The sequence below is a fragment of the Coptis chinensis genome, chromosome 5 (assembly GCF_015680905.1).
Source record: "Coptis chinensis isolate HL-2020 chromosome 5, ASM1568090v1, whole genome shotgun sequence".
NCBI lineage: Eukaryota > Viridiplantae > Streptophyta > Magnoliopsida > Ranunculales > Ranunculaceae > Coptis > Coptis chinensis.
In genome coordinates this window covers 655,309-722,233 of record NC_141460.1, presented here as the reverse complement: position 1 = coordinate 722,233, position 66,925 = coordinate 655,309, and the positions used below count along the sequence as shown (strand labels likewise).

The window sequence follows — 66,925 nt, the reverse complement described above, 5'->3', positions numbered from 1 at the left end:
AATACAAATATACTTATACATATATATACACATAATCCACAAGGGCGGTTAGTTCCTCCACCGAAGCCTTAACTTTCAACGACTAATATAACATACTCAAGTACAATAATTAAAGGCGGTAGTTCCTCCAATCGAGTAGCCTTTAACTTCTCACCAACCACACAACATACTATACGCATCATAAATAAGGCATGTAGTTCCTCCATCGAGGCTTTTAGGTTCTAACTAAACAAATAACCAACCAAACATATTACCATAATTAAATTATTTCGGGCTTTCTTTTGGCGTGTCCCTAAAATTCACGTCGTATCTATGTCTTACCTAGTTTCCACGGCTACCACAAATCGCGAACCCAACGAACATGTACATCCACATGCCTCCCCACATAATGAACCACTCCGCGTGAACCCACCACTGGCGGGATGCCGCGACACCAAGTAAATCCTCACACGGAAGCCAAATCTATGTAAGCACCGCCACTATTCGGCATAAAATATTATGCATCATCGTTCTATTTTGCGAACGGAATAATCAAACCATTTATTCGGGTTTCGCCAAGAAGAGGGCCATTCAAACTTTATCGAACGCCGGAAGGGTCACCCGAAGGCCATTTAGATTAACTGAAATGCCGGAAGGGCGCCCCGAAGGCCATTCAGATTAACTCGAAACGCCGGAAGGGGCCAATCACATGAGTTGTGGTAGCTAGGTTCTAGATTTTTTAGATTCGTAATTTATTCAAGTGTCATACATTAATGACTCATAATAAATCTACTATATCAATGTCGCGGTCAATTACCTTATTGCACTAAGCCATAATATATAGAAATATCTCGGTTATTTCACATAACCGCCACTTTCCGACTTTCACGTGCCAATATATTATTGCACTACACCACACTCCCGCAAATATTCAAATATTCATCAATACTATGCTACCTCATAGTAGCATCTCACATATATAATAATGGAGCCGTTTATATAAATTCCTCCAAAACTATTACATTAATATATATATCCCAACATATGATATCATGTCAAAATGCTTCAACGTGTCGCATACATTTTTATAGCGTATTAGGAATATAATGTCTCCTAACATCTCAATATCGTCACGTGTCAAAAATACACAACATCAATGTCAAATCTTTATTAAATAAGGACAAACCAATTATCGCAGCTTCCACAAAGATTTTATGACTACATATGTCCATATAATATACAACATAAAAGCGTAAGACAATTAAAATGTCCGGTTCACAAACAAAGCCCAATATATATGTTTTACACACTACTCACGTCAAATCTAAATTAGATAATGACCAACCAAGTTATACAATCTCAACACTATTTTATTACTATATTTATCCATATAATCAAATATGTGAAAAAAACTGGAAAAGTCAACATTCCCAGTCAACGGTCAACGGTCAAAGTCAAAGGTCAACACATCATGGTCAAGGTCAAACTCAACATGTCATGGTCAAAGTCAAAGTCAACCGCCATTGTCAAAGGTCAAAGTCAACCGCCATGGTCAAAGGTCAAAGTCAACCGTCAAAGTCAACGGTCGATGGTCAAAGTCAAACTGTCGTTTCCGTGTTCGACAGGTTCAGGGTCATAGCCATAGTTCATGGCTAAGGTCAATGTGCATGGCTCATGGGCTCATAGCCAAGGTCATGGTCAAAGTCAACGGTCAAAGGTCAACACATCATGGTCAAGGTCAAACTCAACATGTCATGGTCAAAGTCAAAGTCAACATGTATTGGTCAAAGTCAAAGTCAACCGCCATGGTCAAAGGTCAAAGTCAACCATCAAAATCAACGGTCGATGGTCGAAGGTCAAAGTCAAACTGGTGTTCGACGGGTTCGAGTCATAACCCATAGTTAATGGCTAAGGTCGTCAATGCATGGCTCGTGGGGGCTCATAGCCAAGTCATGGTCAAAGTCAATCTGGTCAAAGGTCAACACATCATGGTCAAGGTCAAACTCAACATGTCATGGTCAAAGTCAAAGTCAACATGTATTGGTCAAAGTCAAAGTCAACCGCCATTGTCAAAGGTCAAAGTCAACCGACAAAGTCAACGGTCGATGGTCAAAGTCAATTCATCATTGTCAAAGTCAAACTGGTTGCTTTCGTGTTCGACAGTTCGGTCATAACATGGTTCATGGCCAAGGTCAAAGGTCGTGGCTCGTGGGCTCATGACTGCGTAAGTGGTTCGGACCAACCGCCAAGCCCAAACCTTAGAACCCGAAAGTCTAAAAGTCCACTTATTTATTTTACGACCCTAATTGGATCTATTTTAAGTCCTATGGATGGCCCCAACCAATATTAAAAACGCCCAAAATCGAAAACAAAGCGCCCAACACACTAATCAAACTGGCCCAAGAAAACTAGTCAGATTTTGGCCCAACCACTTAAACTAGCTAAGCCCAAGAGAGACCGACCCAGGCCCAAGCCCAGCCGGTCATCTCCTTCCTCCAGCAGTTCTCCACCTCCACCACCACCAAAAATCCGGCCACCACTAACCTCCACACAACCACCCCATTAAACTAGGCGGTTTTACTCCAAATGAAAAACCCACTAACATTAACAAAGGCAACAATCTCAAAAGATAAAAAAACCAAACTTCACCAATCTAGATCTACAAATTTCGGACTGCCATTAAAGCTTGCTCCAAGCTCCAATCGACCCCCTCAACCGCCATTCATCAAACCCCAAACAACAATAACCAAAATCGCTCAAAACAATGAAAAATCAAGACAAAACGCGTCGCTCAAGAACCGCAAGAAAAGCGTTCGGCCATTTCATTAAAGCTTCCTCAAAGCTTTGGCGGCTAGATCCATTCACCAACAACCAACCTCCAAAGACTCACTCAAACCCCCACTCATCCATTCTCACCCAACCAAGACAACCCCTAATCCAAAACAGCCCAACCGGCCAGATAAGATTATGCGAGTCGCCCCCGATCCGACCGCCATTCGGCGGCCCTTGAAGTTCCAAACCAAACAACACAAATAATAACCCATTCAAGCCGACAAATTTAAAACACACAAAAGCGACGGTCGGCGCCATTAGCGTCGTGGGAGTTTCAAGCTTCCGGCTTTAACGGTTCCAAAACCAATTTTACCAAAGTTTCGACGGTTAAACTCTTAATACAAATCCAAATTAAACAAAATTTAATAAAACCAATGGCACGAAGTCCAATACAAAGGATAATGAACAATATCAATACACGAAAACCATAAGTTCGGTGAAATAGCAAAATAGCTACTCACCAGTATGAAACACTCCCTACGAATTTCTCCGAACCGAAATAAATCGCTCCCACCCTTCGAAATCCAAACTTTCATCTCTCTCCTCCATTTTTAATATTTTATTATTCTCTTCACCCTATTTTCTAGAAAAGTGTTTATATACTTGGGTCCTAAACCCAAGCCCAACACTGAGACTTCGGCCCAAAACCGGGCCCACATATCCCGAAGTCCAAATTTCAAATTTTGAAAATAAATAATTTAATTAATTAATAATTATAAAAATACGATAAAAAAATACAAGCACTTTGGTTGCCTTTACAAAGATCGATTCGTATGTTGTTGACAGATCAACACATTCACTTTAGGAGTACAACGATCAATAGAGTCGAAGGGTCTCATACTCAGGTGAAACGTGTTATAAGAAACACAAACATACATGATTTTCTAAGTATGTTTTACTTGATCCACCCGATTTTTAGAGATCCAAATTGCCCGAGATTAGAGGTACGTTTGAGAAGAGTCCGATTGTAACCCAACACCACCACCGGATTCCTTTATTTCGCGAACTTCGAAACCCCGGTCTCAAGAAAATGTGTGGACTTGCTTTATGAATAACTAGATACCCGTGTAAGTCGTGGCCGCTAAGGACTCGAAGTTCATTTGTGGGTGTTATTTGCGCACCGATCATGGATTGTCATGTGCTCACGAAATCATTGAACTTCAAAAGAAAGAACGTTCCATATCTTTGAGTGCTTATCGATCCCTTTTGGAAAACTCACATGCTTTTTCCAAGTGTGTCGGGTGTTGGTCCCGATTGTAGACCTTCGATGGATATGTTTATGAAAAGGTATGAAATGGCTTCGAAGAAAAAGAGCAGGGTTATGGCTAGGAAACTTATGGAGATTGTTGTGCCGAAAAAGTACATGACTATAACCACCTCATGAGGAGGCGAAAACCAAAGGTCGGCCTAAGGGTTCTTTAAAGAGAAAACTTTCAACCGAGGATGAGAACTCTTCAAAGTGAGATTCATCTAGTTTTGAACATTCCCAATGTGAGCATGAAGAGTGGGTCTCGTCGCAACAATCGGAATGTACGCCAAATTCCAAGCCTTCTCATAAAACACCCACACCATCGAAATACACTACTCCAAACCCACCTGCAGAGAAGTCTTCTCCGAAACCACCTTTGCCACAAAAAAAACCCACACCACGGAAGAACTCTTCTCAAAGATCACCTTTACCACCTAAAACAACCACACCACGAAATAACTCTTCTCAAAAATCACCTTTACCACCTAAAACAACCACACCACATAATAACTTTTCTCAAAAATCACCTCAAAGTTAGACATTGGCATCCCGGAGGAGCCAAACATTACGGTTTGGATATTCCGAAGAACCGCACAAATATATTGTTAAAGTGGATGACCACGTGGTGATGACAATTCTTGGGGTATAGAGTAATGTGCATTAGACCTTTGGGAAGAAGTCGAAGAGTGGTCGTGGATGAGAAATGAGTTGTTACAAGAATTTAATGACAACCTCCCCTATAATTTGTACATTGTACACTCACGGTGAGGTTAGTTTTGTGAAACCTACAATTTCTCATGCATGTGGTTGAGAACCCTATAATAAGTGGATGGCCATGCCCTTTGTTGGATATCTATTTGCTTCGAGATTTAATGTCGTCCTCGTACATTTAGGAAGTATGTACTGCCATCTTATCTTCCCACTGAGAACCCAAGCAAATCCTGAGAGAGTAAAGAAAGTGTTGGGTACCGTTTACGTATAGGGATGCCATTTTGTCCATGTTGAACTTGTTGATGATTGTCCGATTCCAAAACCGATGTGAATATGACGTAGAGCTCGACACTTAATTGCAGATAGTTGGGATACTGCATTGAACATTCCCAATTTAGTATTGGAAGACGAGCACATGAATGATGGGTCCGAAATACCAATAATAGATGTTGACTAGGAATAAGTCTATGTAATTAATGTTCATGTGGTTGGAATTGTAATTTGGTTTTTGATACAATTTTCTTAAATTTGATAGTATTCTTTGGTCGAATTTGATGTATGGATGTATGTTTGTTTGATTTGGATGGTTTGGATGTTCAATGGTGTGGCCATGTCTTTTGGGATTTGAACTTGGAAAAATATAAAGTTACGTTTTTGGCCTCTTGACCGGTGTGGCCAAGTCGTTTGGGACTTAGTCCAAACGGTGTGGCCACACCGATCAAGAGGCTGAAAAATAGAACTCTATGTTGTTCCAAGTTCAAATCCCAACGAACGATTACATATCGTCAAGAGGCAAAAAGCGAAGTTCGGATTTTCAAAGTTCAAATCCCAAACGACATGGCCACACAGGTTTGAGACTTAGGCCAACGACATAGCCACACCGTTTGGACTAAGTCCCCAACAACAGTGTGGCCCGCGTCGTTTGGGATTTGAACTTTGAAAAATCCGAAATTCCATTTTTTTTTTTCTTGACCGGTGTGGCCACACCGTTTGGACTAAGTCCCAAACGGTGTGGCCATGTCGTTTGGGACTGAAATTTGCCGAACCACGATTTCTTTTTTTCTTAACTTCCATATTCAACTTCCAACAATTCTAACACTTCCAAATTCCATATTCCAACAATTCTAACACTTCCAAATTCAAAACCAAACACATAAAATGGAATCGCAACATCAAATTCAAGTATTTTGAAATAAAATGGAATCGCAAACACATAAAATAGAATCGCATAACATCAAAACCAAATTCACATAACATCAAATAATATTTTGAAATAACATACGACAAAATCAAGTATTTGGGTATAGATATCATAACGTCACTCTTTACAACAAAAGCAATCTAAACAACCTTATACTACTAGAACTCCAGAGTTGAGATCAATGCTCAAGCTGCTTCTTCGCCTATGCTCCTTCAATTCACGATATCGTCCGCCAATGAACTTGCACCGGGTCAAATTGTATGCCTCCATGAACTCGTTCCGTGCACCGTCTGAAATCGCAGTCCCACCCAATTGCAGGTCTTGATTGAGCAAGCGAGAAATTTCATCGACCATGGGGTGCTGTCAAAATTAAAACGAAAAACTACATTAGTATATACATTTATAAAATACCAAAACAAAAAAAAAACAAAAATTAATGTTGTAAGGTATTAACTCACCAGATTATGATATGAAGGACTCTGTAGGGAGTAGTGATTATGATGATCATGGTTTATCATTCGAATATGACTATTGTTTTCGTACCAACTCATGTATCTACTAACACACTCCCATGGATAAGACGGAATGGGTCCTCGATGTTCAAGTTGTATCAAGTGATTCTGCCATTTACTCCAGTAGGAAGACCCAATATTAAATTTCACATCGTACCCGCGTTCGGAAGTAGTTCGCGTCGAGGTATTTGGTCTTGGGGGATCTGAGGATACAAACTGCATATGACCCAACTGACGCACAACCTTCGAAATATTGTACTGCTCAACATTATCAAGAAAGCATATAAATCCCTCGAAAAATGCTATTTCATCCACCGGCCGTGTAGCTCGGACTTCAGCATAGGGATACCATTTAACCTGTCAAATAGCATATGATCGAGGAAATTAATCATTAACCACATACTAATAATATCAATTAATAAATAAAACTATTTACATACAAAAATGCTTACATCGGTACAAGTTATATTATCAATCATCGCTCGGGTATGCTTCAATGCAGTTTTGTTGTGCTAGCATAAAAGATCGAAAATAACGAGTACCTATGAGTACGCGATATGCTCAACTGATAGTCCTCGTTTGCGAATGGCCTGAACACCGAGAAGTACTCATAAATCCATGCATAGATTAATATAGACACCCAGTTAATATTGTAATAGATATATAAAATTGACATTGAAAAGAAAAACAAAAAAACTAATACTTGTAGGAGAGTGAAATAGCCTGAAACACCCTTCACCTTGGCACTTGTGGCAGTCCCAAGACCCCTGTACAAGTAAGCCAGTAAGGCTGCACCCCATGCGTAGTCTCTGATCTCGATAAATTTCAAAAGCAGTCTCAGATAACAAACGAGAATTACAGTTCCAGACGTGTCGGTGAAGGCGGTACATCCAAAGAAAAATAACAAATAAGCTCTCACAGCAAACTACAACTCTTTTTGGGTTGACTCCTTCTTCACAACAACCCCATTTTCATCCCGTAAATCTTCATCCGTTACCTTCCCAGCAAACTACTTCATCAAGAAATCCATCCTAACTTTGGAAGTGAACTTATTGGATTTCATCTCCGCATCTATCTTGTCCATGGGTATGCCAAGACCTTTATGGAGGAGTTTTTTTGTCTGTTCCAGGGTCAAATCAATGTCCCCAGTCACTGGTTTGCCTCTAATCGGAACACATCGTCCAACGTGATTGTCATCTCGCCCCACGGCATATGAAACATGTTGGTCTCTGAATGCCACCTCTCCACAAACGCAGAGACCAACATAGGATCCTGATGCCTGTATACACCTAAGACCAGAGCACATAAGCCGGTCCTTGAAGCTCCACATGAAAATTAGAACAGTCTGAACACTCTCCGACGATGTCCCATTGACCAACTTGTTTAGATTCCCATGGCACTTCAACACCCCTCGCTCCGCCTAAAACAACAAAAACTCAGTATTAATGTATGCACAAGGTTTCGTAATACAACATTTAAATACTAATAGACAATATATGATAATTTTACCTGCCCCTCCCAAACATCGCAAACCACGTGCACCGCATAATCACACAACAGATGTGACACACGAGGGCCACTTCCATAAACACCTCTCTGGAACTCCAAGTCATTGTTGGACTTTCTCACAATATTCACTGGAGGTACAGGTACAGGGACTTCAGGGACTTCCTCCTCATCCTCCGCGTCCTCCTCATCCTCATCATTCTCCTCTTCTGCATCATCAACACCCTCTTCGTCATCTTATTCACTATCAACATGACTTACAACTACACTCTTCCCACGATCCATATTTATGTCATCATCATCTACATCTACATCTAAATTTACATCTACATCTACATCTACATCACTAAGAACTGTCTCATTTATTCTCTTTTGATTTCCTAACTCTACACCACTTACAACATTACTGGGATCATCCACTTTCCGATCCCCTCTACGAACTGATACCGAGGTGGTTGTTCCCCTTCCTCTATTTTTCTCAGGCAGGTCATCGTGACCTGAAGTACTACTCCCCCACCTAACAACTTCTTAGCACCCGTGAAAATACTTTTTGCTACATTCTTCACATTCACATTCTTTGTTCGAGGCATTGCTACAAAATAAATGGGAGTTAAAAATAAGACATTCAACTAATTCAAATTGTTTATTAACAAGCAAATGCACAACTTCTAATACTAAGACATTCAACTTATAAGTGTTTATTAACTTTGGAGTTCACTAACTAAAGTCTAAAACATGCATATCCATAACACATTCAACTAATTCAAATTGAAAAAAATAAGAACATATAGTAAGCTCAGGGACCTTAGAAAAAGCTGAGACGTCCAACTATAAAGCTTTCGAGAAAAAAATATGGGCCCTTACAAAAATATGAGATCCTAATGTGTAAATTGATTGATTCTGTGTGCCAGACTATAGTCTTGTTATATCAAAAACCCCAGATGCACAAATTTGTAAGATTCAAATACACACAACAAGAAACAAATCCATAGAAGAAACAAAACAAGATGTTTTCATTCATTTCAATTCCACATCACCTAAGTCCTAAACAACAACACTATCACTACTACTTACTATATTAAACTCTTCTTTCACATTCAGAAATCTAAAAACATAAACCAAATATTCCAATCTTTTTGGGTTGACGCCTTCTTTGCATCTCATAGAAAAAATTCAAAGCTTTCTTCCCATGCCCACTCATTGCAAGACCAACAATCATGGTCGTCCATGTCATAATATCTTTTTTGGGCATCTTTTCAAAAACTTGTAATCCGCTCTCTACACTTTCGCATTTGGCATACATGTCTACCAATGTTGTACCTAGGACCACATCAACCTTAATATTTTCCTTCTCAATATAAGCATGCAACCATTTACCAACTTCGAGAGTAGCTAAATGTGTGCATGCAAGAACTAAGCTGACCATAGTCACTTGGTCCGCTCTAATACCTTTGAGTTGCATCTCCCAAAGAGCGACAAAGCCTCCTCATAATCACTATCCTCAACAAGTCCATTTATCAATATATTCCAACAAAACAAATTCTTTTTTCAGCATCTCATCAAACAAAGCTCGAGCAAGCGAGACACAACCACACTTACAATAAACATCCATAAGAGCTGTGGTGAGTACCGCAATATTGAACCCAATCCTATTCTCTTCCATATATTTATGTATCCATTGTACCGTTTCCAAATTTCTCGCCTTAGCACAAGCTGTCAATACATTAATCAAAGTAAATAACCTCATTAGGCTTTACACTCTCATATTCCATCCTTTGAAACAACTCAACTGCTTCACTAGCTAGCAGAACCCCATTGTGCATAAGCACCAATCATAGTTGCCCAAGAAACCACAGTTTTCTCAACCATTTTATCAAAAAGCGCATTAGCGAAAACCAAACTCCCACAATTAGAATACATATACATTAATGTATTCTGTATATAAGAATCCAAAGACAAGCCAAATTTCACACAATGAGAATGCAACTGTTTCCCTACACTCAAATTCCCACAAGATGATTTAAACAAGGATTTTTTAGTATTACCCCCCTACTAGATGAGCCAATTAGGATTTCCCATGACCGTGTTTTTTTTTGTATGTGCTCGGAGGGGAGACCCTAATTTCCCCATCTAGTTGGGGGAAATCCTAATTGGCTCATCTAGTAGGGGGGTAATACTAGTTAACCCTTTAAACAATGATGGGAATGTGAATTTATCGAGAAACATACAGTTTTGGATCATTTCTTTATAAAAAGCAATGGCTTCTTGATGTAAGGTTTTATTGTGTTTTTGCCAAGATGATTCTTTGAGCAAACCCAAATATTCCGCATAATCTTGAATATGCACAAAACAACTACATAATTATAATCATATGAAGCATAAACAAATAGCTCAAAACATATAACAAAATGGGTGTCTAGAATTCAAAAGAATTGAATCAAACATAACATTATAAAATTAAATAAATAAATATATATATATATATATATATATATATATATATATATATATATATATATATATATATATATATATATAAAAAAGATAGAACAGTTACGAAAACAGAGCTATATAAGTAGTATAGTTTCAAAGACACCAACAACTTAAAACCAAAGATGGATTTTGAAATGCGTCTATATAAGTAGCAAACTCGTTTCTTTCCTTTCTCTGTGCTTGAGTGGTCGGGCAGTTGAGACTCTGTTTTTTGTCTAAACAAGAAATATTATTAAGAGAGTTTAATTAAGACTTAAGAGAGTGTTTGAAGAGAAGGGATCAAGAGTTTGCTTTTGTGGGTTTTTGGGTATTTGGGATCGAGTGTTTGCGAGAGCAGAAATTGCAAAATCGAGGGTTTGAAGGACGAAGTGTGATTGCCGGTTTCTCAGTTTTGTGAGTATTTGGTTCGAGGGGTGTATGATTCGAAGTTGCGCCCAACACAATGGGTAGACCCTGGCCCAACTCGGGGTCTGCCCAACACAATATGGGGTCTGCAGTAACAGGACTCTTATACTATTTACTCGTATTTTTTTCCAATATATGGGTTGATAAAGTGTCATATATCACCCCAAATACTAAAATGTCATTCTAATTAGGCTGCTAGAAGGGTCCTAAATATGGGCAGCTGTGATAAACCCAGCCAAATTTGTAGTCTTGTCTAGTAGCTGTCATAATTATGTTTCAGGAGACGAACGGCAGAGTTTTTGTCGCCTGTATGTTAAATTTCGATGGACGGCACACTTTCTTCCATCTGTGTTTTAACTTTCAACCTAAGGTACAAAAATATTGAATAGAGGATAGACTTTGTGCCGTCCATATTAATATGGCACTCCAACTTTAAAACCCCATTGGAACTGTTTTTCGGTTTTCACATGCCAAATTTGACTTGCCTAGCTAAATATACCAAAAAAATCTTAGGTGACACCTTTAGGCAGCTCTATTTATCAGCTCTCTATTGGACTTGCTCTAATTAAACTGGAGAGAGAAATCGGGGAGAAAAGTGGAGAAAGATATGCGGTGGTTTTTTGGGGGTCAGACAGATTTCTATTTGTATGCTGACATGTGTCCTCTTTTATTTGCCCATACTGAAATGCAAATATGCAATTCACTTTGAAAGAGGTCCCATACTCCTATGTCACTCATTAGAAAACCTAGCGATCCAGTGCACGTGGATGACGATCATAATCTCACTAATTCTACGGAGACAGACATTTTGGCCTGGTTTAGTGACTGGCTGACGTGTCCTGCAGTTTTCTACTTCTCTAATTTCTTTCAATTCAAACCAAATAAAACACAATTACTCTACTACCCTCTATTTTTTCTTCCACCCATTTAGTTATTTACCAATATCTCACATCCTCTCAAATTATCAATTTCAGATTGTGATCAATGCTGATTTTCTCATCTTATCCAACGAGGCACAATTTTTATTTCATACCCTTAAGCCCTGTAAATTAAAGGGAAACCCCTCATCTCTAATGAATAGAAAATTAGAAGAAAAATTGATTTGAGAACTTGTTTGTTAGAAAAGAGGATTTCAAGAATTCATTAATAAAAAATGGTTTTCACAAGTTTTTAACTGTAACCAGATTTTGTCTCCAATTAAAACAAACGAACTAGTATAAAGACACCAATACACCATCCATTTTTTATTTTTATTTTATTTTTGTCTTTCTTTTTAAAGCAAAAATTGGTCATGTTCGGTGTTCACCAGTGGGAATAGAGAAAGAGGCGTGGAGTCAATGTTGTACATAGGAGGGGATTGAGGGCTATTTTCAGTTTTTTAATTTTTTGTCATGTGGAAAAGATGTTAAAGAATAAAAAATAGGCTCGTATCATCCATCCATGTCACTAACCAGGCCAAAATTAATGTCGCCCTAGAATTATTTAAAATTCTCAACTTGTTACAATGGGCTCTATTAACTGCCTGGCCAAAGTTTGAGTCACTGTTTGGTTATCTCCTTCGACGAACGAAAAAGTAACTTGTATAGATATAGAGTTCCAATTACCACATAATAAATTGTCAAATAGGAGACGTTATAATATAAATCCCAGCACACAACAATGATAAATTGGATATTATCATAAACATCGTGCTAAGTTCACTGTATGCCTGCCGAAAGGAAAACAGGAAAAATGGAACATTTACAAAATAAATCACACAATAATTTATACCATCATTTGGCTTCCTTAGAAGTTTCAAGCAGCATTACAACTTGGAGACTATTATTAGATAAAGTTCTCACTGAATTCACAACCTTGTTTGTGTGTGACATGAATGATACAAAACAATTAATCAGTCAAATCATCAAGAAAATCGAGATCATCCTCATCATCACTGGCTGTATGAGTCTCCAATGGTTCGACCACGTCTTCAAACGTTAGCATATCCATGGGTCCCTTTCTTACCCCAAGATTTCTCTCTTCATTCTCATACACCTCGTCATCTGCCTCAGGTTGCTCCATCTCATTATAAAGGATCTACATAAAGGATCACATTTAACCAATTATTCTATCAAAGAAGTTGACCCTTACTGGTCTGATTAGTAAAAAAAGTAACTGTCGGGAAAGAAGAGACTCATTTTGGTAGTACCTCATCTTCCTGCAGGGCTTCTTTCTCTGTCTCTACTGTCCAGTCATCCAATAGGCTTTCAAACAGGACACTCTCAAAGGTGAAACCGTTGTCTGTCTTTCTTCTCAATTGGCGCTCCCTAAGATGCAAGTTGTAACGAACATAGATAAGGTCACTCAAACTCCTTTGAGCTAGATGATTGCGTCTTTTTCTATGGATCTGGTCAGACGTACTCCAGTTATGGTCACACCCATATGATGAACATGTTTGACTTAATACTCGAACTGCTATTCGTTGTAGCTCTAAGCAATTTATTCCATGCTGTTGCCACCATGCAGCTACAGAAAGTAAATACACAATTACCAACAACAAATCATGAAATCATCATTAATGTCAAAGCAGACGGTGCATCAAAGCTTCGAACCTGAATATATTTATGGTGACTTTGGTTCATCGAAACCCGTTACCATGGGAAGTCATGAACATCACAAGAAAGAAATGAACAAAATTGGAAGAGTAAAAATCAGTTTCCAAACTTTGTTGCTAGTATGGTTAGGTAAATGTAACCATCGATTGGAGAAAGAGACGAGACAGATAAGATAGAGACATTGGAGGGAGGACTGAGGAGAGAAGGATAAAGACGGATAAGATAGATTTTCCTTCGAATCGAGATTCCATGAACCATTACACCTTTTTAGATAAATAAATTGCACAGCACTCTAATATAATTACCCGGGTCAAGCTCTGTTCTTGTACTTACTGCCAACTCCGTTCCAAAATCAGCTTTTGCTAATCTAAAATCAGATATCTGAAAGCATACATACAAGGAATTTGAAAAAATTAGAGGTTCATCTTCAATATATGATAGATTAGTCATAAATCATATAGAAGTTACTAATACCTGCATGGATGCCGAGACCCTCCTACTACTATCCGGCTCTAGTCGGACAATACATTCATTATTACCACGAGTAGCCTCAGTATGCTACAATCAAATAGATAAACTCAACTCAATTTTGAAGCTAACGACGTCATAAATCAAAGACAGATTATATCATTAGTCTTCCTCATACCTCCACAAAATCAGGGCGATAACGATAACACGGGTTGAGAAAGTATGCTGCCATATACAAAGGATGGTGGAACGAGCTCCAGTGGCTGTCTATGACACTCCAAAACGGTCCATATTTTCTCACATCGTCACCATGAACAGCTTTGATAGCGAGCTTAGCTCTGTACATGTCATTATAAATGGATGCCATCGACAAGCTTCCATCACTATCCATCTTCAGAAGCACTTGAAGGATTGGATCTACAGATCTTCCTACGTACTGCACCTTCTTCCAAAATGTTGAATTTAGGACAATATGCTCGACTTCCTTACCCTCATCCTGTTTGGCGAACCGAGATGAATGCCATTTGTGTGACTGGAACATCCTTTTCAAGCCATTCCTATGATTTAACAACCTTTGTAAAGTAACAAAATTAGTTGCAGACCTTGTAACAGCTGGGCAGAGAACTTCTCTACCGCCTGTATACTCTTTTTTCATAAGATTCAACAACCAGAGCCGGTTATAAATGAACTTTGTAATTCTTTTCCCTTTATCCATGCACTCTCCAACCCATTTGATCCTCAAAAAATCTTCAAGAATCCGGTCGACACAGTAAACAGCACATGGCGTCCAAAATAAATTCCTCCTCTTCTCCTCAAGCATCTTCCCAGCAACCTTATAAGTGGCAGTATTCTCAGTGATCACCTATAACGAAATGGGCATAAAATTAGAGCCCAACACAGTAAAAGTTATTGAAGTAGGTAGAGGTGGTAAAGAGAAACAAATAGTTGGTAAACGAAAAGAGAAGGAATAGTGGGACTACCTGCACCACATTTTCCTCGCCCATCTCATCTACAACTTTGTCCAACAGATTGAATAGACTTGTGGGGTCTTCAACTATGTCAGTCGCATCAACTGAAGATATAAAACACACGCCACGTGGGCACGATACCAAAAAATTGATCACAGTCTTTCCGAGTGCATCTTTCCAACTGTCAGCCATGATTGTACAACCGGTAGTTGTCCAAGAAGCCTTAATTTCCAGAAGATATTCTCTGATAGTTGAAACTTCATCCTGGAGAAATTGACCAGATATCAGTGGAATAGAAAGTCCTTTCAACCCTTGTCCATATTGACCAACCAACTCCAGCATCCTGTAGAAGTAGGGGGAGCTAGCTACATTCACTGGAACTCCAGCATGATAGAAGAACTTGCAGATTGCAGAGATCACTTCCTTCTGAGTTCTTTTATCTGCTACTGCTTTTATTGGCTTGTAGAATGGCAGTGTATGACTCTTTGGTGCCTTCAGGTTGACATAATCCAGTTTTGGTCGTTTCAATTGCAGTTCAGTGCCACTACATGGTGTCCTACCCCTGAATCTCTTCCTTGTTTCTTTCCCAAAGCTTTTATCACAAGTTAACATTTTTCCCTTACTTCTGAATTGCACAGGATCTTCCTCCAGCTCCTCTTCTTCATCATTGTCTGAGTGTAAGGTGAAAGTTTCCATCTCTTTAGCTTCAGTTCTACGGTTTCTTCTGCCAGTGCGATGCCATTTCATGTTCTCCTTTATCTGCAGATATACTTCCTCCGGAGCACTCTTACAAGATGCAACTTCTCCAGGGATGCGAGCCAAATGTTGTTTAAACCTGTTTATGCCTCCACTAACTACTTTTTCACAGTAATTGCACTTGACCTTTTTTTTCCTCTCATCTTGAGCCACACCATGCTCCCACCCAGGGTCTACATATCCTAATGAGCGCAAAGGAGCCATTCCTACAACCATGTTTCTATCATCAATCACTTGCTTTCCTTTGCTTCTATAGTCAATAGGCTCGTCTTCCACTTCATCGTAATCGCTAGAGTGCAAATACAAAGATGACATAACATCTCTAGACTGTCTGTATTTCTTAGTAGACTGACATCCTTCCAAATTTTCTTTCATTCTCAAGTATACTTCCTCCGGAGCATTGTTGCAATGAGTAACCTGGCCAGAAATTCGAGCTAAATGTTGCTTAAATCTGAATATACCGCCACTAACAATTTTTCCACAATAATTGCACTTCACCTTTCTTTTCCTATCATCTTGAGCAATGCCATGCTCCCAACCGGGGTCAACACATCCGGAGGAGCGGAGTGGAGCCATCTTTCCAACCATTCAACAATTTGTACAGAAGCAGAAGCTTATGAATTTAATGAACTACTGCATTATTTATTGAAGAAGAAAAAACAGAGAGAGAGAGAGAGTTAAGCATGGAAAGACTAACTGACAAGACCAAAAACTCACAGGAACACAAAGCAGTCGAAATGTCTGCTTCTTGCACATCAAAAAAAAGAATTATAATAAGCATTTCATGGCAGGCACACCTTTCTGGTATCTCAAACTTGACACCGAACTATAACTTAAACTGAAAAAAAAATTGGCTGTCTATATCTGTAGGAAAATGGTGGTCATAGGTGGAAAACTAAAGACAGTATGTTAAACAGGAAAAAGGTACAGCAAAAGAAAACCTCCTCGATTTTTCATTTCAAACAAAAACGGAAATGTTGTTTCTATAATTATCTAATTCCCTTGTATATATATTGGACAAGCATAACTCGTTAATATGCAAAAGCAGTGAAAGCGCATATAGGCTACTCAATGTAAACTAGTCCGAGAGTAAAACATGGACGGTGATGACAATGACATGTAGTGGCTGAAGTTTGGATCGTGTGGACCTTTTTTATTTATTTTTTACTAAAAGACCAGAAGATGAAATCATCGCCGGCGAATCACTATTTCTTCTTTTAGTCAAAATTATTATTTGTCAATCCACAAACCCACGAATACGAATTAATAATTAATCAAATCACCAAAGATCAAAAATTAAACCGATCGATGTTTAAATAAAAATTACCTGAGAAAGGATTGGTGAGTTGGTGACTCGTTGAGTGAGTTCATTCGTTCGTTTACGGCTGAGTTATTGACTCTCTTTTATTTTTTTTATTTTTAGGCATTATATTGGCCCATCCATAATTGAGTTTCTGGGTGGATTAACACCGTCTGTCTGTCGTGTCAACTGGATCGGGTTCAAAAGTTGAGTTTCAGTTACGTCTCACTCGTCAACCCGAATCGATCAAGTAACGAGTGACCCTTTCTTCTTTTTTTAATAATAATAATGGGACCCAAAAGAGTTTGGTGGTCTCACACATGATTGGCAATTCCAACTTTGGAGAATAATTCATAATAGTTCAACAATTTATGTCTCCGCAGAGGGATAATTAATAGGTACGCTTCTACCCAAAAAAACAACCACCATTGAGAAATTCAAAAGATAGACACGGCTCAACCTTGAAGAAAGAAACGACCAAGAATGGACCACATAACTTTTGTTGGCAAGAACACGTAGACTACTCTAGACAGAAGCAATCAGAACCTCCACTCTCTATACAAGGCACCAGATTTCATTTGCCATTCATCAGTGTTCAAACAGTGAGACCATCAAGCAGATAGTAAAATTCAACAAAGGGTTTGATAAGTAATGGATAAACCATGAAAAAAATTCATCCTCTAATCCACTTGAAATATGTACTCAGTAAAGCAAGCATAACTAGTAGTAACTTATTCAGATCATTTTTCCTCATTCATCACTTCTGGCCAATATTCCATGTGGTCAGTCATTTTACACGTTAACTTCTTCATATAAGTACAACCATATCATAGGGACTGCTCCACGGAATGGGGCTGGTACGATCTCCGCCTCAACTGAGACTCCGGTATGGGTTGTTGTAAGAAGATTCTTGTTGGATCATTTGGATCGACATATCTGCACAGAGAATGGTCAGCATAGTTATTACTTTTATTGTTGTTTTTCTTTCAGACGATGAGAGCAATCCAACTTCAATAAATCCTGGTGGCTACTCTTGGGCCATACTATAATCTAACATAAAAGATTCCACCCTAATCGAGAAATTAAATCATTGCAGAGAGAGAGAGAGCACTCACGCATGTCTCATCATTTCATCAACTGGAGTTTGGGACGCTTGTAAAGGATCCACGTGAGAAACTGCTTCAGGAGCAGCCTGAGAATATTGCCTCACAGAAGTAATAAGATTGAAAAATAGTGGAACAAAGGTTCCACAGCCTCCTTCTTTAAAGAGTATCTTGAAGGAGTGAGTGGAGTAAAGGGCTCTGTGCTGGCCTTCTGGTACAACCTGCATCATTCGGCACACACCATGACCTCTAAATTTTACAGAAAACACCAATCAATTATCACCCAATAAACTGATATACTCACCGGCTCCACTAGACCAGATATATTATTGCAATAGAAAATTGGCTGGTTAAACTTTTCGTCGTGAACATAGAGCTGGTCATATAAGGAACATCAATCAATATAGAACATTAACCACTAAGATGAGAGAAAAGCACATCTTCTAATATCTCAAAAACCTTGATACATATAGACCCTTTGGTCATATGCTAAAATGTCACATAGCATGTTGTAAAGGAACTTCTCTGTGTATACATACACACATATCAGCTCTCTTTGTGTATACATAAACATACATCAGTTCCTCAACAATATTTAGTTTTTAAAACAATGTGCATCATGTTTTAATCCGAAAGGTAATATAATGGAATGAATCAACAAGTCACTACCAAGGGCATATCAAAGGCTGCAAAGTTCCCCACTGGTTTACTTGCAACGAAGACCATACGTATGTTTGACAAGTAGATTGTTCCCTTAGCTTTGATATGACCACCATGAGTCCTGAATAGAAACAAAAGATACACAGATGAGCCACTCACCAATATCATATTACCCACAACAATCCCTACACAGAAAACTCACACACCATAACTTTTTTGGTAAAATCATGTTCAGGCATTGCACAAAATACATTCAACAAGCATTCATTCAATTTAGACATTTTTCAGATTTAAATTTTTTTTTGTGGTCCATTTTCAATACCTTTAGAGAGCCTTTTTCTTTTTGTTCTTCAAATATTATTCTTTCTTCCTCTTGTTTCAATTGACTCCCTATTCTCTACCGCACCAACTCTGTTTGCATGTATTTGTTTCTGTAAGATGACACCTTGGCGACGAAATCCATAGTCTTAAAGTGCTTAAGAGAATTGTGATAAGCAGACTTGTAAAAGATTCAGCTTGTAGCAATAATCAAAAAAGTATTTTTTTTCACAGAAGTATAAGAAATCCTACTGATCGCCATGTAATTTTCACGTATTAATAAATGCACCCCTGAAAAAGTTTGATTGTGTAAATTTTTTGTTATTTTACAGAAAAAATCTATTCACTTCCAGTTTTTTGTCATGTTCCAAGCCCCACTCTCTTCCACATTCATTATAATACCTTTTGTCTTCTAATTTCTTCAATATGATCAGTCAAGACTATATCTCTGGCATATCATTCATTACCAACATGTTCATAGTGCCTTGTACAAAAGTCATTACCTAACTTTGCTTCTGCAAGTACGTGGACCATATCTCAACTTCAACAAAGTAATGTGCTAGTCCCAATGTAAGCAAGAACTTCTTGAAAACATCAATTAACATGAGAACTAGGGTTGTTCATGGAAACCCTAAAAACAAAAACAGAAAAACGTAATCTCTTAAAACATCGAACTCAGTTCTCTGTGTAAAAAGTTATGATTATAAGGTGTTTTTAATATATGGGATGCTTGGGGATATTTAGGACCACTTCTGTTGTGTTATTCAACTTTAAAACGAAAGAGGCCAAGTGGCAGTCCAGCATCTCAGCAACGCACTATGGGCGCCGACCCCATCGTATCCACCCCGTATGAATATCACCAAGATCACACCAACGACGCTTTTGGCATCCAGGGGTCACACATGTGGCACGTTTTGGTTGAGTCAACTCAAGGATTTAATATTGTAAACCCCCTCTTCTTTCTCTTCCCTTTTCCGTAACCAGATGTGTGGTGTGTGGGCTTCTGCCTAACCTTCTCCTTTTTTTATTAGCTCTATACGATCAGTCCCAACCAAAACAAGCAAAGCAAATAACCAACCAAATCTTGCCTAATCTTCCTTGATACTAACATCACAACCAAAGCAACCAACAGCACCACCACATGCACCAATGCTAAAACTACCACCACCACAACTAGCAAATAATCATTAACCACCACTAGTCATGCCAAAAGAATCCCCGCTAACTTGTTTTGGTCATCCACACTATGTTTGATGCAACCAAACAAATAAACAAATCAAATGGAAAGACAAATGCTAGGGAAAATAAGTTGGGAAAAATTGTGTACAAATTTCACCCAAACACAAAAAATAACAAATTTAAAAATAATCAATTTAACGTTATAGGCTCTGTTTGGTAGCAGTGTAAAAATGAACAAATCTGGAAACTCGTCCAATGTAAAGTTATGTTTTGTAAAGCTCTAAAAAAGAAAGCTTTATAATATGCGTTTGTGAACATTTCCATATATAAGATAGGAAGAAACGTGTGAAACAATAACTGACCGACGTTAGGAGGCCTCTTGGGATTAGGGGACCAAATTTACAATGCTTGTCTGCATTCAAAAAGTTGAATGTAACACTTTTTGTCCTTTCTAACCTTCTCCCTGTCACTTTCTTCTTTCCACCCAATTCAATTAGGCCAAAACTCCCCAACCACTATATCTTTCTTTCCTCCCAAATCAACTGATTACTCTCCATCTTTAAATCTCTCTCCATCATCTTCTCCTTCATCTGTTAATAGAAGTTTTTCGAAGTTTTAATATTTATCATCGCAACCTAAGTCACCGTTTTCTAGTAATTAGATGAGCCTTTTGACCAATCAATCAGTCTCACTTACTGATATATGCTTTGTTTTTCTAATTGAACGCATTTTCATAAGACACGAAGGACGTCCTAGAAATGTAGTTGGAATGGAGACTATATGAGTAGATGCGACAATATTGATAAAAGGGAATTTGAAATCATTATATTCACTCACAAGTGTGTGCACTCGAGAAATGAAACTTTTTAATCTGTCTGTCTAATAACAAAAGGGTAGGAGCAAAAAAAAGTAATACCAAATTGAATCGTCAATTATTACTTAATAATAAGAGTGAGTGAGCGACTGACTGACCCGGGGATCTTGTCGATCTGAAATTCGACGCCATCTCTGGCCAAGACGAACATCTCGCTCACAAAAGCCACCGGCATCCCGTTTGGTGACAATAGTTGAGGGTTCACCGCCATCTTTTCTTTTTCTCTCAACAACAAAAATTCTCACTTTTATATTGCCCTTGGGGTCGGTGGTGTTGCCCGCAATATTATGGACAATAGTACAAAATATCAGGATATGGGTATTTATCGATATTCAATTTCTGGATATGTATCGTGGATATATTCTCTTTTTTGGGAATATTTGGCATTGTTTCACATGCAAATATCGTAGATATATCTAAAATATCAACAAATATCGTGAATATTGTGGATATTTATTGATATATCATGATACATTATTTATATTTATTTGAAATATAATAGTAAATATTAAATAAAATTGTTATATATACAAAATATCACCAAATATCGCCAAATACTCATAAATTTCACAAATATCACAAATATTATCGAAATATAACTGATATTTGCAGTCGTATATATCTCTAAACATATCGTGATATTTAAATATCTTTTTCTGAAATATGGATAGATATCCCCAAATATTGTGATATATCGGGATATTTTGTACTATGTTCTGGACTGGTAACGCGTGGCACTCCTGACCACCCGATCTGGGCCAAGCCCGACGGGCTAAAACCCACATTTTAACAAGCTTGGATTGGATTTCACTGGGTTGGGATTGGATAGTAAAAACCCGACTTTAATTTGGGTTGGGCTTGGGTTGAGACATCAAAAAACCCGAACAACCCGAGCTCGATCATAAAGATAAATAAATTTGATATCTCAATATTTATATTGTTTTCTTTAAGTGTTTTTTATGTAAATAAATAAGATTGAAGATTTTTAATTTAGAGGACAATATAGGCATAAACATTTTGTCTATAATATTTTGTTCAATTAAATTTATTGTGTTTTCCAAATTCAAAATGGTAGCGAAACTATTTAATTGGGTTTACAACACGACAAGATATGATTATTTTTCATATTTATTTTTATCTTCTGCCTTGTAGAGTAAGAAGTAAGGAATTATTTGTGTACTCATAGTATATAGTACGTAGGTGCCTTCTAGCTTAATTGGTAAAACCTTTGGGTGATGATACCAGAGGTCTGGGGTTTTAAAACAGATAATTGAGTTACTGATCTCTTTAAAAACAGGCTAGTCCACACATTTTGTAGTGGTTCCGCCAGCAAGAGTTACTGATCTCATTTAAAACATAATTACCAATCAAAAAAATAAATAGGAAAAGAAAACCCCACTAATTAATACTTCAGTCAATTTAGTTCAACCAATCTCTCCGTCTATTTTAATGAGTACAATTTGTTTTGTGTGTGTTGGTATTTCATGTTAGGGTGCCTTTTCAATTTCGTTTTTTTTTTTTCCTTTCGATTGTGCCGATTTGTTTTGCTGATGAGAAGTGAGAATGGGAAAGAAAGAAGAAAGGAGATATTGATTTGTTCATAATTTTTTTATTAATTTATTTAATAATAGTATGTACTATATAAGGTTGAAACAATACTAAGTTACCGGTTTTTGTATGTACATGGGTTAGAGTGGTCCTACCCCTTAACAATCCTCGTACATCCCATTCCTAATTCTAAAAGAATGTAAGGGCATATATTTATCAATAATTCTACACTAATACAGAGAATTTGACACAATTGACCGACACACTAACGTTGCACTGCAACATTAATGTTGCACTATGAAAAACCACCACTGCAACATCAATGTTGCATCGAGAAATACCACTGCAACATCAATGTTGCACTATGAAAACTACTACAACATCAATATTGCACCGAGAAATATCACTGCAACATCAATGTTACATCATAAAAATCACTGCAACGTGAATGTTGCATCGAGAAACATCATTTCAACATCAATGTTGCATCATAAAAACCATTGCAACACCAATGTTGTACCATAAAAAATCAATGGAATGGATGGTTTGCTATGAAGAAAATATGTGAATGACAAAATAAGAATGGAAAGAGAATAAGTGTTTTGAGTAAGTGAAAATATATTTTTGGCCCTTCTTTTCACCACTGCAACATGCCACATCACTGTGTCTTTTTTCCTATGTAAGTGTAGTATTACTCTATATTTATCCAACATTTAGAAACCAGCCACGGGATGACACGTGGAAGACAAACCAGCAGCACACCAGCATAATGCATGCATTGCACCCTATACACAACATCGCTCTACTCACATAAGATACCTCGATCGATCAGACAACCGAGCTACATTCAGGTACACCATCTTATACTCAGTACCACTCTACTCACATAAGATACCTCGATCAGACAACCGAGCTATATTAAGGTACAACATCTTACTACTCTACTAACGGAATACATCTCAACCAGATAGCCGAAGTAAGTACATTCCAAGTATTACGTTGTATAAACCACACCATTCTACTAATGCCACATTCATCCGAACGACCTAAGACATCACATTCAACAACGCCTCAACCACCAACCAAAGTATTCTCCTTCCCCACACACATAACGTATGAACCATCATCTTTAACCAACTGACATCTTCGTGCCACCACTCCTCCACCATGCTCAAAGCAATCCACCAACCATATTATTCAGTTATACCAGTCCATACTATTTAGCCAAACCCTCAATCAGAACCCATCGTTTATCATCATAACCAAAACCTTTACACCAAATTAAATCTATAAAAGCCAACCTTAAAACTATATTGGCTTGATTTCAGGTCATCCTCCTTAACAAGATACGTATGTAGGCATCTTCTACCAAGAAGAGTAGCCATTACTAAACACCCAAAACCTCCCCCACCATTTCCTACATATTAACTCAATTGTATTATAATACCATTTGGTGTAATATTATAGTGAGTCCTAAAAGGACTCATTTTGGTATTTACATTTGGCGTCGTCATGTGGGTGATTTTTAAAAAATCATCTAACCCATCTCTTTCCAACCAGAATCCTAACAACAATAGTTGATATATATCGCTCATTATTAATGGCAAACTACAAAGCAACAAACAAAGCACTTCATGCCCACCTCACACCAGATCCAATCCCATATGTTGGTAACCCCGCACAGTCAAGAATCCCTTCCACCCCCACCCTCACCCTACCAACAACCCTCGCTCTTAGAAAATCGTAATAGGGGTGGAGAGGATGAAGTAGACTCGTTTGTTTGGAGTATGCTAAATTTGATTGAGGGGATGGAATGTTTCAATCCGTCTTGGTCTAAAATACCAAACGGGATGTTTCATTCTGTCTCGGTGTAAAATACAGTCAGACGGAATGAAATATTCTGTTTGAAATTTAAACTCATTTTTGCATTGGGCAATGCCTAATAGCTTTTCACCAACAAGGTAGCTATAAGGGGAAATAGTCTTATGTTGTGCCTATGTGGAGATAACAAGTTGTTATTTGCATTGAGAATGCTCTAATGACCATTCTAATGGGAATGCTAGAAGGCTCCTAAATTTGGCTGGTGTGATAAACCCAGCGAAATCTGTGGCATTGTTTAGCAACTGCTAAAAATAAGTTCCAGGAGATAAATGCACAAACGGCATAAATTGTACCGTTTGTCACTATTCACTTTAAAGTGAGTAGTGAAAGAAGATAAAATTTAAGTCCACCGATTCCACAAAATGCTAAAAAAATACTTATTGAATTGGTTTTATTGTTTTTGGGCATTGCCAAATTTGGCTTGCATGGTAAAAGTGCCAAATATGTGACGTGACACCTTTTTAGCATGCCAATAAAGGGACATGCTCTTACAGAGTGCTACCATGACACCGCCACTTTTACAAAGTAGTAAGGCAGTCCAATGGCTCTCTATCCCTTTAAAAGTAGTGTTAAAGTCAATAAAGTAGAAAATAAAGTCAATAAAGTAGGCTTAAAAATAGAGCTAAAAGTAAAGTGTAGCTAAAAGTCGATAAAGTGTAAATTTAAAGTCAACATATTTCACTCTCTATCTCTATTTTTACTCTCTATAACGATCATGCATTGCTAAAGAAGTAGACGAGTTGGTTTTGGTTCCGCCTAGCAATATGGCCTCATAATCTGTGCAAGCCTAAAGCCAAATAGAGGCAGAATTTTGTCGGAATTGCAAAGGCCCACATTGTAGGAACAAGTAATTGGATTGAGAGCCCAAATTTCTAAAAAAATTCCCCTCAAATCCACCATGAATTTTAATTACAGATTTAAAGAAAAAATACGAGCTAACGTCAGCAATGTAAATTAAAATTTTACACAAGACAACTATGTAAATATAATTTTACAGACTTCATTGCGAAAAATAATGTGTAAATTTAAATTTTCACGTGTAAATGTACATATGTAAAATATTATGAGATTGAAAATTTAAATTTACATAGGATAGGGTAAGAAAACTGTGTAAATCGTTTGGATGGTTTGTCCTTGAGCCGAAATTATTAATGAAAATTTGTCATAAAATTGAAATTTATTAATGAAGATTGCCCTTGGTTTCCTTAAAGCCGGTCGAAACTATTATTATTGGGCTTTGTCGTTGGGCCGGAGCTGAGCGGATAGTAAGTACCGAACCTGAAAGTTTGGTTGAAGTTTAGCAACGAATAGTAGTAATCATCACCATAAAATAATAAACAATAAAAAGTAGTTATTAGTTGGAAACGAAAATCAGTTAGCCATATGTAACTGGCGGGTCTAGTGGGGTTGAGTAGTAAAGAGACGAACCAGAAAATAATAATTGAGAGTGAGAATGAGAGTGGTGCTCCTCAACAGCTACTACTGCTGGTCGGCCTTGGCATTTCGTCTTCTCGTGATGGCGATCTCCTTAGCCTCTGCTAGGGCACAACAAAATGGTCAGTGCTTCTATTATTATTCATTAATAACTGCCAACAAAATACTATTCTGCAATACTTGAATTGGAAGCTGGTTGTTCTTGCGATATATTTTTGCAACTAAATAATTTTGAATGGCCTGCCCCATCAAATACCTTCTTTCTTTACGTTGCAACAGTATATTGGAACTTCCTTGAATGATTTTGTGTGTGTGTTTGATTTGTTGGATTTTTTTATGCTAATCCTTTTTATCCCTCTTCTCATCCCTGTTTTCTCTCCAGAGACTACTTATCACCGTAAGAAAGAGTATCTTATCATACTTGCAGTCGTTAGTCTATTGATCCTTTGTACAACATTGGCTGTTGTGATATGGCTCCTTGCACATAAGCGCAGCAAACGAAGGAGAAGGTCACACAAAGTATCTAATCCATCCACATCTTTATTAGTACCACCGTCGTGGAAGATCTTCACCAAGGAGGAACTGCGGGCTATTACAAAGAATTTTAGTGAAGGAAACCGGCTTGTAGGAGATGCCAAGACAGGTGGTACATATAGTGGACTTCTGCTTGATGGATCAAGGGTAGCAATTAAGAGGTTGAAGAGGTCAAATTTTCAAAGAAAGAAGGAATTCTATTCTGAAATTGGAAGAGTTGCAAGACTTCATCATCCTAATTTGGTGGCCTTAAAAGGGTGTTGCTATGATCACGGGGATCGTTATATAGTTTATGAGTTTTTTGCCAATGGTCCCTTGGACAGATGGCTACATCACATTCCGAGGGGAGCTAGAAGCTTGAACTGGTCGATGAGAATACAAGTTGCCACCACCCTTGCTCAAGGAATTGCGTACGTAAAAACTTTAACCTTTTTTGTAATAGATGAACTGATAGTTCTGCATGTGAAATTCTATTTAGTCATTTCTTTCTTCTGTTCAAATGCTTAATAGTAGCTTTGCCATCTCTTTTATCTTGTTCTTTTTTTTTTTCTATATAAAACATGTGTTTTTTACTTGGTATTGTCAACATTCAGATAGTCAAGCTGAACAATCACATGCTATTTCTATTGGGAATTTAAGTTCTAGTTAGAGGTGGAAGGGTGACTTTCAGGGATGAACTGGCCAGTCTAGCCTCCTGACCTTGTATGCTCCTTTAGGCATCAATTTTGTGAAATCCAGCTAGTTTCTCTCTCTTCTTCATGCCATGTAGGCATGTAAGATATTACAAGGCCTTTCTTTTCTTTGATAAAGAGAATCTTATTGAAACAAAGATGGATCATACAAACAGAGTAAAGTAAGATAGCCTCCACAATTGAGAGAGCTCATTTCTACTACAAAAACATAGTAAATCCTTATAAAATGAAATAACTCAAAAAGTACCTAATACTCTTAATTCCTAGGTTCTCTTCTGCGGGTTGTTTTCTTTTTCTAAGATTTTGATAGACAACACAACTAAGGCAAGGTTACAGTTCTCGGCTTCTCGTGGCCGTCGGATTTTATTATTGTTGTTGTCTAAAATACTATTGATTTTTTTAGTAATGATTTTGCCGAGTGTCCAGGTAAACTAATTATAGTCGGATTCTAGTTTCCTAGTTTCTTTAGGATTCTTGTTAGATGGGAAATCTAGAGTCTATAAATAAGAGGGATTCTAATGAAGTTATGTTGGTTAATGTTTGTGTTTTGAGAAGAAAAGTAGCGACTTGAAGAGTTTTACCCCAGTACCCGTTTCTCACTAACTTCAAAATTAGGGTTCTATCCAATTAATTCGTGTTTTGTTGACTGTTTGCGTCTGCCAATCAAATTACATCACACACACACACACTTAAACTCATATTTTGGCATGGTTAGAAATATTCAAATGAGACGATTTTTTGTTCCCCGAAAAAAAAATAACAGATGAAAATAAAAATAACAAATAAAAAAAAGAAAAACATTAATTTCTTGTGTAGGTCCACTTTTGAGTCTATTTTAGGATGTGTAGGGGCGTATCCTTCATAACTTTACATGAAATATTCCAATAAACCACTCAAATTCTAAATTTCAAAAGGTTGTAGATTCCGAGCCCAATGCTTGGCACTAATGTTGTAGGAAACATTGGATGAAAGGAGAATTGAGGTTAGAGACTGAGATTTATGTAGTTACTGGTTCTTTTAGTTTCCCTTTTCTCATTGTTTACCAAAATAAATTTTTATACTTTCTAAAAGGAGTTCCGCATACCCCAACGTCCAATCTAAAAGGTTGTGCCTCGAGAAGTGTCTAAATGGGCATCCTTTTATCAAAGGAGAGTTATATCTGCTGACAGTATACATGCATGTGCCTACTGTTGTATGTCCTTTATACGTTCTTAAAGACTTTTTGTGGTACATAATTTTGTTTTTCTACTCTTGAAGGTAAACTATAAACATTTGAGCTGTTTTGTGCAACCAGCCCAGTATTGCATCCACCTTATAAGTTTCGAGTTCATTCGGAAAGCAAGTGTTTCTCCAGATGTCACCCAAACATAGTGTGAACTAGGGGATTAAATATGATTTGATATCAAGAAATCCAAAACATGGTTACTCCTGATGGATCTACTCAGAGAAAGACATGATCAAAGTGTGCTAGATGGTTCTTTTATAATCGCTTCAATACTTAAGTTAGAACACACAGCCTATGTTAAGGAAACATGTTTATGTGCTGTTTATGTGTATTTCCTGCCCTCCTGAAACAGGTTTCTGCATGACAAAGTGAAGCCACATGTGGTGCACAGGGACATCCGTGCCAGCAATGTTCTGCTAGATGAAGAATTTGGTGCACATCTAATGGGGGTGGGCCTCTCAAAGTTTGTGCCATGGGAAGTGATGCACGAAAGAACAGTGGTGGCTGCTACATATGGCTACCTTGCTCCAGAATTTGTTTACAGAAATGAACTTACTACAAAAAGTGATGTTTATAGCTTCGGTGTGCTGCTACTTGAAATTGTCAGTGGGTGCAGGCCCAGCCAGTCGGTTGATTCTGTGGGTTGGCAAAGTATCTTTGAATGGGCTACGCCATTGGTGCAGTCTCATCGCTACTTGGATCTGTTGGATCCACTAATTTCAGATGTTCCTGAACTTGGGATCATTCAGAAGGTGGTGGACCTTGTATATGCTTGCACCCAACATGTCCCATCTGTGAGGCCAAGAATGTCCCATGTTGTACACCAACTACAGCATTTGGGACTAAAAACTGCTGTTTCTGAGAAGGCAACAAGTGTTGGTGGTGGTGGTTTAAGTGCAAGTACTGCCTCTCAGTCTCCGATATCTGCTTTGCAGTTAGTAGAGGTCAATATTATCTAAGATTTTCAATTATAATTTGAAAACTATTTCCAGTATTTTATTTTAGTTCTCAAGATGTAATGCTTAGCTGCTTCCCCTTATAAGATGTAATTCTTATATGGCCCTTAGTCGTATGTTGCATTATAAATAGGATCTTTGGCCCCTTCAATGATACACTCCACTCATACACGCTCGCAGAGTTAATTTTGATTGTATAGTGTTAGGGGCCAAATACTGCCCACGGACGTGGTTTGTAGATATGATATTCTCACAATTGATAGCATGCCTACAAAATTTCATCCTATTTGGATGTGTCCAATCTTACGAAAACTAGTGTTCAATTTTGGACATTTATCTAACGGTCTATAATTTTCCGATTTCATAATAACATTTGATTAGGTTAGACATATTTGAATGAGCGAAATTTGGTGGGACATATATTTTCAGATATGACCCCCATATATATCTATAAAAAACACAACATGATTTTCACTGTGCAACAAATGTCAGATCAGAACACAGTTACTAATCTATAAAGAAAGTACTGTGCAACAAATGTTAGATCATCCAACAGTCAGTAATATATAAAGAAATTATTTCTCAATGCGAAGCATACAACAACTCCCATCCGTATCAACTCCATGGACACCATGGTCTTCCCAGTAAAGAAAACAAATAATATCTCTTCAATGCACAGGGTTCTGTTTTGAGCCACATTTCGTGCATTCTATACACAATGCATAGTTCCAGAAATGAAAGTTAGTAGAAAAACTATTTGCATAGGTCGGTTGTCAGTGTTTATTGAAAGTTAGTAGAAAAACTATTTATTGAAATTATTTACATAGGTTGGTTGCATAGGTGGGTGGTTTACATAGAGAAACCAAAATTATTTGATTGCCTCAACGATGGTCAATGTTGTTTTGTGATGATGTCTTCCATTGCATAGTTCCAGAAATGAAAGTAGAAAAACTATTTGTTGAAATTATTTGCATAGGTTGGTTGTTTACATAGAGAAGCCAAAAAAAATTGATTGCCTCAACGATGGTCAGTGTTGTTTTGTGATGATGTCTTCCATTGAAGATACAAGGTTAGTTACTTTTTTAAGAATTTTTTGAGTTCAGACAGAATGGATTTAACAGATTTAGTATATGACAATGTTTTCGCTTGCTTGGTTTTTTGATTTCAAGATAACAGCTTTATTGAGTTTCAGGTATAAGGTAATGCAAACGGTCGGGCGGGCGGTGATAAGATTCCCCTACTCAATGTTCATTTATGATTTAATCCTTATTGTTTTCGTCTCAACATACAGTCTAACTTCCAATGTATATCTAATATAACCTTATATTTGCTTTTAGTATGCTGATTCAAACAATCACACAAATTGAGGTCAACCCACTATCAAAACTTAGTTTTCCTTTGTATAACTTCAACTCAGGTGAAATAAAATCATACTGCTTTTAAAGCTACGTCTACTATAGATTCCTCGTGGTTCTATTTCGGCGCAGCTTTGTCATAGTAGAATAGCCCAATTGCAAATATGACGTGAAAGAGCAGAGAAGATGGTAACTCCAACATTATGCCCAACAACAGAACATCCACTGCCGCTTGATGTCGTCATCGTAAATCGTTCTTCCGTTATTGAACGACCAAATCGATATGAACTAGCTCAACGTGCGCGTAGAGAAAGGGAACGAGCTTTGCGATTGCAGCTCACTTCTCCAATTGGAACTTTTGTTCCTTCATAAGTTACAAACTATGTTTCAGGAGGTTCCACACATGATCCCATGATGATATCATAGTGTACAAATGATATGCAATTTGGCAATCAATTGTCACCATTAACTTCTACCTGCGCAGATTGGCACCACGCTTCTCCAGTACCGACGGTAGTTTTACCTTCGGCCTCCAACTTGGATCATCTCCCTTGCAAAGCAACCAGTAAGTCTAATATTACTCCTATAAACTTTTCATATTGTTATTTTATGGTGATTAAAACCTCATTGGTATCTCTATTTTGAATTTCAGATAAGTTAATACTACTCCTGTGAGTACGTCTGAGATTGACTTACATTCTCAAAAATATATTAATTGTGACGAAAACCATCAAGGCCTACATCAAGTCGTGATGGTCAATCGTTCAAACATAATTGATCGACCCAATTGATATGCACTGGCTCAACGTGCGCGTAGAGAGAGGGAAAGAACTTTACGATTGCATAGCGTTTCTGAAGTGGTAAGTGTTATTTTTTCATCCACTACAGACAATGTTTTCAGAGGTTCCCAACATTCTATATTGACCCCGTCTCGCCAGATCGACAAAGGTCAAAATGTCATCGATGATGAGACAGCGATTTTACAACGTCTAAATGATAGGCAATTTGTCAGACAATTGTTTGCAGCACATTCTGGTGCCGAAAATATGTGTCATCATTCTCCGTGTTCTACACGTAATCTCGCTTCTGCTTCCCAACTAGGATCTTCTTCCTTGCATAATGGCGAGTAAGTCGGATATATATTACTATTGGAAACTCTTTGTTTTGGTATCTTGTGGTCAATAAAAGTTGATACTACTCTTATGAGTACTGATAAGCACCCAAAAGTGTATTATGAAACCCCATCGAGACATATAAATTTGGTTAATTATGTGTTTAATAATCATGAAATAAATATGTTTTCATACTTTTGCGGTATTTGCGGTAAACATGGAAATATTGGTTAAACCTGAAATAAAGCACGAGGAACGCGCGATATCTGAATTCTCCCAAATCCACACGAAGCATCAAACTTCCAAAGCTCCTACCTCTCGACCGGGGACTCGAATGCGACCCACGAGATGCTTTCGGACAATCGAGGCGATGAACTCTACACATAGGCGGAAATTGTAACACCTTTAAAAATACCGCATCACCGCCTCGATCGGATCGCATGGACCCACTATCGCGGGGACACAAGATTGGATGAGTCATCAATCATGGAGCATGTCAAGACAAAGATAACAAATTATTGGTGCAAAGTTGACACCTTGCATGTAATAAATTAGATTAGGTGTTAATAGTGAAAAAAAAAAAAAAAAAAGATGTCACTTTGTTTTAATGTGGTGGATAAAAATTCATTAATGTGGTTTGATAATTCACGTGGGAGGAAATGAGATTTCTCTCAAATGGAGAAGAAATTAGACAAGGGTGGGGACACTCCATTTACTCCCTTGACTTATTTTCCCTCACATGGCATTATTTTAGTTCCTTAGTGAAAGAAATGTTAAGTTAGTTTTTAGTTTTTATTAGAAAGCTTGTAATAGTTTTAATGGAGGAACACTTGTTTCTTCTAGAAAATTAAATAGAAGTGAGTTTGATTGTTTAGCTTTCTCTTCTCTCTCTCTCTCTCTCTCTCTCTCTCTCTCTCTCTTTCTTTTGTGTTTTTTTTAGTTTATAAATCCTTGTCCCAAGGATCATGAGCTAACTTCCCCTTTGGGGAGTTAATCCAACTCATGTGAGGGTAAATCAATTTTTGTTTGTTTGATAGGTTGTTAGGAAGAACAACTAGCTCTACACCCTATCCCAAAATGATAGTTGGTGTAGTGTCTAGTTAAGAATCAAAACAATGAGCTTAGAGATAAGTCATTGTTTAGTTCCACTTGCTAGCATGTGTGAGCTCTTAAGTGAGCCATACATGCTAGGGATCAAATCTTTTCTTCCATTAGGGGGCTTGTCTATGAGTCTAGGAAGGATCAAATAACCTTTTCAAATCAACAACTAATGATAGTTCACATGAGGAGGATTAACTCTCCACATTTTCTTCAAATCTCTATTTTGGTATTAAGTGCATGTTTTCAACTTTAATGTCTTTCTTAATGTTTGTGTAGGAAGGAAATCCAAGCTTAAATATTATAACCTTACTCCTTAGTTCCCTTAATTGTAACATCCAATTTGTAGTTGTTCTAAACTTTAGGTTAGTTCGAATCCTTATTCAAACTTTATGAAACGAAGATCGTGAGTAAGGAACTTTGAGTGCTTTTGCATCAATTTAGAGAGTTCAAAACTCTAAGTAGTAGTAACAAGCATATATCAAATGGCGCCGCTGCTGTTCTAAAGCCATAGAACTTGTGCTAAAGATCGGAAGTTGCATCAAGGGGGAACCCCCATTCTCTTCCTTCCTTTCCTTTTCGTTCGTTTACGTTTTTTTGTTGTTTTTTCGTATTTTTGCCTCGCGATAGACTGTAATCTAAAAAAATTCGCTCCACTTTCGGTACCAAAAAGTTAGGACTGGGAAAAGATAAATACAGGCATTATAAGACTTCGAGAAAATTTGAAAGTATTCTCGAATTCTTGGACACGCGTCTTGCGGTTGGAGTCGCGTAGAAGCGAGTGGGACCAGCGTCCGCGGGTGAATTTCTTCAGTTGTTGCTCTGCTCAACCACCAAAGATCTCCCCGATCTACCTTTATCCATTTCCGTGCCTAAATATCTGGCCCTCACTGAAAAATTCGATAATCCTTTGGGATTAATCGCTGTCGACGAATTGAAACGTTTGTTTTGAGTTCGAGGGTGAAAACGCCGAAGCTTCTGTTCCAATTTTCATATTATTGTAATTTTTTTATTATGTTTTTCTGCATGTATGCCATGTATATAGTATTAGGAAATATTTATGGATTATTATTTAAGTTTTAGCCTTGAATTATGTATGAATCAAGTTAAGATACCGGTAAATATTTATATCGATTACTTGGACATGATCCGCATATTAATGTATATTTACATATTAATGGTAATTGTTTTGCATGGGTATATGTCTTTCTACGATAAATGTTTCTTGTTACATGTTTGATATTTCTCGATAATGCATTACCGCGGTATTGTCTAATAAGTCGATTTTGTCAAGAAAGAGGAGAACATTCCAACGAGGGTTAAAATCTGAGTTGGGTAAGTTGTTTCTAAACCCTATGGGGTAAAGCTGCTCTCTATAGGACATTCGCAATCTCAATGAGTATTGTCGAAATCGATTTATTATGCAATACAAGAGTCGTATTTTAGTTTAGGTATAATACTTTGCATGTTTAGTTTTGTCGTCTATTCTGCGTATGTATACTATATTCGTATGCTAATGTATTTAGATAATGCATGAGTGATTCAAATTAAGCATCATTGATGATATATCGCTTTTACGTAATATCGATTTACAAATTAGCGCACATATCATTATTACTGATGTATATTTGCCTGTACGTATGGAAATATTTATCGATGACACAAGCTTGTCTATTCGTATAGCTATACGTATGAGTAGAGTATCTTCACATGCTCCTCGCACTTAGTATTGTATGAGTAGATCGTGATTTGCATGTTTGTATTTTAACCCTTGCATAAATCTTAAAAAAAAAAAATAATAATAAAAATTAAAAATAAATAAAAATTAAAAAATTAAAAAAATAAAAAAATTAAATTAAATTAAATTAAAATTAATACCACCTTTGCATAAATTTTAATTCCATAAATCTTAAATCATATTCCAATGGTGTCTAGGAAACTTGAAAGATTGAGGTTACTTAATTAGAACCGTACTTGCAAGGAAAGCCTCCCTCATATCTCTCTTTGTGACTGGTACTTGTTGGTTTATGCACATATTCCTAGCTTCATCGCTAACGTTAGCACCAAAACTTAGGCATATGTTGTTAAACTATAATGCTTAAGATAATAATAAAATTCGAGTCCTACTAAATTCCTTCGCTTGCATGAGATTAAGGTTTGGTTCCACTAAAGAAATTGAACATACCTATCGTCGAAAAAAATACGATAAGCAATTCGTAAGTTCTCACCTAAAAATTGTTCTTCTTCGCTAATTACCTTCATCACAATCCTTCATCACCATCAACTTCGTCATTATGGCCGACGATCCTCCACCAGCCGAGAAGCCCCTCTCGGACTTCTATCTTGCATTACAGGAAAGGACCTTCTTCCCCGCAGATCAAACTTGAGGACATTGTCGGTGATTTTCATATCCCACCAAACGTTTTCGGTTTGTTACCAATATATCATGGTTTGGAGCACGAAAAACCGTACAATCATCTTCGTGAGCTTCAACAAGTGGTAACAACATTTCATCATCCAAAGCCAGCCTCTAAGGAACAACTCTTGCTTCCCATTTGTTTCCATTCACTTTAGTGGAAAAAGCGTCAATCGGCTAGCGGGACAACAATCACAATCCATAGACACATGGAATAAACTAGTTCAGGCTTTCATGCTTCAGTTTTACACTCAGAAAAAAACAACTGAAATGCTTCAGAAAATTCAATTCTTTCGTCAAAATCCTCATGAATCCTTTACAGAAGCATGGAGTCGTTTTATCGATCTTCCGTTAGAATGTCCTCATCACCAACCGGAAAAAGTCCCTTGTTCGTTCATTCTTTAATGGTCTTTTCGATCATCAAAAGAAACTCTTGATATAATGAATGGCGGTTGCTTCATGGACAAAGGAGCTACCGGCTTATACTTTTCTTGAAAAACAAGCGAAAAAGGGTACACACATGGGTAACACCGAGTCGCCTAGGTCATCAAAGGACAATGTTACAAAGGCCACATCTATTTTTGAGGTAAAACCCGATCCCAAATAAAAATTTGATAGAATCCCTAACTAAAAGTAGATGCCCTTGCGGTTCAAGTAAACGATCAACTACCAAAACCGGTCATGAACGCGTTGACATCGCCCGCGTGTCCTTTGTCTTAGTCCCGACCATCCCGATGCATATTGTCCCTTGTTATATGCTTCCCTACTCAACAATCGGAGGAGGCATGTGCATTCAACATTCCCAATGCACCGTGGAGACAACATCCGAATTTAAACTTTACCCAAAATAACCAACAAATGGGGGCTCCTCCGGTGTTTAAGCTTAATCCACTGTTAAGCCTACCAACAATTTTATTCCATACCGCCAAGGAAATAATCAACAATACCAACAAGGTCAATTTCCAAATAATTCCAATGCTAATTATCAAACCAACCGCACCTTGTTCCAAATTTAATCCGGATCCCAATTATAATCAACAACTTCTAAGCAATAATCGAGAACTACTACCTGTTGCACAACTTATAGCCAACCATTACGGATAGGACAAATGAGACTTTCTTGGCTTACATGAACCAACAGTCTCAAATTTTAACGCGTCTATCCAACAATCACTTCAAAGAGTTGGCGCAAGAAAAGAGTCGAAGGCGTGTTTCCTGCATTGCAAGCGGTTCCAAACCCTAAACCAAAAAACCACACCTTTGAACTCCAATGCGATGCCCCTGTACAAGCACCCCCAACCAAGGTGAGGTGCATGCAATCACTACTCTACGATCCGAAAAACTGTAGACAATCGATCATTATGCCGGATGATCAACCAAAAGAAAAAGAAGGTTCTAAGGAATCTATTTCTAATAATGAACCTACGGAAGATTCCCCGATTCAACAGAGTCAACACCTCGAATGTAGGAAACAAGCAAGTAGACCCTTTTTGCCAAATTCAGCCCTAAGGCACCATTTCCCGCGGCTTTGGCAAAGAATAAACCTGATGAGAATTTTGGTTTGAAATTCGAGAGACTTTTCAAAATTTAACAATCAACTTACCTTTTCTCGATGCCTTTAAAATTATTACCAAAACATGCAAAATTTCTGAAAGATATGTGCACCACAAAAGGAGAACTAATGTTCCTCATTTGAACAATTTCCCTCCATCACCGAACACAATGGTATAGTAAAATACAAGGACCACGGTAGACCAAATCGGTTCCATGCACCTTAGGTGACAAATACACGCGCTCTTTGCACTACTAGACCTAGGAGCTAGTGTGAACTTACTTCCATATTATTTATTTAAACAACTAGGTCTTCATGAGCTGAAACCTACCACCATGACTCTACAGGTTAATGATCGTTCCATAAAGTATCCAAAAGGAATTGTGGAAAGCGTCCTTGTAAAAGTCCAAGATTTCTTCTATCCCGTAGACTTTGTTATTTTGGATACGAAGTTGCATGTGATTCCATTCCGATCATCTTAGGGCGTCCGTTCCTCGCCATCGCTAATGCTCTTATTAACTGCTGTTGAGATGGTTCCATGACCATGTCCTTCGAAATCTTTTCGGTCGAGGTGAATGTGTTCAAGTTGATGAAACAACTTCCGAGCGACATTGATGGTGAGGTCAACAGATTGATAAATTCATTCAAGAGTATTTCACAAACTCTTTTCCTGAAGATGAAGTGTACCAATTTCTTTCCTTTAGCGAATCTGAATTTGAGGACGATGATTACACACAAGAAGTAAATGAGTTATTAGAGTCAGTACCATTATTTGACCCTACAACAGTGATGTCAAGTAACTTGGATGATCATCAATCTGTTTACTACATGGATGATGACCTTCCTCAAGAATCTTTAATACCCACTCCGCCCCCCCTGAATTAAAACCACTTCCTTCGGAATTAAAATACGCATGACTTGATCGCGATGGTCGTCACCCAGTTATTATTTCTTCACAATTAACTGACGATCATGAAGCTCGTTTAATTAATGTCATTCAACAACATCGTTCTGCTATTGGATGGTCCCTCGATGACATTAAAGGCATTGAACCTAATGTGTGCACCCATCGCGATACACTGAAGAAAATGCTAAGACGTCGCGTGAACCATAGCGTACGCCTAAACCCTACCATGAAAGATGTGGTCGGGGAGGAAGTGTTAAAATTACTAGATCGGGGTGTTATTTACCCTATCTCGATAGTGTTTGGGTGAGTCCCGCACCGTGGTTCCAAAGAAATCTGGCATTACAGTTGTGCGAAATGATAAAGATGAATGCATTTCCGCTCGTATTCTAGTAAAATGGCGAATATGCATTGACTATCGCAAACTTAATGCCGTCACTCGTAAGGATCACTTTCCACTTCCATTCATCGATCAGATGCTCGAACGTTTAGCCGGTCATGCCTATTACTACTTTCTTGATGGTTATTCAGGTTATTTTTAGATAGTCATCGACCCTGCTGATCAAGAAAAGACAACGTTCACTTGTCCATTTGGTACATTTGCATATAGACGAATGCCTTTTGGCCTTTGCAATGCACCTGGTACTTTTCAACGCTGCATGCTTCATATTTTCAGTGATATGGTTGAACGGTTTATGGAAGTATTCATGGACGACTTCTCAATTTATGGAGATTCTTTTCGATAGTCGCCTATCAAATCTTGAAAATGTCTTTACATGTTGTGAAGAGAAAAACCTTGTTCTTAATTGGGAAAAATGTCATTTCATGGTTACTAAAGGAATAGTTTTAGGACATATCGTTTCAAAGGACGGAATCGAAGTCGACAAAGCTAAGATAGAAAAAATTGCTTCACTTCCTATACCAAAAACAGTTCGAGACATTCGCGCATTCTTAGGACACGCAGGTTTCTATAGGAGATTTATTCAAGATTTCTTAAAGGTTGCTAGACCTTTAACCAATCTCCTGCTTAAAGATGCCACTTTTGATTTCAGTTTCAGTTGCAAACAAGCCTTTGAGGTATTAAAAACCGCATTAACTACCGCTCCCATAATTCAACCACCGATTGGTCCGAACCTTTTGAATTAATGTGTGACGCGAAATTTACTCTACTATTAGAGCTGTACTAGGGCAACGCCGAGAAGATAAGCCGGTTGTCATTTACTATCGCGAAAAACCCTTAATGAAGCTCAACGTAACTATACCACCACCGAAAAGAGTTTCGCCAGTTGTATATCGTTAGATAAGTTTCGCCCTTACCTAATGGGTTCTCCAACTATTGTCTACACGATCATCATGCGCACGCCGTTATCTATTAGCGAAAAAAGATGCAAAACAAAGGTTGATCCGATGGATTCTCCTTTTGCAAGAGTTTACTCTCGAAATTAGAGATAAAAAGGTAGCGAAAATGTGGTTGCGCACCATTTGTCAAGACTTGTCGATGATGTTGATATCGATCTTCGAACCTATCCGTGATTCCTTCCCGGATGAACACTTGTACTCTATTTTTTCGTCCCCTTGGTATGCGGACATAGTAAATTACTTAGTTACCGAGGAAGTTCCTTTATCTTGGTCTCATAATGACCGGAAAAAGTTTTTATCCACTGTGAAATTCTATTTCGGGATGATCCCTACCTCTTTAAGTATTGTTCGGACAAACTAATCCGCCGTTGCATTCCGACCGGAACACAAACGATGTGTTATCCTTCCGCCATGAACAATCTTGTGGTGGTCATTTTAGTGGTAAGAAAACTGCGGCCAAGGTTCTACAATGTGGTTTTTTTATTGGCCAACACTGTTTAGAGATGCACATGAGCATTGCAAAGCATGCAATCGCTGCCAGCAGTTAGGTCGCATTACTCAACGCAATATGATGCCCTTAAATCCCATTCTAATTGTGGAAATCTTTGATGTATGGGGCATCGACTTCATGGGTCCATTTCCAAATTCTCATGGCTTCCTATACATACTTGTAGCAGTTGACTATGTGTCAAAATGGATTGAGGCATTGGCATGTCGCGTGCTAACGATCATAAAACGGTCGTTTTGTTCGTAAAAGAAAATATTTTCTCTCGATTTGGTGTTCCAAAAGCTATAATTAGTGACGGGGGAAAACATTTCTGCAATAAATTTTTTGAATCATTAGTAAAGAAATATGGAGTCACGCACAAAGTGGCAACTCCGTATCATCCTCAAACCGATTGGTCAAGTAGAAGTCTCTAATCGAGAAATAAAATCCATTTTGGAAAAAGCGTCAATCCATCTAGGAAAGATCGGGTCTCTACGATTATCGATGCCTTGTGGGCATACGAGCGACTTTTAAGACACCTATAGGGATGTCTCCGTATCGCCTCATTTTTGGAAAACCTTGTCATCTGCCGGTTGAACTTGAGCACCGTGCTCTATGGGCCATCAAAAGCCTCAATTATAACACTAACGTGGCAGGCAAAAAGAGAAAATTACAGTTAAATGAGCTTGAGGAAATTCGGAGTGATGCCTATGATCTCTCGAAATCCTATAAAGCCAACATGAAAAGAGTGCATGACAAGCACATATTGCGAAAAGAGTTCAAAGTCGGTCAAAAAGTTTTGATGTACAACTCAAGATTACACATTTTTCCAGAAAATTAAAAACTTCGATGGTCTGGTCCTTTCACTGGTCTCTGCTGTCACCCCTTATGGGGCTATCTCGTGAAAAACGTAAATGATGGTAGCGAATTTCAAGTAAATGGCCAACGCCTTTAAACATTATCATGAGTTGCGCTCCGGATGTCGAATAGACTCTTCTAAATGATCCAAATCTACCGGGACTAATAGATTCATTTGGTGTACTTCTTTCCATGTATTTAAACAGAAAAAGTATGCCATTAAGGTAGCCGGCCCTCTTCTATTTTCTTTTCTAAAAATCCCTAGAGTGTGTGGTTGGTTGCAAAGCCGGAACCTTAGTCCACAAAACTCTATTTCAGAACCGAGTATAAATGTCTTCGATAATCGAAAAACGCGTGCCTCGAGGAAAACAATGGGTACCAAAATTTCAACTCCTTCTTTCTCCTCCCTTTTCTATTTTCTTCCTCGCAAACTCCAACTCATCATTTGGTCCAAATCTCACCCATCTCGAATTGGTAATGGTCGTAGTACTTTTGCTTGAAAGCGACAAGCAAAAAAGATGGGGTGGTGTATGAACTGTCAAACTCCTTTCTGTCCAGGTCTTGATCTTTTATCCGAGATGAGCCGGTATAAGGTATATTATTGTCTGACACCAGCTCAACAGGATAAACTTCGTCGTCGTCCCGTTGCTCCAACAGGTTGGGATTCGTCTTGAGGATCTGACGTTAAAAGACTCACATTCGTCTTGAGGATCGGCGTTAAACGACTCACATTCGTCTTGAGGATCCGGCGTAAAAGACTCAATATGTATATACTCGTTTTGTTTTATTAGCACCGGCATGGTGCCCAAAGAGAGTCGTGATATGCACCATCGGACATTTCCTAGTTCGTCGCGGGCAATGGATTCCACCGAACCAACCCGTTCAGTTTTCTATGTGATTTGTTTTGGGGCGGTTTGAGGCTATACCATATGTACTAAGGGTAATATTATTATTAGACCATTGCACATTGGTCGGGGATGGTACCGCCCCGAACCCTAGGCCCCCAAACATAAAGGTTAAGCCATCCGGGCTGGATTGGGTTAAGCCAGAGCCGACATGAAAGAAAGTTGCCTTCGAGTTAAAAGCTGTTATGATGTGTTGTTTTATTTGGATTTCCGTCGTGTTGTTGACACGTTCTTCTCGACTTGTACATTTGTATATAAAAGTATAAATAAAACCAAAGATTGTTAAAAAAAAAAAAAAAAATTTGAATGTGATTTTTTTCATATTCTAGTGGATGTCATTTTTAATGCCGATCGTTTTGATATCTCATCCGTTCAATTTGGAGTTGAAACGAATCAATTTCCACGTTTGAAATTTGAACATTTCGGGACATAAGGGAAATTTCTGTAATTCATTTGTACTTGGGCCAAAATTTTGACCGACCAAAAACAAAACCCGGTACAAAGCCCACGGGCACCCACCGCGTCCCACCCCTCATTTCTTCTTCCACAAAATTGGATCTTGGTCCCCCCACAATCCACTCGCGTGCGCGGCCTACCACCAGTGAATTCGACCCGCACACGCGGGCCAAACTCCACCAACCTCAACCCCCTTCCTCCAGCACCACCTCCTCCACCTCCTCTTGCTATTTGCACCATCAAAAGTTAATCTACAACGCGCTATGGCAGCACGAAAGAGAATCACAATTGAGAGAAATTTCACAAATCTCTTCAATTCCGGGATGTTTCACCCATTTTTCGATGAGGAAATTGCTAGTAGAGAGTGGGAATATCTATTGCATCGAATTCCAGCTCAATATTCCGAAGAATTGGTGTTGAAATTTTACAACAATGGAGGTTTCCGGGGTGACGAATTTTGGATTACGGCGGATGGGTTGGAACGTGAACTCACAATTGAAGAAGTTGATTTCGAATCACCGCGCGGTTCGATTAACTCGATAGCCCGACCATTATTGTCGAGTATCCGACCACGAGGGATTTGATGTTTGACACGCTTCTCGAGGGGAGTACAACATCGCTCGAATCAAGGTGTACCAAAGATTCGCCGACGCGTAACCAATTAGCCGTCACTCGATGGTCGGGCGATAACGTCATTGGAACTTCAAAGACGTCGGCGTGAACAAGACTTTCTTGCACTGCCGTGGATCCTACAGGAGAGGAAGCACACTTTCGTATGGTCCATTTCACGGGCCATATTCTTCACGACCGCGTCAAGCGGGTCAGCTCCTCTTCTTGCGTACTTGTTACTTTCGGCTTATGCTTAACTTAGGGTTCCATCGCTACTCCTTTCATTGAAACAAGGTCTTTCGAGAATTTTGGAATTTTTGTGACTTGTGTTTTAGACCATTGGGACCCAAGTAGCTAGAGATGACATTGAGCATGATAACGCATACCTCCTCCCTCCTTCACCACCGGATGTTTTAATGAAGATACCATGCACCGAATCAATACTCCTATGGATGCCTTGAGGAACATGAATTCTAGTATCGCGCAGGGATGTTTCTTCGCCAGAAGAGATGATTACTTCCCGAATGACTTCCGCAAAGAAAAATGAGAAATCGCCAAGGCCAATTCCGGAGAATGATGATGGCAAATCAGCAAAGAATTCCAAGATCGGTTGCTACAATCTATAGGCCACATTTCGACCCGGTCATTTCTCGGTTCGGCTGAAGTTAAGTTCGTGGCGAAGGCGTAAAACCGGGTTCATCTTCGCTAACCCTGGGAGGATTCACGATAGGCTGCTTATTTCCTTTGGTTTAGAAATGACTATGTCATTTATTCCCCTATGCATTGCATTTTTATTTTTTAGTGCTAAATTATTATATATCGGTTGATTTCTCATAATTTTGTATCTCCGACGGTTTGAATGAGAAATTATTTATGTTATCGCGAATATAGTACTTTCAAAAATATGAGTTTGCTCCTTGATTCATTGGGCCTACTCTCAAAGCCCAACGGTCAGAACCCAACGGATTGATCCAAACGGTCAGATGCCCAATGGTCAGAAATCAAGTTATAAATACAACTCTCCTTTCCACTTTCACTCATTCCCTTCTCTCACTCTTCACACATTCTTCTTCACAAATTTTCAATTTCTTGAACATAATGAATAAAATAGAGCGATGGGAAAAGGAGCAATCTTGAATGGGCTATCACATTAATTGTGATAACAGTGTTTATCATTATTCTCTTGTCACTCATGCACAACATGATCCGAACATCTAGATCTATGTAACCGTTTTTTTTTTTTTTTTTTTTTTTTTTTTTTTTTTTTTTTTTTTGTATATTAGTATGGTGTGTTAAATAATTCTTACACATTTGTGCGGATTACGATTAAATGGAGAAGTTTAAGATTAAATATTTGTGTATATTAGTTGTCTTTTCCTCTCTAATATATATATATATATATATATATATATATATATATATATATATATATATATATATATATATAATAATAATAATAATAATAATAATAATAATAAGTAAATAAATAAACAAACCATAACAAAGAAAGGCCATCCAAAACTCACCAAAATAATTAATGGATACACAAGGTGTTCGAGAGAAAATCGCAAGACGCTTCAAGGTACACATAACACTTGTCACACATGCATTTCGATTATTCTATCCATATTCTATTACCGAAGTTATGATCATCATTCCTGAAATTACGTGTAAGTTTAACTACCCCGTGAAACTTTCATCCGTATTTTCTAAACATTAAACCATCTCATTAATTGTATTTGGATATCCGACATGACAAAGACTTACTTGTGGATTCCCTATGATGCCTTTATTCATAATCACATGGGTCATTAAATACACTTGGACTCGAGATTGGTATAGCCTCATAGATTGCCTATAAAATCTCTTCTTTTAAGCCATTCTTATTCATACAATTTTCACTATCCTTCCCTCAAGAATGGCTCAACCAAGAAAAAATAACGGCAGAAAAGACTACCTAAAAACTTCAAGAAGGCCAGTTTTCTCCTTATTTTGACACCGAAATCATACGTCGCGGATGGATGGGCTCTCTTCTATATCATTCAAAGAGCTAGTTATTCCCGAATTGGTTTTGATGTTCTACCAATTTAGCGGATATGAAGATGGAAAATTCTACTTCAATGCCTATGGACAACGATTGGAATTGAATAAGGAAATGATCTCCGACATACTTCAAATCCCAATAAAAACCCGTGAGTCCCTTGTTTCAAGAGTCATCATTCGATTCATAAAAACTTTCTTGCTAGCTACCGTATCTCATGGCGACGCGTCGAAAATACACATCACATGGTTCTTCAACGCTCTTTGAAACAGAATCAACGTGTTGTGCTCTACTGGTTGGGACATAATGTGGTAGGTACATCACACCAATCTGAAGTCACAAAGCCTCAACTTCACCTACTTTGGATTTTGCAAACTCAAAGAGATGACTTTTGTCTGATCCAACACCTCCGAACGTAATCACCAAGAAAACAAGAAGGTCAGCAGCTCTACCCACTTTGGTTACGTAGATTATGATCGTTGGGGTTATCCAATAATTTCTCCGAGACACCCCTTCAAAGAGCATATATAAAGGTACTTCAAACAGACTACTCCGTTGGTTTTGGACCCCGATACTCGATAGATGAGCGTAACACCCCAAGCTCAAATTCGACCATTTATTTGATGAAAATGCCATCTTGAATATTATTAATCCCATGGAAGGCATTAAACTTCTTCATCGGGGTTTGAGGGAACTACACGCCGTCGAGGAATATCATCATCACAACTCTTCAGATTTTCAAGATCGTCAAGCAACGCATGATGTTGAACAGGAGGAGATCTTGGAAAATCATTCTCAATTCTTGCAAAATCACGCCTCCTAATGGAAAATCAAACTGTACTCTCTCCCGGCCAAGGGGACATTCAGATGCAGCTTCGGCCAACAAATAGAAGACCTAAACAGTTTGGTGCAAAATATGCATCTCCAAGAGCAATATAAGAATCCATGATATTACTAAGTCAAATAAGTATATAATCATCTATGTTATTACGTTTTCCGCCTTACTATGTATTTTGTCTTATCTTTTGTCTTCTTTTGTATGCAATGCTTAATAGGATTGTCATCATTTCCATTGTGACTAATATAATTTTAACATGTGCTACTGAGGGTCTATTTTCTTACATACTCATTTTTCCATCCAGTTTGCCTCATATCGTTACCCATTTCTTTACTTCATCCACCATGGCATCTTCATCAAACATTGGATCTTCATCATCCATGGTACCTCCCAAACTCATTCCCCGAAAGCAATCCTTTTAGTCTATGATGGATTCCAATGCCTATGGCCATCTCTTCCATGATTACATCACAAACATTGGGTGGTCTTCTCTTATTCTTCAACCCGACCAAACTTATTCTCCGAAGTTTGGCTGCATACTTTTATGCTAATATGGATGACACACCAAAGATTCAACCATGCGCATGGTTTCTACTTAGACGGGTTCACAATCCGAAGTTGGTGACACACCTCATATCTTTTCTGAACAACAACTTGCCCTATCTTTGGACCTTCCATACCACGAACCCGCTGATCTTGGCAAAGACATCTATCATAATTCTTACCATTCCTTTCGGTGGCAAGCGTTTTACGACTCTTATGGTGATGGTCTTGAGATCAAACGAGAAGGAGATGGCCATGTGCCATGGCGCAACATCACCATTCCATTAGAAAGCATGACCATGAACATGGGGACTGCAATGTTATTTGTACTCCTAAACATTATGGGAGATTGGCATTTTTCTACGCCAATGAGGCCGCTTCGTTGTATTCGATTACTAGCTTCGGGTCATGCATTATTTAACATTTTAGGTTGTGTTATCTCCACTGAAAACGAGCTCGCGACTTTTCGGGATCGGTATATACTTTTACCACCACCGCTTGCGGATCATGAAGACACATTTTCCACAGTTTGCAACCACTTTTCATGATCGGGTCAAGGTAGATTCCATGTGCCCAAAGAAACGTAATCATTCGCTCATTGAGGTTTACATCAATGAAAGCGTCCCGCCGACACGAGGCATGTTCGATGTTACCCAAAGGACGAAAAGATGAAGACCAATTTGAGGGAATCCGAGACAAAGAATGGGCAGAAATTTGGCGGACTATTATCTATTGGTGCGATGCTAAGGAAATGCATTTCCTTAAAGAGGGCGCCCGACCTTCACGTCTGTGGATGGATGGTAAACTTGAGTTTGCCATTGTACATATATCTAGCTAAACCTTCGTTTGGTGTGCTATTGTTTTTCATGTTTCGTATGCTATGGTTCATTATTTAGGTGTGCTATGTATCGTGTGCTATGTTTAGTGTGCTATTGAACATTTTCTTGTTCTTTCTGAATAATATATTATGATCTCCAACCTCCTCTCTGTTCCAAAGAATCTAGCCCTAATTTTGCTCCGCGGTTCTCCTCGTGTACTTTCTCTCTTTAATTATTGATCCTTCGAGGACTAAGCATCATTCTGTTTGGGGTGCTTTAAACCTCAGAGTAAAAAAATTAGGCATCTTGTAGCCTATATATAGTTTTATTTTCATATTAATAATTGTACTTAGTGACAAAGTCTTGTTTCCTTTTCAATGATGAAAATTGTCTAGAAATCTCACATTAGTATCCTAATTAGGATTTGTTTTTAAGAAACTTTAGATAATATGTATGCAATAGTTTATACATCTTTTCATGAATATTCATGTATTGAGTATCATTGATTGTACATAGCAGTAAGTTTCTGGAACCAACGGTTAGTTACTTAAACTATAAATCCTGTGAGAATCTAACCAAAAGCCTTGATATGAGTGATTTGTGTGTGATGACACAGAGGAGTAGTTTTTCCGATTAGAGGAAATTACGATCTACTTACTTGATCACCACCCAACCCCTAGGCGAGAATTTAGGCCTTCTTTGGATCGACATAGCTAAAAATTCTTACTTGTTACAAATTTTACCGCTAGTCACTCCAATCGAACCGTTTCATCAAACCTTTCACTTTCACCAAAAATTCCTTACCCATTTATTAAAACAAATAAAAGAACCTACCTAAGTGATGAGTATGAGAAATAGGATGAAATGTGGAAAGAATAAAGAGAAAGACTTGTCCCAAATAAAAGTCGGTTACTTGCTTTCGGGAAAGGAAAATAGAATCATGTTCTTAAGCCATATATATATATATATATATATATATATATATATATATATATATATATATAATCCTTAGTATCCAGAGGGCTTAAGAACAAGGTTGGAAAAACTCGATTAGAAGAAGGAAAGGAAACAAGGGTTTCTCTAGTGTAAATATATGAAGAACCTATTATCTCATACTCGTAAATTTTGATTATCCATTTCCATTTTCTTGTACACTATCACCTAAGCCCCACAATACCTAATAAATACCTCTAGCTCAATTAGTAGTAGGGTGGTGTGATAATAAGTAGTAGACGTGATTGATCGACATCGGCTCCTCTGACTGTCATTGAGATGTAAGGAAACGTGTGCCCACTGCACATTGGAGTTAACAAAACCTGAGTGGTAAAATTTTGAGTGGAATTGTGTTTCGACACATACCTGTGAGAACCCATTTAGGTACGCTCTCCAAGGGATCCAAAACAACCCTGCTAGTATATTTCAATGAAAAGTTCACTGCATGAATAATCATATGTAGATGTTTTAATTATTGAATACATATTAACTTGAGTTTCAAAGAAATCAATCCTCTTTCCCTGCTAAGGAGATGTATGGATATCCGAGATTAATTTAGGAAACGAAGTTTACACACCGTCGTTGTAGTATAAAATGAAGTTTGTGAGTATCTTTTCTCGAAAACTCTCACGAGGTTATAACTCGTCCACTAGGGAATTCCTAGTGGTTTAAGGCCTTGTTGCATATGGTCAATGCAACCGCACTCTGTACGAGAATTAGTTTAGGACTACACATTTTTGGCCACTTATCTATTTTAGTGTCTCTTCTTTGCTTGAAGACAAGCAAAGTGTTTTTTGGGGTAATGTGATAAGCACCCAAAAGTGTATTATGAAACCCCATTGAGACATATAAATTTGGTTAATTATATGTTTAATAATCATGAAATAAATATGTTTTCATACTTTTGCGTGTATTTGCAAGAAAACATGGAAATATTGGTTAAACCTCAAATAAAGCACGAGGAACGGTATATCACTGAATTCTCCCAAATCCACACGAAGCATCAAACTTCCAAAGCTCCTACCTCTCGAACCAGGACTCCGAATGCGACACGAGAGATGCTCAGACAATCAGGGCGATGAACTCTACGCATAGGCGGGAAATTGTAACACTGCCCAAAAATATCGGACCGCCACTAGATCGCACATGGACCCACTATCGCGGGGGCCACAAGATTGGATGAGTCATCAATCATGGAGCATGTCACGACAAAGATAACAAATTATTGGTGCAAAGTTGACACCTTGCATGTAATAAATTAGATTAGGTGTTAATAGTGAAAAAAAAGGCAAGGTGTCATTTTGTTTTAATGTGGTGGATAAAAATTCATTAATGTGGTTTGATAATTCACGTGGGAGGAAATGAGATTTCTCTCAAATGGAGAAGAAATTAGACAAGGGTGGGGGACACTCCATTTACTCCCTTGACTTATTTTCCTCACATGGCATTATTTTAGTTCCTTAGTGAAAGAAATGTTAAGTTAGTTTTTAGTTTTTATTAGAAAGCTTGTAATAGTTTTAATGGAGGAACACTTGTTTCTTCTAGAAAATTAAATAGAAGTGAGTTTGATTGTTTAGCTTTCTCTTCTCTCTCTCTCTCTCTCTCTCTCTCTCTCTCTCTCTCTCTCTCTCTCTCTCTCTCTCTCTTTTTTTTGTTTTTTAGTTTATAAATCCTTGTCCCAAGGATCATGAGCTAACTTCCCTTTGGGGAGTTAATCCAACTCATGTGAGGGTAAATCAATTTTTGTTGGTTTGATAGGTTGTTAGGAAGAACAACTAGCTCTACACCCTATCCCAAAATGATAGTTGGTGTAGTGTCTAGTTAGGAATCAAAACAATGAGCTTAGAGATAAGTCATTGTTTAATTCCACTTGCTAGCATGTGTGAGCTCTTAAGTGAGCCATACATGCTAGGGATCAAATCTTTTCTTCCATTAGGGGCTTGTCTATGAGTCTATGAAGGATCAAATAACCTTTTTCAAATCAACAACTAATGATAGTTCACATGAGGAGGATTAACTCTCCACCTTTTCTTTCAAATCTCTATTTTGGTATTAAGTGCATGTTTTCAACTTTAATGTCTTTCTTAATGTTTGTGTAGGAAGGAAATCCTAACTTAAATATTATAACCTTACTCCTTAGTTCCCTTAATTGTAACATCCAATTTGTAGTTGTTCTAAACTTTAGGTTAGTTCGAATCCTTATTCAAACTTTATGAAACGAAGATCGTGAGTAAGGAACCTTGAGTGCTTTTGCATTAATTTAGAGAGTTCAAAACTCTAAGCAGTAGTAACAAGCATATATCAAGTATGTCTGATATAGACTTAATACATTCTCAAAAGGAGGTGGACTTTAACCAAACCTCTAAAGACGACGCAGAAACGTCCGACAAAGAAGATTATGATGTATTTGAGCTTGGGATCCCATTTGAGGCCCTGCCTATTGTTCCAGATGTGCGCCATGATCTTGGTGAAATGAACATCCAATGTCAGTCTTGTTTTGCCCTCCATTGGAGAGTTGAGCAATTGACCAGGTCTACCAAGAAGAAGCCTTTATTTGGGTCGTATTGTCTACAAGGAAAAATAAAAGTCCCTTGCCTTCAACCTTTACCCCAACCCCTTGAATCACTATTCGAAAGTGGTGATTGGCTAGCAAAAGATTTCCGTCAAAACATTCGAGGGTACAACGCATGTAATGCCTTTACAAGCCTGGGTGTTAAAGCAAATGTTCGTGTCTTCAGAGGCCGTGGTCCAAAATCATTTACTATTCATGGAGAATTGTGCCATAAAATTGGATCACTATTACCAAATGGTGATGTTGACCCAAAATATACCCAACTATAGATTTACGATGCAAGTGCAACTCTGGAATATAGAAGCCAACACAATCCACATTTGTTAATAGAGGTGTTAAGTATTATTAAGGGGGTGCTTATTCAAGCGAATGCATAGTCCAAGTTTTTCAAAAATGCAAATGACATCCTAAGGTCAAATGCAACTGCAGACAATAATATTCTAGCATATATACAATACATGTCTGGTATTGATCGACGTCGGTACAATCTTCCATCGACTTCTGAAATTGTCGTTGTCTTGCTTGGGGATGAAAGTAAATGTGATATGTTATGAGACATCATTTTGCATTATAAAGAAGGTGGATTGGAAAGGATAAGTGAGTGTCACCCAGCATATTCACCTCTACATTATGTGCTACTTTTCCCTAGAGGAGACCTTGGTTGGGCACCAGACCTGCGCCAATGGGATATTGCTAACAATTGTCCAAGTGAATCCCGTTTGACTCAAGTACAATATTATGCTTATCGTTTATTCGATCGGCCCACATAATACTTATCTATTTTAAGGGGAGGTTCTCTATTTCAACAATGGATAGTGGATGCCTGGGCTGCAACTGAATAGAACCGTTTGCGTTATATTCGGATGAACCAAGACAACATTTGTGCGGATTTGTATAAGTCTTTGATAGACATTTCCATGGAAGGGAAGGATTGCCTCTCGAAGAGATCGGCTAGCGTTACATTCTCCCGTCGAGTCATACAGGGAGCCCAAGACAAATGTATGAAATTTACCAGGACTCCATGGTCATAACGCATTACAATAAACATCCGGATGTGTTTCTTACTGCTACGACAAACCCAAGCTGGCCAAAGATTAGAAGAGCACTCAATAAGCACCAAACTGCTTCGGACCGTCTTGAAGTGGTCGCACGTGTATTCAAGTTGAAAAGGAAAGCCATAATGGAACAAATACTCAGAAATGGTGTGTTTGGCGAAGCAGTTGCACATGCATGTATATACAATTGAATTCCAGAAACGAGGTCTGCCACACATGCATGTCCTCGTCTTTCTCAAACAACTTGATAAGGTATGCGCCAATGCAAAACAAAATGTGGATAAGATAGTGTCCGTAGAATTCCCGACCACGCCTCCCAACCAACACTTTTGAAAACTCAGAAAGAGGTGTATGGTTCACGGACCACGTGGCGCCGTGAACTCCAGCCCCCCATGCATGGAGAATGGAAAGTGTACCAAACATTATCCACACGCATTCATCGATGAAACAACAATGGATCAAGTTGGGTATCCTATTTACCGTAGGCTAATAATCGGGTAAGGAATACAAAGTTCGAGATTATAAAGCTGATAACAGGGATGTAGTGCCTTACAACCCCTTCTTATCAGAAATGTTTGATTGCCATATAAACGTTGAAGTATGTTCATCAGTCCTTGCCTTTAAATACATTCACAAATACATCTACAAAGGTCATGATAGGGCAACTATGGTGATACTTGGCACTGATGACGAGATCCAACAGTACATTGATGCAAAGTATGTGGGCCCACCAGAGGCAGCCTGGCGTTTGCTTGAATTTCCTTTGCACAAAAAGTACCCAAAAGTTAAAAGATTAGCAGTTCATCTTGAAGGAATGCATCATGTCGTTTTCAATGCAAGAGACACCAGGGCTGCAGTTCTTGCTAGAGCAGAAAGACAAAAATCAACTCTAACAGCTTTTTTTGAACAGTGTGCTAGCGAGACAGAGGCCTCCGCTTACTCTTGACAGTGGTCAGAGGTCCTACATCCTTTTCAGATCTCCGTACTGTCAATGGATCTAAATATAGTATATTTAAAGCGGAATGTGTTGCACACGGTTTGTTAGAAGATGACGACGAATGGAGGCAATGTCTACAAGAGGCGTCTATAATCAACAGTGGCTGCCACCTGCGAAGGTTGTTCAACATTATGCTTTTGGAATGTTCCCCCATAAGTCCTGTACTATTGTGGAATGAATTTGCAACAAGTATCTGTGATGACCTTGTAATGAAAATATGTAACACCTTCCCAATTCCTGACCCAACCGAAGAACAAGTAACTGATTATGGTTTATATTTGTTGAACCAATTTCTTTTTGCAGCAGGACAAACATTATCTGATTTCCCAAACATGCCTAAACCCAGAAGAAACTGGGATGAAGTTACAAATAACAGACTCATTTGGGAGCAAAAGCGGCTCCAAAGATGATGGGCTCCACGTAGAGGCCACCTCGAATGTCTCAAGGTGAATGATCTAACAGCAATGCGCCCATACCAAGGTAACATATCCAATTGTAAACAACCGGGGAGAAGTTTTTTTCTTGGATGGAGCAGCAGGGACTGGTAAAACATTTGTGTACAACACGATTGTTGTAACTTGCTACAGTATTGGCCATATAGTAATAACGGTTGCTTCATCTAGATTGCAGTGTTGTTGTTGTCTGGCGAAAGAATGATACATTCCACTTTTAAAATTCCTTTAAATGTGATGGATGAAATATTCTGCAGTTTTACCAAAAACTCAATACATGTTGATCTTTTCAGAGAGACAAGCTTAATAATTTGGGATGAAGTGCCGATGCAACATAGACATTGTGTGGAAGCTGTCGAAAGGACACTTCGAGATATCATGGATAATTCAAATCCGTTCGGTGGAATAACTGTTGTTCTTGGAGGTGATTTTAGACAAACCCTCCCTATTATACCAAAAGGGGTTCGGGAGCAATTTGTAGGTGCATCATTGAGGAGATCTCAGCTATGGCGACATGTGAATGTTGTGCACTTGGTCAAAAACATGCGCCTTGATGTGTCAAGGCCCTGATAATGCAAACTTTGCCAATTACTTGGCTGAGGTAATTTGTTAATTCAAATCTTTAGTTATGGTGCTTTATTATAGATATCTCTTTAGTCAAATTTGAGCGACAACTAATTTTGTTTTTCCTAAAATTTTTAGATTGGAACGAGTCCTACACAAACGGTTGAGCTGCTTATAGACATACGTAAGTGAGGCAAACAAGAAGAACTCATTTCATCAATTTATCCAAATTTAGATGTCGTTGGCACAACATCACCAACTTTTCTAAATGAATGAACTATACTCTCTGCACGAAACGACGCCGCCAGTGTAATCAAAGAAGCAACTCTAAATTTGTTTCTTGGAGAAAAGCTTTCTTACTTAGCGGCAGATAAAATCATCGACGATGCTAACAATTCTGAAAACAATGGCTCCCGTTATCCAAGTGAGTTTCTTAACTCTCTTGATCCTCCCAGCTTGCCACCTTTTAATCTGCAACTGAAGGTCGGCTGCCCTATAATGTTGCTTAGGAATATTGCACCAAGAGATAGGATCTACAACGGGACACGACTAATCGTGCTTCGTTGTGAAAAAAGAGTGATTCAAGCAATAATTTTAACTGGGGCAAAAGCCGGAGAAACTATGTTTATTCCTAGAATCTCTCTGTCTCCATATGCTGTTGAGATGCCTTTTCCAATGTCAAGACGTCAATTTTCAGTGAGACTAGCATTTGTTATGACAATAAATAAGTCCCAAGGACAATCGGTGAAGTACGTTGGCGTTGATTTACAAACACCCGCATTTAGTCATGGACAGCTATATGTCGCACTATCAAGATGCACATCTTCCAAGAGGATTAGTGTTCTCTTACCACCCGGTCCATCTAACAGTACTACCAATATGGTGTACCCGGAAGTGTTGCTTTGATATTGTACAAGGGAAAACAATTTATGTTAATATATTAATTATACAAGTCTCATTCAAATAATGAACTACGTACTGTCAATTTGAAATTTGAAAGAAGCAAATCCAATGCTTTAATCCCTATAAAGACCCTTCTCCTTTTACTTTTTCAATTTTGTCAAACTTTATATTAAATTACAGTATGCAATAAATCATGCGTCATAAAGTGACACGTGTGTTCTTATCCCTTGACAATAATTGATCTTACATTATTTAAAACTGGCTCCATTATACCAAACCACTTATAACATTGACACACATGTGTTCGCAATGATTTTATGAAATTAATGACGTTGCAGATTTTTTTTTTTTTATATTATACTTAAAAACAAGTGTAAAAAAAAAAAAAGGTTTGTTTGACAAATTGATTTTTCTATATTAAATAATTCTTCGACTTGTGCTAAACAATATAACAATTTTTTGGAATCCCTCATACGACATTCCTCATGCTTAAACTATATATATATATATATATATATATATATATATATATATATATATATATATATATATATATATATATAAAAAAAAAAAAAAATAATAAGGGACACAAATATGTTTATTAAAAAAAACTTGCACCGCACGCGTTTGAGTGTAACAATATTAAAAAAAAAACCCCACCTTCTTATCTCTCCCTCTCTCTAAAAGAAACTCCAATCACCTATACACACACCCATCCACCCCCGTGAGTTTTATACCTTAAAACAATATTTATTTTCCTACATCCATGCTCATTTCTCCTTCTCATCAGAAACCTAACTTATCAATGGCCCAAAACAGCAGGCTAATTGTTCCCGAGCAAATTTTTTAACAAATTACAATAAAAGCATGTTCCAACCTTTTTTTATCGAATCAGAACGTAGCGTAGGGTTGGTTACCTCTTTTACATCCCCCCGATGTTGTAAAACTAATTCCGGTGAATATGCAAATCGGGGGATGTAAAAGAGGTAACCAACCTCTCGCTATAGCTCGATATATATATATATATATATATATATATATATATATATATATATATATATATATATATATATATATTGCTCATATCCCAACTTCCCGTATGAAACAAAATCTGGACTAAATGTATTCACGTGACTAATATTTTCTTTATTCTCTCTCCTCTATGGCTCTCTCCCCCCACACACTCTATCTCTCCACTTTTACTCTCACTTGTTCTCACACCCTCTCTCCTCTCTCCACTATAATAATCTCTCTCCAATTTTTGCTCCCAACACACTCACTCTGTCTCACCTAAATGTCTCCCTCTTTTTATCAATCTGTGCATCCCAATCTCTGTATTTTTTGAAACCCAATTTATGCAAGTGAATCCAAATCTATGCAGTCAATGAAACATATACTTGAAGAAGACCAAGAAATGTTTGTAATGGCTCTCTTTTAGAGAAGAGAAGAGCAAGAAATCTTTCAGAGGTTGTGACCATTGTAAAATTTCAGGTTAATCTTTGCTGAAGGATCAAGAATATTTACTAGACGGCCATAATATTATTATGTCAGGCTGGAAAGAAACAGTTCTAGATTTGTCGAAGTTTGTTGACAAGGGTGTACAAGTCAAGCTTACTGGTCAAAGACAAGTCACATGGACGCTCAAAGGATATGATCAGTTATTGAACCTTGTGTTCGATGAAGCAATCAAATCCACGAAAGATATGTAAAGGAGCATTTTAGTTTGCCTTTACATACAAGGGAGGAAGGAGAATGGGATTGGATTTGGGAAAGACCGAGTTCGTTGATAAGTGCACTGCCTACGTATCTTCTCTTGATTCTGGGGGGGAGAGAAGAATCAGGTCTGGCGTAGTTCATATGGGAGGTATTTATAGATGGTGAAAGTGAATCTTAACCCAACACGTGTAAAGATCAATACAAATGTAGGGTGGAGATTGTGGAGGCGTGTAAGAACTGTGCTAGTAGGTCTGCTGTAATGATGGGGATTAGTAGCAGGGGTTAGTAGCTTGTGGCAGTGGTCAGTAGCTGGCGGCAGTGATTTGTGTACGTGCATCTTTAGTCATGATTGCTTCTAGAAGGTGGGCTGAGTCATGATATAGAATGATCTGCGTAGTGATACGAACTGTTCTAGAGCGATCTCGTGGACGCGATTTGGTGGCGTAGGTCGGAGAAGTAAGTCGGAGGTCACTGTGGTATTTCCACCATGCTAAACATGTGCTTGATATTCCTAAATGAGAATATCACTCCCTCACACAGCCCCCTCTCAGTACGTTGTGCAGTTCATTGAAGCAATCTGCTGAGAGAACACAGTAGCGAGTGTTGAGCATACATGAAGAGACGAACTATTGCAAATGGAAATACCCAAGGAACTTTATAGATCGATTTGTACTATCCGGTGAACTGGTATCCGATAATAGTTAGCACGTGTATGGCATGTGAGCAAATCTGGCGATTCGCGAGAAAACGCCTCCCCCCATTTTTTCGATTTGAAAAGACAAGACAGCTTGTTGGAAGACATGTGCGGCTAGGGCTAGGGTGTAATCATAACGCTTTGGAAACTGGAGGGGTGGTTATACAAAACAACGTTGGCTATCTAAATCGCCATATTTTGCTTTTCTTTGCAGAAAAACTCACTACACCGAGAGTCTTCAGGTTAGTTTTTTGCCATTGTTGATCTTCTGCTCTCTGCTTCGTTCTTGCTTTTTGTAATTGAGTTGTTAGGTTGTTCATTTTGTTGTCTATTGTTAGAGTTGTGAGTGACAAGAGAAAGATGTCTGACTCAGACGATACGTGATCTAATGAGATTCACGAAGTTTCTTTTGGCTGGGATGACGCGGAGGAAGGGAAGGAAGAGTCAGTTTGTGGTGTGAGTGAGGGTGACAATGAGGATGATGATGTTGATGAGGCAAAAGGTGGAGAAGATGATGTCCGATCTGCATCTACGGTTGCTGTAACTATCACTTCAGGTCGCGATGAGAGGTCGTCGTCTAGTGGGCTGCCGCCTAGGGCTGTAGACAAACATGCTTTGAGGGCGGTCTGGAGATCCACGAGCCCGAACAGGACGCACGAGTCTTTAGCGATATGTATAATCCACCGAACTACGGAGTTATAATCTGTGAGGGGCAGCTGAGGGCGCATATGACGATACCGTTATCTAAACTGGTATGTGCGTTCTTGGACTTTTGTGGCAAAGCGCCCTGTCAGTTTGTGGGTAACACGTGGCGGTTGTTTAAGGTGTTTGACCTGTTGAACGCCAGCGGTGAGTACCGGATAGGGGTCGCTGATATTATTGAGCACTTCTCAGTAAAGCGATCTCGGGCGCTTAACTTTAGTTTGCAAACACGAGCTAAAAGGTCGAGCGTTATGGACGGTGTGAGTAACGAGTCTTGGGACAAAAGGCCGTTGCTGTTTGTTGGGAACTTCTGTGCCAGAGGGTACAGTGTGGAAAATAGGATATGTGACCTTACTGGTGGGTACCAGTACGCTATTTGAGTGTTTCAATATTGCATCTGTTGATTTTGTATTGACATTACTACTTTTTTGTCTGTGCAGAGCTCGTTATAGAGAAGGAAACTGATCGGCAGGTGATCGAGAAGTTCGCGAGGTTGACTCGAGCTCAGAAATGGGTGAAATGGCCTGCAGTTGCCCATTTCTTTGTGGAACGTGGAGGGCCTGCGATTAGGGAGAAAAGGAGGGTTCAGAAGAAGAGAGCTCGGGGTGAGGTGATCGGTGAAACATCTAGTGGACCTGTGATGGAAAAGCGTAAGAGCGACTTGGTGATGAGGGAAGATAAGAACTGAAGCCGTGCTGGGCTGAAGCGACCCCCTGGAGGTGCTGGTACCTCGGGGGCTGGAGTTGAGAGGGGTCAAGAGAATGCACCCTTCGACCTGGATGAAATCACCTTTGACATTCCTGAGCGAAGTCGCTTGCCGAAGAGGAAGGGCGACGATCCTGAGGCCCGACCTGCCAAGGTCGCAAGGGTAGTTGAAGTCGCACTTGGGGGTAGTTCTAGAACTGGTGGTGAAGGACGAACCGGTGGGAGGGCGGCTCGCAGTTCGAGGCCTAGGCCACTGCCTGACTTCAGCGTGCTAGGTGAAGAGACCACGGAGGTAGCTCCGACCAAGGTCGCTAGAGGTACTTCCGGGAAGATGAAGGGGAAGGCTGTTGTTAAAGAGACTGGCAAATGTCACTCCAGTGGTGGGAAAGATGAGCTGGAATGCAACCTAATGTATGTAGATGAGGCGTCTGGCAAAAAACGCTTTGTGAAGAGGTCGGATTGTAGCTACAAATCCGCACCTATAGCTGTGTGTTTGTTGGAGGGAATGACACTGGATGGTGATAGGAAGGATTTGGATTCCAAGGAGTTGGAGTCGAACTTAAGGGGAATGGATAAGGCGTGGTGCATGGTAAGTACCTCCTGTATTATGATTTGTCTGCCTTGTTGCACCTCGTGTTATTACTTGATAATCGACGCTGCGCACGGCTTATTACCTTATTGCCGCAGCTTATTCTTTGGGTACCGAAATTGAAAACGGCCGCTTTCGGTTATTTGAGATAGAAAAAGCATCGAGGTTGAGTCTCTAAGGGGCGAGCTCTCGACTCTTTGAGAAGCAAGAACTGGATGCTCTGAAGACGCAACTCACTTCATTGACTTTGGAGAAGTCGTCAGCTGTCAACGAGTCGGTCGAGCTGAGGCATGAGGTGGACGACCTGAAGAGAAAGTTAGCCGCAATGAATGCCTTTGCTGAAAGCTGCAAAACTGCCACGGTGTAGGCGAAGGAGGCCTATTTTGCCATTTGTGCTGAGGTAGAGGAGCTGGAGAAAAAATACGAGGATTTGCAGGAGGAACATGAATGTGGGGCTTTGGGTGATCGTAGGAACGAACCACTCGAAGATGCTAGTAATGTTCCTGAGGTCGTGCCTCCTTCTATTACCGTGTATTGGCGTCGACCTCGGGCTTGGGCGACACTGGATGTGACCGTTCGATGCGGTACGTGGCGACTTCCGACGACCCTAGCTCCTCCCCAGTGCTGAATGCACTCCTCTCAGAAAGCTTTGATAACGTTGTTTAAAGATGGTGGTTTAAGTCTGTGTTTGTATGTGGCTTTTGGCTTAAAACAATAGAATTGGTTTCCTGGGGTAACCTGGGCAGTTCGCCTTTCTTTTTGTTTGTGAAAATGATGAACGACTTGGCCTCCTTGAATGTTTTGGGGAGTTCAAGTAGTGATAACTGGTGGCTAACTGAGCTGGATTTCCTGAGTAGACTCAGCAGCTTGGTTAGCCTGTGAACTGCGACTTAACTGTGGTCGTCAGTTCGCTCTTTTGCTTGTATGGAATGCATGTCGCTTTATTTTGTTCAATTACTTGATGCTTTGCATATGATGTGTCTGATTGTGTTTTGTAAATGCGAGACTGTTGTTGCGACCTGTGGTAATAGTGAGACAGGCTAAACGACCTGTGAGCTTGTTGACACGTCATGCTTGTTATTCGTTTTTAGCATTGTAGGTTGCACATATCTTTAGGACGCATGAAGCGTTCTATGCTTTGGAGCAACATGGGCTACAGTACATGCGTGGCACGTGTAGGAATATGGGCGGTCGGGAGATATGAAATGATGGCTGCTAGGTGGCCTGACATTTGGCATCTCGATGCAATTATGACGTGCCTTGGGAAGGTACGCTACTTAGGCATAAGTAGAGCTATTAGGGGCTCAAGGGTATTTGTGCTCCTTCATCTTCAAGCTGTTCTGCACCAAATTTCTTGTGCTCTTACCTTCACTGATCAGCTGAGGTACGTGCTCTTCTTTACTTAGTTTGTCGTTGGATAAGAATGCTTTGTTCTTGTAGTAGTTCAATGATCTTTTAGTTTCGTTTATAGACTCGAGTATGGCCAGGCGACGTGGAGATGCTGCTGGTGGTGATGAGGGGACGAGGGAAACCTCTCCCCTTGTGATGGAGGAGATGGAGTTTAGACCCCATCCTCATGGGAACCATGGTAAGCGCAAAGCTGTTGATTCTGGTTCAAAGAAAGGCAAGCGTGCCAAGGTGGAGGGACGTGGGCGACCTAGAGGTATCGTGTTTAGGTCTCCCAGTCGTGGAGGGGGCAGCGACCTAAACCATGAAGAACATGGCAACCTGGGGCGAGGTCACAATGCTGCGGTTGGCAGTTCGTCCCAGCGTTCTGGTGATGTGGGTAGCAACTTCTTCTATGTTGGGACAACGGGGAAGAAGTGCATGGTCAAGCGTTCTGACTGCAGCTTCCATTCGGCCTCTATAGCGACCTGCCTCCTGGAAGGAATGGTGCTAGATGGGGATAAGGCTGAGCTGGACGATGAAACTTTGGAGACGACCCTGAAGACCACAAACTTGGCCTGTTGTTTGGTGAGGTTTTTTTTTTTTTGATGTTTTGTGGTGTGAATGATGATGATTAACGCCGCATTCTCTTTGCAGTTTTGGTGGGGTAACGATAAATTGAAGCGAAATGCGGCGTCGGGTAACGTCGATGGTGGTGCGCGGCCGAGTTGGTTAGGATTAAATCTTGCACGGGAAAAGCCGATAAGAAGAAGATGAAGGCCTTGAGGAAAAAACATCAGGAGGCACTGGAGGAGAAAAGTCGCGGCCGGTTAGTTCAATGATGGACCTGCGGGAAAATCTGGCGTCCGTGACTGAGTACGCCAAGCAGTGTCAAGTGGTGGCACACAAAGCGCAAAAGGAATATGATCGAACTTGTGAAGATCATGCTGTGCTGGCGGAATTGTACGTTGAACTACTGGAAAAGTAAGATCGTGAGGCTGAAGAAACTGCTGCACTTGTCGTAGCACGCGATGTGAGTAATATCCCTTCTACCAACGCCGCTCCGACTGATAAACATGTTGTTGGTGATGCTTGATTGTGATGTTGGATTTGTTTTCTTGTAAGTGAAGAAGAAGTTTTGGATATTCTGTTAGTTGTCCTCTCTGCAAGAGAGTTAAACAAGATAACCGGTTTTCTCGGTTTGCCTGAAAGCGGTTAAGCCTTTTGGTACGATACTTAACGAAATGGGCTTCCACGAAAGTGGCAGTTCGATATTTTGCAATATTTGTAAGAAATACCTATATGGATTTCCGCATTATAATTGTAAGTGATAGACAGATAAAATTCAATTCAAAATAATCTTCTCGTCAATGAAATACAATTTTAAATTATATTTTGAAGGAGTACACTAATAGAGCACACTTAGAGGTAGACTCAAGAAAAATAAGAGGTACTACATACATTATGTACTACATGCCTGGCAAAAATGATAAATATGAATAAGCTACTTGAATAATGCTCCTACTGGTTAGCCGTATAATACACATGTAATTTAGTTGTTGTCTGGTATTGTATTATCCTAATAAGAATCTGAATTTTGAAAAATCATATCAGACCCCAAGAAGGTGTACACTTTCATCAACATGCATGAGGTTCATGGCTTGTCAGTCACCGTGTACAATAACTGCAAAATAAAGATTAAGAAGAGTTGATGTTATAAAAGTTTCAAATTCCAATTCCCAAGTGTTTGATGTTTTATTGGTGTTTATTTATTTCTTTTGTTATCAAGGAAGAAACTTTTGATTGCTAGTATCCTCCTATTGTTATATGTCTTTTTCGTATGCAAAACAGATCTGTGAAGTAAGGGGAGTCAAAGTCTCAACGTATGTATCTAATATTACAATTAAATGTCGATCAATCCCGCGTAACTTTCTATTAACAATTGAATACTTATATTTATATTACACTGAAAAACGAAAGAAGATAACCAGTCTTATTAAGCACTATAGAAAGAGTATCACCAAAGTTATATGGTTTTTGCCATATTTGTTTAATATTCAAAGCAATTAATCGAGGCCTAGAACCGAGAAGAATGAGTTCTTAGGTATATGTTGTCTTCAAAGGTTTGTGAAATAATTTCCTACAATTTATCCCGAGTTGAAAATGGTCCGCATATAATGTTCATGTTGCTTGACCTTGCTGAAGCTAGAGGTGTTGGGGTAATCCGCATGCTCTCCTCCATTGAGTTATAGAATAAAAAGATGCATATTAGATATATCGATAATGTTGCATAGCCTGCCAAACAAACTTTTGCAAATCAACTCTACTATTATGAACACATCATTTGATAGAAGAATTTATTACACTGAAAATAAATTTAATAACTAACAGAATCCATGGGGGCAAAGAGAAAAGAAAATGTACCTTTCAGAAACTATTTTGTATTTATAGCAAATGACTTGTTGATGTGATAAAAATCCATATCTGAAGGGAAGAATGGAGATGCGATTTAATCATAAAATTTAAGACTTTGAATAGAAACCCAAATGCCATCAAATACATATATCATCAATTTACGACAGTCTAATGTTCTGGATTTGCTTGAATTATCCAAAGTTCTTAATAAGTTATAATTAACAAATCAATATAGTATTTGCAAGCCTATATGTTAGATATATATGTAGTTTAATTTACATTGTCTTTCTTTTATATTCCATTATTCCTAGTTTCCCACTAAGTTGCATTGTAAAACTTTTGAAAAAGAGTAAAGGTTATCCACTATAGTACAATTAGTACAGTAAACATAGATGACTATCACTGATTATTAATAATGTAAACTACCATTCAAGAAAGATGCAACACAACCAATACTCCTGGCCATATTGCTAAAACAGTTAAGATCATTGATATGCGGTCAATTGTGCATTGTTTTTTGAGTCTAGTAAAACAAATCTGCACTGGTTTGTAGTTGAACATATTCTTCTCAACAAAACCAATTAGTCAACTGTCATTATAGGATTCCTAAATGGCTAGTTTTGACCAACATGTAAGTTACTTATACTAAGCATTTAAGTTACACCATAAAAGTTAAAATCCGTATTCGTGTGTGACATAATTAATGTACAATTGAAATTTCGTATTAAGTAGCATATTAGAAATCTTTTATACTAATTGAGTCGTATAAACATGCTAAACAGATAAAGTTTTGAATATGTGCAACGTGAAGTGAATACAATTTTTACTTTTGTTGAATTATAATAATTATGGAATGAGTGACACAATGAACGTTTTGATGTTATGAGCAAGAATAATTTTGTTGACCTTTTACAACGCTAGAGTAGCACCTCTGGATACACAATGTTGGTGGTGCAATTAGGTGAACCTGGTGGTAGGAGGATAGTAATTTTTTTGAAGATGTGCATCTCGACAGTGCGACAATATAGTTGGCCATGACTGACTAAATGCAGGTGTTTGTAAGTGTTGAAAAGAAACCAATTGAATTACCCTTTCCTAGAACAATGAGCTAAGTCCCTTATAGGCATTGTAGTAGCTCCAGTGACCTTCTCGGGTCATTTTCAAAACAATATTTGTGTCATATACCACCCTCCTATTTCCCTCTCCACATGACTGCTTTTGTGCAAACAAAGTGGTCAATTCCACATGCCCATAATATCACATAATCACATAGATTAATCAATATTGAGAATGCAAAATACAACAATGAGTTACAACAAAAAATTATACAATTTTCTTAACTATTTGGTGCCAATCGATGGAAAGAGTAGAAAGTGATGGATAGATCTATCTAAGGATTGAAGTCGATTCTACTATTGTTGTTCATGTTTTTGGTGGTAAGGTGGTCCCTTAAGAGCTGAGGAGCAAGTTATAGACCCAAAATCAGTATATTTCTTACAGATAATGCGGGAGAAATAACTAAATTTATCCTGAAACGAAAACCATAGATTGTCTAACCATTTATATAATAAATTAAATCCCAACACCCTTAAAAATGCTTACACCATGGCTGTAAAATTGGTTGAACCCTTGCAATGTAGAGAAAATATAATTATCATTTCATTGTGGTGGAAATATGAACAGGCATTGCAACAATGTAAGTAGAAAATAAAAGATGTGCTACTAGAGAAACACACATGAGAAATTACCTATTCAAGGGATATGACCTTTCAATTGTGGCAAGTTGAACGAAGTCCTAATAATTCTAAGCATACGTTGATGACCTACTCAAGAATGAACAAATGAACCGAGACAATTCCCAAAACAGTAAACTACAATTCTTTCAATTACACAGGATTAAACAAAAAGAACTGAAAAAAGTATTTGAAGATCAAAGAACCACAAACAAAGTACCCGTTATCTCCACCATTTGAAGAAGTGTTGAAAGAGTTGAAATTGGAGTGTTTTTTTAGGAGTGATTTTGTTTTTGGCGTGAAAAAAAGTAAAATTAGGGTATTTTTTTTTAGCGTGGAGAAAAGGAAAATTAGTGGCCGGGTGAACTTTTTCTTTTTTATTAACGGTTTTTCTTTTGGGAATTTTTAAAAAGTGGGAATCTTAAAAGAAAGTAATTCATGGCCGTAGGATCTCCCAAAACTATTTTCTTCCTAACCGCTTGATATAAATACATAAAAGACCAAACTGCTTTATTATATAGATAAATTCTAACCTTTCAATTGTGGTAAGTTGAACGAAGTCCTAATAATTCTAAGCATACATTGATAACCTGCTCAAGAATGAACAAATGAACTGAGACAATTTCCAAAACAGTAAACTACAATTCTTTCAATTACACAGGAATAAGCAAAAAGAACTGAAAAAAGTATTTGAAGATCAAAGAACCACAAAGAGAGTACCCGTTATCTCTACCATTTGAAGAAGTGCTGAAAGAGTTGAATTTGGAGTGTTTTTTTATGAGTGCTTTTGTTTTAGGCGTTAAGAAAAGGAAAAACAGGGTATTTTTTTTTTAGCGTGGAGAAAAGGAAAATTAGAGGTCGGGCGAACTTTTTCTTTTTTATTAACGGTTTTTCTTTTGGGAATTTTTAAAAAGTGGGACTCTTAAAAAAAGTGATTCATGGCCGTAGGATCTCCCAAAATTGTTTTCTCCCTAACCGCTTGATATAAATGCATAAAAGACCAAACTGCTTTATTATATAGATATATCTATATCTTAATATTAAAGCTCCCACAAGGGGTATTTTTTCAAGCTCTATTAAAATTTCACGTCATCAACTTAATAGTTAACTTAAAACGGGAAACTCTTTTCCTTTTAGAATCCAACTTCAAACGGGAATCTCCTTTTCTTTTAAAACCAAAACTCAAATAGTAGTATAAAAACTATTTATTTCCAAATTAAAATAGGATTCCTCCCCCAATTAAAAAATACGGGTTTTTAAAACTTAATTAAAACAATTCGTTAGAAAATTAAAATGGGTTTTTAAGACTTGATTAAAACAATTTGTTAGGAAATTAAAACAAGTTAGCGACAAAAACAGGAATCACGATTTGTTATGATTGTTGAGCAAATTTTTAAAAGAGCCGGTGCATATGCACTGATCTACTTTTTAGTATCTTAATATTAAAGCTCCTACAAAGAGTATTTTTCGAGCTCTATTAAAATTCTACATCATCATCTCCTATTAAAACGGGAATTTCTTTCCTATTTATTAGACATTTCTAATTAAAACGGGAATCAATTTCCTATTAAAATAGAAATTCCTCCTCTATTAGAAAAAAAAAATTCGATAAAACCTTTGAGTGATGATACTAGAGGTCTGGGGGTCAAATCCCGCCAGTATGTTCACTACACCAGAAATGGCAAAAAACGATGGTTAAATCCGTCCTAAATCGAGATTTACGACGGAAAATGATGTCCCAGACTCCGTCGTAAATAGTGTTGTCGTTAATATTAACGACGGGAATTAGTGTGGTAAGCTGAATTAGAACTGCGACGGGCTTGAGACAGTTTATGCCGTCGTTAAATATAGGACACTCAAAACCGTCGTATATTTGTTTTCCAATGCAACTGCGTATTTTCAAAACTGGAACTCTACCAGCAGTCGTAAATTTGTGTCCTTACTTTAGGACATGCATTTCCGTCGTACAAGTTTAAGGTAATTTTTTTAATAATTTTTTTTTGTAGAATCTATTTTTCCAGACCCCCATCTGATTTAAGGTTTCTCAGATGATAAAATCAATTAGTCAAACAACATACTAAAACAACATATTCCAAAAATTGATATATACATTAATAATTTCCAATTTACAATATTTTCAAGCTTATGATTACCAACAACTAGGCTTTCAAAGTATACACAGAAGAATAAGAACATAATGAAAAAACAATTTGAAATTCCTATCTTCATCACCTTTGCACGCACATTTTGTTCTTTCGTGTGAATCACATAGCCTTTCATGACGGTAAACAGCTTTGAGATCGGAGTTTTCTAGGTGCTAGCCCACGTAGAGACAAACAACACGGCAGGAGCATTATCAATCCGACGCCACTCCACACAGAGAAGTGAGTTCACAAGAGTTGACTTCATTCAATTCGTTTCGTCTTTCCGAATGAAACGGGAAGTTATTGTACAAGACTACTTATGGCCAGATCCAACTTGCCTTCGGTCTGCCAAGATCCAACTTCTCTTCGTAAAGCTGGCCCAACATGAGCGGAACCTGCAGGTATATCTTAGTTGTTGATGTACCTTTACATAAGATAACCATACTCTTATAGGTGTCTTTTCTAAGTCAAGTACCACATGCAACAACTATGAAGTTTGTACCAAATTCTCATATCACAACCACGTGCAAAGCTTCTTAATTAATAGATATGCATAGTCTAAATTCATGTCCACTT

General features: G+C 38.3%; 6 protein-coding genes across 35 annotated transcripts in view; 3 read left to right on the top strand and 3 right to left on the bottom strand.

Moving 5' to 3' along the window:
• Positions 1–12,627: 12,627 nt before the first annotated feature.
• On the bottom strand, positions 12,628–17,194 carry LOC147496185 (hAT dimerization domain-containing protein). Of its 4 annotated transcripts, none has more exons than XM_086559189.1 (8): positions 17,002–17,148; positions 16,173–16,307; positions 14,931–16,091; positions 14,129–14,812; positions 13,957–14,040; positions 13,788–13,863; positions 13,077–13,393; positions 12,628–12,964 (listed from the first exon to the last, which is right to left on the bottom strand). In XM_086559189.1, exons 2-8 carry the CDS (start codon positions 16,260–16,262, stop codon positions 12,776–12,778), a joined length of 2,601 nt encoding a protein of 866 aa, XP_086415315.1. In that variant the 5' UTR covers positions 16,263–16,307; positions 17,002–17,148; the 3' UTR covers positions 12,628–12,775. The 4 variants fall into 4 exon arrangements, with proteins under 4 accessions (XP_086415315.1, XP_086415316.1, XP_086415314.1 ...); XM_086559190.1 differs by having other exon boundaries at positions 16,173–16,304; positions 17,002–17,076; XM_086559188.1 differs by having other exon boundaries at positions 14,931–16,307; positions 17,002–17,194.
• A 403-nt stretch (positions 17,195–17,597) lies between these two features.
• LOC147496184 (classical AGP protein) lies at positions 17,598–21,404 on the bottom strand. Its single transcript, XM_086559192.1, has 5 exons — positions 21,207–21,404; positions 18,747–18,858; positions 18,382–18,453; positions 18,090–18,298; positions 17,598–17,910 (listed from the first exon to the last, which is right to left on the bottom strand). The coding sequence occupies exons 1-5, from the start codon at positions 21,317–21,319 to the stop codon at positions 17,802–17,804; spliced, it is 615 nt and encodes a 204-aa protein (XP_086415318.1). The 5' UTR covers positions 21,320–21,404; the 3' UTR covers positions 17,598–17,801.
• Positions 21,405–25,864: 4,460 nt separating this feature from the next.
• Positions 25,865–29,549, top strand: LOC147496183 (protein kinase family protein / C-type lectin domain-containing protein). Its single transcript, XM_086559186.1, has 3 exons — positions 25,865–26,093; positions 26,354–26,915; positions 28,775–29,549. The coding sequence occupies exons 1-3, from the start codon at positions 25,991–25,993 to the stop codon at positions 29,379–29,381; spliced, it is 1,272 nt and encodes a 423-aa protein (XP_086415312.1). The 5' UTR covers positions 25,865–25,990; the 3' UTR covers positions 29,382–29,549.
• A 20,480-nt stretch (positions 29,550–50,029) lies between these two features.
• LOC147496182 (uncharacterized) lies at positions 50,030–50,563 on the top strand. The gene has a single exon (XM_086561038.1). The coding sequence runs from the start codon at positions 50,030–50,032 to the stop codon at positions 50,561–50,563; it is 534 nt and encodes a 177-aa protein (XP_086417164.1).
• Positions 50,564–51,291: 728 nt separating this feature from the next.
• Positions 51,292–53,368, top strand: LOC147496181 (uncharacterized). The gene is made up of 5 exons (XM_086561037.1): positions 51,292–51,526; positions 51,961–52,258; positions 52,357–52,552; positions 52,650–52,792; positions 53,056–53,368. The coding sequence occupies exons 1-5, from the start codon at positions 51,292–51,294 to the stop codon at positions 53,366–53,368; spliced, it is 1,185 nt and encodes a 394-aa protein (XP_086417163.1).
• A 12,927-nt stretch (positions 53,369–66,295) lies between these two features.
• Positions 66,296–66,925, bottom strand: part of LOC147496180 (vesicle-fusing ATPase-like) — a 5,708-nt gene continuing 5,078 nt past the window's right edge. For all 27 annotated transcript variants that reach the window (XR_015194517.1, XR_015194521.1, XR_015194520.1 and 24 more), the window contains one exon: positions 66,296–66,744. The gene's annotated coding sequence lies outside the window, so the exon portion shown is untranslated. The remainder of the gene's footprint in view (positions 66,745–66,925) is intronic.

Bases quoted from the DNA above. Each gene is read 5' to 3' on its own strand.
- LOC147496185 (XM_086559188.1), bottom strand. From the start codon at position 16,262: ATGGTTGGAAAGATGGCTCCACTCCGCTCCTCCGGATGTGTTGACCCC. The intron at 14,041-14,128 runs GTATGAGGAAGA...ATTTGATTGTAG, and splicing joins ATCGCCCTGATTTTGTGGAG to CATACTGAGGCTACTCGTGG. The intron at 12,965-13,076 runs GTACTACCAAAA...TCCTTTATGTAG, and splicing joins AAGCCCTGCAGGAAGATGAG to ATCCTTTATAATGAGATGGA.
- LOC147496184 (XM_086559192.1), bottom strand. From the start codon at position 21,319: ATGGCGGTGAACCCTCAACTATTGTCACCAAACGGGATGCCGGTGGCT. The intron at 18,859-21,206 runs GTCAGTCAGTCG...GTTTCTATTCAG, and splicing joins CAGATCGACAAGATCCCCGG to GACTCATGGTGGTCATATCA. The intron at 18,299-18,381 runs GTGAGTATATCA...CGAATGATGCAG, and splicing joins TATCTGGTCTAGTGGAGCCG to GTTGTACCAGAAGGCCAGCA.
- LOC147496183 (XM_086559186.1), top strand. From the start codon at position 25,991: ATGAGAGTGGTGCTCCTCAACAGCTACTACTGCTGGTCGGCCTTGGCA. The intron at 26,094-26,353 runs GTCAGTGCTTCT...TTTTCTCTCCAG, and splicing joins TGCTAGGGCACAACAAAATG to AGACTACTTATCACCGTAAG. The intron at 26,916-28,774 runs GTACGTAAAAAC...CTCCTGAAACAG, and splicing joins ACCCTTGCTCAAGGAATTGC to GTTTCTGCATGACAAAGTGA.
- LOC147496182 (XM_086561038.1), top strand. From the start codon at position 50,030: ATGTCTGATATAGACTTAATACATTCTCAAAAGGAGGTGGACTTTAAC.
- LOC147496181 (XM_086561037.1), top strand. From the start codon at position 51,292: ATGTATGAAATTTACCAGGACTCCATGGTCATAACGCATTACAATAAA. The intron at 52,259-52,356 runs GTGTGCTAGCGA...ATCTAAATATAG, and splicing joins CTAACAGCTTTTTTTGAACA to TATATTTAAAGCGGAATGTG. The intron at 52,793-53,055 runs GTGAATGATCTA...AATATTCTGCAG, and splicing joins GCCACCTCGAATGTCTCAAG to TTTTACCAAAAACTCAATAC.